This window comes from Vicia villosa, linkage group LG6 (genome assembly GCF_029867415.1).
Source record: "Vicia villosa cultivar HV-30 ecotype Madison, WI linkage group LG6, Vvil1.0, whole genome shotgun sequence".
In the NCBI taxonomy this organism is placed as follows: domain Eukaryota; kingdom Viridiplantae; phylum Streptophyta; class Magnoliopsida; order Fabales; family Fabaceae; genus Vicia; species Vicia villosa.
The window spans coordinates 127335076-127407164 of record NC_081185.1 but is presented as its reverse complement, the minus strand read 5'-3'; the positions used below and the strand labels follow the sequence as shown (position 1 = coordinate 127407164).

At 34.0% G+C, this 72089-nt stretch overlaps 6 protein-coding genes and 1 non-coding gene across 7 annotated transcripts; 4 read left to right on the top strand and 3 right to left on the bottom strand.

Moving 5' to 3' along the window:
• The first annotated feature begins 22113 nt into the window (after positions 1 to 22113).
• Positions 22114 to 26754, top strand: LOC131609945 (5-methyltetrahydropteroyltriglutamate--homocysteine methyltransferase). The gene is made up of 12 exons (XM_058881781.1): positions 22114 to 22270; positions 22793 to 23146; positions 23249 to 23336; positions 23644 to 23771; positions 23864 to 24255; positions 24336 to 24499; positions 24814 to 24894; positions 24988 to 25154; positions 25240 to 25345; positions 25494 to 25744; positions 25867 to 26068; positions 26153 to 26754. The coding sequence occupies exons 2-12, from the start codon at positions 22797 to 22799 to the stop codon at positions 26513 to 26515; spliced, it is 2292 nt and encodes a 763-aa protein (XP_058737764.1). The 5' UTR covers positions 22114 to 22270; positions 22793 to 22796; the 3' UTR covers positions 26516 to 26754.
• Positions 26755 to 36042: 9288 nt separating this feature from the next.
• Positions 36043 to 43253, bottom strand: LOC131609944 (uncharacterized). The gene is made up of 13 exons (XM_058881780.1): positions 42984 to 43253; positions 42781 to 42875; positions 41898 to 42687; positions 41743 to 41810; positions 41021 to 41103; positions 40311 to 40410; positions 40058 to 40143; positions 39892 to 39974; positions 38669 to 38793; positions 38441 to 38533; positions 37026 to 37319; positions 36812 to 36934; positions 36043 to 36713 (listed from the first exon to the last, which is right to left on the bottom strand). The coding sequence occupies exons 1-13, from the start codon at positions 42985 to 42987 to the stop codon at positions 36324 to 36326; spliced, it is 2334 nt and encodes a 777-aa protein (XP_058737763.1). The 5' UTR covers positions 42988 to 43253; the 3' UTR covers positions 36043 to 36323.
• A 10836-nt stretch (positions 43254 to 54089) lies between these two features.
• LOC131614623 (blue copper protein 1a-like) lies at positions 54090 to 54694 on the top strand. Its single transcript, XM_058886185.1, has 2 exons — positions 54090 to 54270; positions 54351 to 54694. The coding sequence occupies exons 1-2, from the start codon at positions 54105 to 54107 to the stop codon at positions 54692 to 54694; spliced, it is 510 nt and encodes a 169-aa protein (XP_058742168.1). The 5' UTR covers positions 54090 to 54104.
• A 3546-nt stretch (positions 54695 to 58240) lies between these two features.
• On the bottom strand, positions 58241 to 58346 carry LOC131615383 (small nucleolar RNA R71). Its single transcript, XR_009287800.1, has one exon. It is a non-coding gene; the product is annotated as a small nucleolar RNA R71 (small nucleolar RNA).
• Positions 58347 to 59548: 1202 nt separating this feature from the next.
• Positions 59549 to 60225, top strand: LOC131612318 (blue copper protein 1a-like). The gene is made up of 2 exons (XM_058884118.1): positions 59549 to 59714; positions 59795 to 60225. The coding sequence occupies exons 1-2, from the start codon at positions 59549 to 59551 to the stop codon at positions 60223 to 60225; spliced, it is 597 nt and encodes a 198-aa protein (XP_058740101.1).
• A 6604-nt stretch (positions 60226 to 66829) lies between these two features.
• LOC131612317 (blue copper protein 1a) lies at positions 66830 to 67409 on the top strand. The gene is made up of 2 exons (XM_058884117.1): positions 66830 to 66992; positions 67090 to 67409. The coding sequence occupies exons 1-2, from the start codon at positions 66830 to 66832 to the stop codon at positions 67407 to 67409; spliced, it is 483 nt and encodes a 160-aa protein (XP_058740100.1).
• A 2614-nt stretch (positions 67410 to 70023) lies between these two features.
• On the bottom strand, positions 70024 to 70431 carry LOC131614622 (uncharacterized). Its single transcript, XM_058886184.1, has 2 exons — positions 70159 to 70431; positions 70024 to 70080 (listed from the first exon to the last, which is right to left on the bottom strand). Exons 1-2 carry the CDS (start codon positions 70429 to 70431, stop codon positions 70024 to 70026), a joined length of 330 nt encoding a protein of 109 aa, XP_058742167.1.
• Positions 70432 to 72089: the final 1658 nt, after the last annotated feature.

Genomic DNA, 72089 nt, shown 5'->3' with positions numbered 1-72089 from the left:
GCAAAGGTTCCCACAGATGGCGCCACTGATCGTACCTGATCAGAATGGATCGTCCTGGTCACCAGTGAATGATCTTCTAAGACGGGGGGTATACCTGCAAGGTACTCCGATGCCAAAGTAAAATAGAAGAGCAAAGGAGTGCAAGTACTGAGGTAAGAGTGAGAGAGAGAGAGAGAGAGAGAGAGAGAGAGAGAGAGAGAATGAGGACCTGACCCTCTATTGAAAGAGGGTATTTATATCCCCCAGCGCTGGACCAAGATTCCCTATTTTGGGCTGGATCGTTGGAGACTCAGAAATAAGAAACTGCCAGGATCCTATGTGGGTAGGTTGAGTCAGCAAGTAGCTCACGTCCTGAATGATTCGGCCGTAAGGTTCGGAGGTGGATGGGCGAATTTCTCGTTAGTGGGTTGACCACGTGCTCTTCGTGAGGCACGTGGGACGAACGCTCTAACAATAATGTGCGCTCAATTGAACTTGGACCCTGAATTGGGCCTTCTCGACCAGAACAACAAGTATGTCATTTTTTTAAAATTAGTAATCTTAAAGTGTCTCCTTGCTCAGACATGACTCATAGCATAATAAAGAGTAATGTAACGATAGAGAGGAATATAAAGACAAATTGTACTTCATGTTTCAAGCGATTCAATTAAATAATGGAGATAGTTGTGAAACCTTACTATAGGATGACATCAAATTTATTTGGCACTTTAATACATAATGATATGAAGTGGCTCGCGAACCAAAGTTTGCATAAACGACATCATAGTATGACTACTTTTGTGAAAGTAATATCTACATAAAACTACCGTGACATATAAATAACACTTTTTTTTAGAGGACTCTATTCTTAGTCCCGCATGTGGTCTGTTCTGGAGTTGGTAAAGTTGTTAATCAACTTAATCCACTCAAACCCTCATTTTGCACTATTTTAATGCGAAGAAAAGTTAAAATAAATTAAGAGAAAAAAAGAAGGAAAAAAAACTCTTTCATGTTTAGTTGAGTAAAAGATGTGAATTAATGGATATCTACATATAAACCATTTTGATTGATAACATAATATAGAGACAAGAAAATGACTCTTGTTCTCAATCATTCTCTTCAATTTTCTACAATAATAAAACTTATTTTTTCATCCACCCCTATTTTCTTTTTCAATTTAACGAAATGAAAGACAAAAGCTTGAGAAATAGAAAAAAGAAGAATGAGAATGAAGGATATGATTTCTGATAGAGTAGACAACGCTTACCAACATATTTTATTTATTGGAAAAGGGTAGGTAGGATCCCTTTATTTCAACATGTTATTGGTGCTTTTCCAAATAGACTAACCATTAGAATCTTTCCACCTATAATTAGTTGGATAGATGCTATTAAATTGGAAACTATTGAAAAGTGAAATGAAAACTAAAAGTTCATTAAAGATACTTAAAATTACTTTAAAAAAGCAGAATTTAGATTTTCAAAGTTAATAATGCCTACATGTAAGTTTAAGATTATTACAAGATAATTTTAATTAATATTTTTTAATAGAATGAATTTACATTCTATATTTAAAATTATTTACACTTGGAGACGTCATACATCCGAATTATTATAATAGTGCGGGTTTGTCAAATATTAATTGCAAAGAATTAAACTCTGTAAACATAAATTACTTTTTGTTAGGATGTAGACTTTAAAAAAAATCATATGTTTTTTTAACTCTTTCAATGTCGTCTAGTTAGTGGTAAAGAAAACACTGAGATTACTTAATTATATAAATCTCTAGAAACTAATTTAAATTTATCGGGTTAAAGATTGTGACACTTCCCTCCACCGTATTATTGTTGAAGGAACGCATATTCTTATCATTTAAAAAATGTACCACACTTCTTTGGTGGACTCTAAGTAAAAACATAGTAAAAAAACTTGGAGCTTAAAGAATTTATCAAGAGATGTTTAACTTTAAAATCAAGTTTGAATTTTCTCACATTCTCTTCGGTCCAATCAAAATCAAGTTTATTTACTACCTCATCATTAAAGGAAAATGTAGGAATAAACTGACAATTGTTTAAAATATTTCACATTTCAAAATTGTTATCTTTGTTAAAATGTTCAAATATTTATTTCCATAAGTTAAACATATCACCATCAAATGTTGGAGGTGTATTCATGAAAATACTCTTGTTAAAAACAGAAATGTTTGTAGTCATCATCTTTCTCCTGAAACGATTTGTATTTAAACGAGAGTTAGGCTCTGATGCCACTTGTTGGACATGAGAATTCAAATAAAAGTGGAGGGATTGTGTTGGATTAACACATACATTTTCAAAACAAAATCTTTTACAAAAATGAAGTTTAAGACTCTTTTTAAAACCAACAAAGTAAAATCAGTGGAAATAAACGACTGAAAATTAAAGAGTTAAGGGATAAGAGAAAACACCAGAATTATATAGGTTCATTTGTTCCTTCTATTGAAGTATGCCATAAAACTTTTGTCAATGAAGAAAAAGAAAACATATTTCGAGATTGCCAAAAATCAGGAAGCTGAAAAGCAGGAAGAATGTTCGGGTTGGATGGTTCGCGGATTTCGGGTTTGACCGGTTCGGTTTGCGGATTCGTTATGTAATGTTAGAATATTGGATATATATTAATTTAGAAATAATATAAATTAATATAAAATATATTATAAGCCGTTTATAATATTTTATTAATCTAATAATTAATGGATTGTGTTTTGGCTTTTGTATGTTGGGGTTTAATAATTGTAAATATGTATCTCTTTAGTGTTTTACAATGTGACAATCTTAGAGTTTATAGAAAAAAGGTAGAGTAAAGGGTTTAGGGTTTTCTCAAGGAAAAACTTAGAAAGGAAAGGGTTTTGGGAAACCTTTGAAGTTATCTAAGGAGGTAAGGAAACACTTGGGTAGAAAATAAGGTTTTGTTCTTGGGCACCTTCAGGGTTGTTCTTGGGCGCCTTCAGGGTTGTTCTTGGGAACTCAGAAGGCGAAGACTATTTTCTTGTAACTCATCTGCAATCTCTTGTAACAATTTTTCTGACTATAGTGAATTAGAGAGCTGCTCTCTCCCCCATTTTAGATCTTTTGATCGAACTGGGTAACCAAACCTTTCACCTTTTTTGCCTTATTTTGTTATATTTTCTGCTTATTGATTATTATTGCTGAAGACTATTTATTTTGGTTGTTGCTGTTCTTTTCCTCACATATCAAAGTTTTGATTGAAATTGAACATTTTTATATCACAACAAGTGGCTCCCACCATGGGGCAAATGGGTGTTGTTTACAAGTGAGCACCAATGCTAAATCGGAGATCGCAAAATTTTCTGGAGACAACGATTTCGAGTTGGGGAAAATAAAGATGCAAGCAGTTTTAATTCAAGAGAAGCGTATTGAAGCTTTGAAAGGTGAGACATTGATACATGCACACTTTAATTAAGTAGAGAAGACCGAGATGGTGGATAAGGCCAGGAGTGTCATTATCTTGTGCCTCGGGGATACAATTTTAAGGGAAGTCGCCAGGGAGCAGACTATTGCTTCGATGTGGGAAAAGCTTGAATCATTGTATATAACCAATTCTTTTGCTCATAGGTTGTGTCTGAAACAACAACTCTACTCATTCTGAATGGTGGAGAACAAATCTATAATGGAGCAGTTGACGGAATTTCACAAGATTATTGATGATCTTGAGAATATTGAAGTGAATATTGAAGTGAATATTGATGATGAGGGCAAGGATCTATTCTTGTTGAGTTCATTATCCAGATCCTGTAAGAACTTTAAGGATGTTCTTATTTACGGTAAGGAATGTACTATTACTTTGGATGTAGTCCAAACGACAGTGAAATCCAAATAATTTTCAAAGGCCAAAGATTTGAAGATTGATGCTCTTTTTGGTGTCTTTTGTGTAGAATTTTCTATTATGGAGGTTGCGCTTGCTCGCCATGCGTTAGAAAACAAAGAAGAATATATCAGTTGTCTGAGTGAACTCATAAAATTTAAAAGTTGCTTCTATTTTTTTTACGAAGATAGCCTCGATCGTGCTTTTGGTAATTAATTTTACTATAATTAAATTTTTTTACCCTATATTTATAATAGTTAAGTCTTTTTATAAAACCTTTAAAATAGTTTTTTACATGTATGTCTAGAAATGTTGATTTAATTTTGCATTTTTTTTACTTTGGAGTTTTGTCCTCTTTTATTTATTACCTAAAGGAATTGCAAATGAAAATTGCATAAAGTTGGTTTGTATTAATATCCACCTACCTACTCATGCAGCATGAGCGCACGACAAAACAAATACAGCTTATACCTACCGAGCCGTCATTTTTGTAGTAGGAGAAGGATATTATGGGTATTCAAAAATAATTAAATTAATTAATTAATAAAATAATTAAATTAATAAATATAAATATCAAAAACACAACCATAAAAACATCGTGCGAACAGTTTTAAATCGTGGGGCCCACCACCAATTCTCCACCAACTCCCATGACCAACCAACCCCCATGTCCCCACCGACTTCCCAAAAACTCTCACCCACGTAACGTAACGTAACATTACCTCAGCTTCGGTCTCCGTTTAGTTGTCTTTTTTCCGTCTAAATTCAGAAAGCGTCGTTTACATGGCGCGTGTCGGTGTGATGCTCGTTGAATTTTTACAAACCCGTGTTAACGTAGTACTGTAATTGTTTATTTGTTGGATCTGTCTGTGGTCTGGTCTATGGTTTACTGTGGTTAACATTTGTCATGTCAGGCTGGTTATGGACGATGTAACGAAAGTAGATTTACTTTTTTTCCTTAAAAAATTCACTTTTGATTACGTCTATTTTGAAATTTTTGATAAATAGATTAAGTATGAGTTTTTAGTCCTAATTTATAAAATTGGATTTCCTGTCTGTGTTTTTCTATACATTTCTTAAAAAGTAGTATTCTCTAATATTTTTATTATATGACGTTTTATGCAATACAGCTAATTTGTGAATCATATTTTTGATGGTGTTTTCAATTTTATAGGCTAGACATATTCTTTCTAAAAAATAAATTAATCCTTGTTAGAATGCTATTAAAATGACATACATTACTTTAGTAAAATTAATCTTTGTTAGAATGCTAGTATTAAAATGGCATACTTTTTTTTAGAAATAATTTATTTTTTAATTTCATTGAATAACTAATACATTTACATATAAAAAAGCATTATTTTTTAAATAAATTAAATAATTAATATAATTGTTTTATATATAAATGTATTAATTATTCAATAAAATTAAAAAATAAATTATTTCTAAAAAATATGTATGCCATTTTAATAGCATTCTAACAAAGATTAATTTTACTAAAGTAATGTATGTCATTTTAATAGCATTCTAACAAGGATTAACTTACCAATCGTTAGTTGGTTCAGTGGTGATTGGCGCTGGACTTGGTAGGGAGAACCACAGTTTGATCCCTCCCAACTGCGATCGGGAGGGGGATGAAACCACTTGATGTCAGAACTCGAACCGGACACTTCCCATCAATATAATCACATATTCCCTCCGTTTTTATTATAAGTCGTTTTGAAAAAAAAATATATTTAAATATAAGTCGCTTTACAATTCTAATAAATGATTAATGTTATTTTTTCTATTATATCTTTAAATATTTATTATTCTCTCTTTTTAATTATATAAATTTATCTTCCACATGTCATTAATAAAGGATAATTTTATAAAAACCTTCATAATTTCTCATTTTCATACAACAACAATTATTATTTTTTTTAATCTGTGTGAAAAGTCTAAAACGACTTATAATAAAAAATGGAGGTAATATCATCATTAATTAATTAAATAAAATTAATACTGTGATAAACAAAATGAGGCACGTATTGAAAAACCAAATATTATAAATATTAATAAAAAAAGACGGGATACATGTTAAAAAATTTCATGGCATATTTTCTTCTTAACACCTCACTAATCTCACTATTTCATTTTATATAATTAATCAATTAATTAGTTTATATTACCCACTATTTTAATTCATCAATTTTACATTTCTACTCTTTCGATCTTACAATAGATGTTTTTTTCTATATTTTAATTGTCTCAAATTATTTGTTCTTTTAGAATGTCAATGTGATATTTATTATTTATTTCCACTAATTTGTTTTTATTTATTGTATTTTAATTCATGTAACTATTCCACTATTTATTATTGATAAGGTTATTTTAGTAAATGATACTCCCTCTGTCTCAAAATAAATGTCACATTTGGAAAAAAAATTATCCCAAAATACTTGTCACTTTACATTAGCAATGTAATTTTATATTTAATCTTCCAATTGCATTCTCTAATAAATACTCTTAACTTATTATTTTCTCACTTAATATTAATGTTATTTCGAACACATCAATAGTAAATTAGAATAATTTGGTAAAATTATCATTTCTCTCTTTTATTTTTTACTGTTTATTAATTTGTGTGAAGTGGATCATTGCGACAAATAATTTAGGACGGAGGGAGTATTCATTTTATTATTAAAATCAACACAATTAATCATTATCTTAAAAAGTGTGAAAATTGCAAAGAAGACACTTATTGTAAGACGGATGAATTATTAACTTCTTCCATTACTCATTTCTTCTAGTACTTCTTTAGCATAATGCTTATTGCAACTTAAATTCTTATTATTTAAACCACATGAATTAAATTATACTCTCTTCGTTCGACAATGAGTGACACATTTGAAATAAATTAATATTTCAAAACAAATGATTTATTTCAATTTTCAATACACTTTATTAATTCTACTCTCTAATTAATAAAAATTTCATCATTCTCAATATTTTTATATATTTTTCTTAATCTGTGTGAAATACTGGGTTAAGTCACTCATTATAGAATAGAGAGAGTAAGAGTGTGTTCATTTCAAGTTTAAAAAAATATTTTTAGGAATGTGACTCTGAGAATGCTATATTTTCTCATGTTTGATTCAAGTTTTTTTAAAAAATTCCAAGATATTTTTTATTCTTATAAATCTTATTTACACATTATTCTTCCCTATTTATTTCAAGGATTAAATGGTGAAAATATAATATGGAGAAATTTCTCACATTCTTTAATTGTGTTGTTTAATTTTTTATTCAAAATTTTCTTCTTATTGTGTTTGTGTCAAGGGTTTTGGCTAATATGCATAAGAATTTTCCTTATGCACCGTGCATAAGCCTACATAAGCCACTGGATCATGTTTTTATCCAGTATTGAGTATTGAGTATTGAGTGGTGAGTATTGAGTATTGAGTAATAACAATTGATGTCTAGAATTTGATCCAATGATCCAAGGGTCCATAATAATCAATGCACGGTGCATAGATTTTTATCTATGCACGGTAACTACACCCTGTGTCAAGGTTACAAAAATTATTCCTTGGAATGGTATTTCCATAATTATTATTTCTTGGAATATTATTCCAACTTATGTGTTTGGTAAGAATTTAGTTTCCAAGGAATAATGATAAAATTTGTTAAATTTAAAATTATAAAAATAATAATAGTAAATGTGAGTGATAGTGAGAAGTTAGAATTGGTTGAATTTATTCTCATGACAATGTTATATTTCCACCTTTAAGTCTTGGAATAAGAATGAAAAAATCATGTGTAAATAGGAATCTTAGGAATAAAAAATGTCTTAAAATAATTATTTAAAACTTGAATCAAACATGGAAATTATACATTCCCAAGAATAATTTTTCTAAGAAACAAACACACCCTTATATTTTTACAGGTGTCAATATTATAGAAATGAAGAAATTGCACATAGAGATAAGGTACGATTCACTTCTTTATTCTATTGTTCTTTCTCTCTTTCTCTTTTTATTTTTCTTCTTAATTACACATTTTTATTTTTCTTCTTAATTACACATTTTTATAGATAGAAAATTGCATATAAAATTAAGATATTCTTATTTATGTTGTTCAATTTTTTTTCAAAATTATCTTCTTCTTTTTTTACAAGTATCAACATGTTAGAAATAAAATATTTACACATAGAGATAAGGTATAGTTCACTTCTTTATTCTATTATTCTTTTTCTTTTTTTCTTTTTATCTACACATTTTTATAGATGGAGGAATAGCACATAAAATTAAGATATTCTTTTCATTTTATTGTTACAAATAGGGGTGGGAATAAGCTAGGCCGGCCTACAGGGGCCTATGGCCTAAGCCTATATAAGGTCAGACCAGACTTATTTAAGAAAAAGACTAGGCTTAAGCTTTTTTAAAAGCCTATTTAATAAAATAGGCCAGACTTAGGCTATTAAAAAGCCTATGAAGCCTTATAGGCCGACCTATATTTTCATGTATATTAAAAATAGGCTAAATAGATCGGCCTATATTTGCATGTATATTAGAAAAAAAGGCTTAATAGGCAAGTGTATATATATATATATATATATATATATATATATATATATATATATATATATATATATATATATATATATATATATATATATATATATATATATATATATATATATATATATATATATATATATATATATATATATATATATATATATATGCATATATATTAGAACAAAGGCTAAATAGGCCGATCTATATATGCATATATAGAACGACTTATAAGGTTTTTTAAATAATATGGATTAATTGAAAACCATAATAAAAAATAGGGTTTTAAATAGGCTTTCAGGTCAGACCAGACTTTTAAAAAGGTCAGGCCAAAAAAGTGAGCCTATTATAGGCCACTGGCCAGGCTCAGGCCTTTCAAGTTTATCATAGGTCAGACCCAGACCTTATAAAGCCTAACCTAGCCTATTTCCACCCCTAGTTACAAGTATCAACATGTTAGAATGGAGAAATTAAGGTATGGTTCACTATATTATTTAATTGTTAATAAATTTTTTGCATTAATTATTTCAATAAATATGGATATATCTATATCAAAGAATATATGTTCAAATTTCCAAAAAAAAAAAAAAGAATATATGTTCATAAATATTTATTAATATTATGCCTACTTTATTTTGTTGTTGTTTGAGTTGAATAAAAGTTTTTGTTGTCAAAGAATTTAGGTTTAATTATATCGGAGGTCCTTTAGGTTATTTTATTGTAACACGTTGCTCCTATAAGATTATTTTGCTACAAGTCAGTACTTTAAATTACCTAATGTATACACCGTTACTCTTTTTTAAAAATTTTGTTCAAAAAATAAACAAGTGGCATTAATGTGAGTGTAGTGTCAGTAACTGTGCAGACGTGAATTTTTTTTTTTTTATGTTTACAAAATTACCAAAACCTCCTTCATCAAACCTAAACAGACACGCTATACTCAACAACATCTTCAAGAACATAGCACTACAAAATTCCAACATCAAACCTAAACCCAAACACACCATACTCACAACTCGACCACACCAATTCTTCTCATAATTCACATACAACACTTGCTACTTCACGACACACACCTTTTCCCTGTCATCTTTCAGCCACATCGTCATTTTTCCATACAAAAATAACACTACTTTTCCAAAACTATAGGGTTTTAAATAAAGCACAACAACGACAAATCTAGTAAAATAACTATTAGCAAAACTGATCCAATTAGTTGACCAATTAATTAAAGGAGCTGATGAAGGAAGTTCACCGTTCAAACAGTAATGTTTAGAAATCAAATCCAAAACAGAGAAAATCACCTCACTTCTTCGACAAGCAGCAAGAAACCCATCTTGAAAATTCAATCGTCAATGTTTCTTGGCTCCTCTGTTTCTGTATCTACAAGTGTTTGGGTAGAGATGCAAAAAGCTATTTGACGTTTTTCTACGCTTGTTTTGTTTCAAATCTAGTTGATTCTCTACCTCGAGCTTTTGATTCGAAGCTCAACTCACTCTATTCAATTCCTATTCATGTTAATTTTTTACTATTCGATTTAGTGATTTTGTTACTGATTTTTCTACTTTTTGATGTAGATTTGTTAGGTTTTGTGATATAAACATTTTGATTTGGTGTTTTTGTTTACATATCTTATTCTATTGGTTTTCAATTTTCTTGAAATGTCAGATTTATCGAAAGGAGATTCGGTTCAAATCAGTGAGGTTTGAAACGATAATATCGAAGAGGAATTCTCTTTGATCCGTGAAATTATTGATGATTTTAACTATGTACCTATGGATACCAAGTTTCCATGTGTTATTCTTCATCCTGTATGGGTTTTCAAGCATATCAATTATTTTTACTATCAGACTTTGAAGGATAACATTGATATGGTTGTGGCTTACTTGTATGGTTGTGGTTTACTTGTAACATTTTCATCATTGTTACTTGTAACATTGTATTAGTGTTCAACAATAATAATTTAGGCTTAATTCATTACTTGGTCCCTTAACTTAATTTAAGGTTTTAATTCAGTCTTTTATACAATAAACATTTGTTTTAGGTCCCTTATGTGTACTTTCGTTAGCCACTTCCATCCTTTCTGTTAAAATTTTTGAACTTTCGTTAGTTTATGGCACTCCAATTGAGAGTTTTTAGATGACATGGATTTATGCTATTACATTTTGAATAAAAATTAAAGCAAGCTGAAACTTTTCATTTTAACCTCACTTGTTTCATTGTGACTTCTCTTGAGTTTTGAGACAAAACCTTAACGAAGATATCATTCATCTTCATCTTCAATTTTTGGGTTTGTTGAATCTTCCTTACTGATATTTCCCACAATACATAGAGGAAAAAGGACTTTGTTCATCTACTATCGTAAGGTACGAATAATTAAACCTTTGGCTATAAAAATTCAAGCTTTTTAGGTTTTTTTCCTCTTCCCAGCCCTATATTTCTCATTTAGAAACTTTATCTGGGTCATGAATAGTCATTTTGAGTGCATTGTTCATCATGGGGGTGGGTTTGCTAACTTCACGAAATTAGGTTACAATGGCTTAGAGGAAACTTGGAATGTTGATCCTAATTTTTGGAGTTATTTTGAAGTGTCGGGTGGGTTAAAGGATTTATGTTATCCAATTGTAGAGAGCCTTTGGTATTATGATCAAATGGAGTTTAATAGCATGGTTTTGTTGAAAGATGACAATGAAACTAGGAAGATGCATATAATTGTTGTGTTGACTAGGACAATGCATTTATATGTTTTCATCATATACTACAAGATGATGTAATTGAGGAACCAATACAATCACTTGAATACGATGTTTAAGAAGGTGTCACTGACATTGATTTAGGAAAGAATAATGATGACGAGACTAATTATGTTTAGAATGTTATCTATGAAGGATACATTGTGGATAATAGGACGATTAAATTTGAGAATGTTATGGATGAGGGAGATATTACTAATAAGGGGCCAATTGAAGTTGAGAATGTTATGGATGAAGGAGACATTACTAATAAGGGGCCAATCAAAATTGAGAATGTTATAGATGAAGAAGACATTAAAGTTGAACCTGATGTAGAAGAAAGAGACACTAATGACAAGGGGACCACAAATATTGCACCTAACGTGGAAGAAGGACACACTAATGACAAGGGGATCACAAATGTTGTACCTGATGTGGATGAAAGAGACAATAATGGTAAGGGGACCACTGAATTTGAACATGATAATGGGACCATATTGGTTGATGAGGGACTAAATTGTATCATAGAGGAAAATGATGGACTGACTCGTAAATCTATTGAAGACGAAGGACTAGATGGTGGCAGTGGTGACAGTGCATTGGAGATAAATTTTGATGATTCTGATGATGATATGGTTATGAATGAAAAGATACCAGTTGCTGAAAATTAAGTTTCTGAAGATGGTGTGGTTGAAGAACAAAGGTCTAAAAAAGGGGAAGGGTGAAGGTACGGGGAAGGGGAAAGGTAAAGATAAAGGTAAATAAAAAGGGAAAGGGAAATGTAAAGGGAATGGAAAATGAAAGGGGGTAAAGGGGGTAAAGGTAAAGTAAGAAGACCATCTAAGCAACTAAATAAGTGTGAAGGATTTGGTGAAAGAAGTATTTTGGCTGATTGTGATGTAGACGAAGAAAAAAAATGTAAATTTGAAAGTTTTGAATGATATTGAGGATGAATTTTAAGAATATTTTAGTAAATATGATTGTGATGGTAAGGCAGATTGACAAACTTTCAAATGCCTAAAAGGATGGATGACTATAAGTGAGAACTGGGTACATGCTTTGATTCTAACAAATATTTTAAGGATGGTATTAAGACACATGTCATACATAATGTTAGGAACTTGAAGTTCAAGAAAAATGACAAGAGAAGGATGAGAGTGATGTGTAAAAAAGGATGTCCATGGGAGGCATATTTTGCAAAAATTCAAAATGAAGATACATGGCAGCTCAGGAAGAACATTGATAAACACGCTTGTAGTATATATTACAGGGTGAGTTTCCTCACATCCATGTGGCTCAATGGTAAATTACAAAACAATGTGAGGGAGGATCCTAGTTTAAAGCTAACTGGTATCATGGAGAAGATCTAACATAAATGGAATGTGGGGATCAACAAGACTCTTGCATACATGGCAAAGACTATGGCAATTGACATTGTTGATGGTTCTTTTAGGGGGTAGTATAAAAGAATACACGATTATGCACATAAATTGTTGAGTTCCAATCATGGTTCAATAATGAAAGTTGCAAGTCAACCATGCTAAGGTGGAGAAGAAAGCATTGAGAATCTTGAAAGATAACTGAGCCCACATTTTCAAATGATGTACATTTGGTAAGGCCTGCAAGGACAATTTTTTCAAGTATATGCCATTAATAGTTTTGGATGGCTGCTTCTTGAAAGGTTACTATGGTGGACAAGTACTTGCTACAATTGGAAGAGACCCAAATGACCAGATGACGACTATTGCATTTGCTGTTGTGGACGGAGAAACCAATGATTGATAAGTGGTCAACAAAATGTATTTTGCTATTTAATTTCTGACCTTTAATATCTGACCTTTGTGCTTTATTATTTAATTTATGACCTTTAATTTATGACTATTGTAGGGACTATTACCAGCTATGGAAGAATTACTCTCACATATGGACCAAAGATTGTGTGTCAGGTATATGTCATATATACAACAACTATTAAATTTTACTAATGTTCATTATTATCCTATAACTGACTGTTCTTCTGTAATTCAGTGCATCTATACAACAAATTTAGGAAGAAATATCCAAGAGTTAAACTTAAAGAGTTGATGTGGAAAGCTGCTACAACCAGTTATGTGAATGCATTTGAAAAAGCCATGCTGGAAATGGAGGTTGCTAATGAAGAGGCGTTCAAGCATTTGAGAAAGATACCACCTAGGTTTTGGAGCAAGTATATGTTAAAGACCAATCCTTTATGTGATACTCTAGAGAGCAACGTGTCGGAGGCTTTCAACTCTGTTTTTGTGACAGTTAGGGCCTAGCCAAACATAACAATGACTGAAGAGATCGAAGTGTATCTCATGCAAAGGTGAGAGTTAAACAGAGACAAAATTGCCAAGTATGAAGGTGATATTCTACCCAATATCAAGAAAAAGACTGCAAAGGAATCTGAAAAAACAAACAATTGGATTGCGGGGTATTTGTTCATTAAGATGTGTGCTTTATATTTGTTCATTAAGATGTGTGCTTTACATTTGTTATTTAAGATGTTGTATATTACATAGGCGTGCAAGTGAATATGATTATGAAGTGAGACACATCAGATATAATGAAGAAAAGTATACTATCTGTCATGAAATCTCAACAATTGGAGATTGACAATTTACTGTTCAAAATTAATGGAACTATGAAAACTCAGGGTGTGTTTGTTTCGGTGCTAGAAAAAAGATTTCTAGGAACTTGAGGCTGGAAATAGTTATTCCTTTGTTTGGTAGATGAGAAAGAAAAAAAAATGCCTTGGAATAAATAATTCCCAGGAATATAAGTTATTCACAAAATTTTAACTATTTATTCCCATGTCAAAGGGTGGGAATTATATATTCCCATGGGAATAAAAAATAACCAACTCAAACTACCCACTTTCATATCATTTCAACACATTATTTTATATTTTTAAAATTTAAAATTATATATAAAATAAAATTCAAAATTTCCTTGGAACCTTAATTATTTACCAAGCAAATTGATGGGAATAAAACTCATGGGATTACCATTCCAAGAAATAACATTCCTGGATTCTAATTTAAATCCGTCAAACAAACGCACCCTCAACAATAGGTTCAGATTTTCTATTTTGTCAATTTACTATATTATTATATGTTTATTTTTTTTATATATAGTTTTCTCTCATCTAACCACTACGACTATTAACTCAATCAAATCATCCTTTTTCTGATTTTATCATCATCATCATCATCATTATTGTTATTATTATTAAAATATTTCTCTCAATTCATATGTCCATTAATTTTATTTTTATTAACTAATTACATATTTTCTCTATTATTAGTTATATAATTATTATAAAAATATTGGGCTTCATTTTTATTTTCTTATTTCTACTAAACAATACCACCACTAACTCAATTATACAATCTCCACTATAATACTAATATAATAGTTTTCTAATTATTATTCATATAAAAAAATTCATATTTTCTTCTCCCCACTAACCACTTTCATCACTAAATCTATTAACTCCATTATATATTATTAGGGTAATACTAACTTGTGCCCCAAGGGCACAAGTTAAGAACTAAATATAGAAAAAATTTCTTAAAATTTGTGTATTGTGTTTATTAAAAATTTATAATTAATTTTTTATTACGTTTTCCAATAAAAGCTTTCTATTTATGGATTTCTTAACTTGTGCCATTGGAGCACAAGTTAGCATTACCCATATTATTATTATTATTATTATTATTATTATTATTATTATTATTATTATTATTGTTATTAATATTATTATTAATATTATTATTATTATTGTTGTTATTTATTATTATTATTATTAATATTATTATTATTAATATTGTTATTATTATTATTATTGTTATTATTATTATTGTTATTTATTATTATTATTATTATTATTATTATTATTATTGATCTCAAATTTTTTCCATGGCCACTTCTAATTTTGACAACATTACACCTCTTCTCTCTTTGGATCCTTTAACACAGCTCTTTGAAAACTTCAAACACATCAGACTTTTCTCTGATAAAACTCAACCAGGTGAATCTTGAGAAATCATCAACAATGACAACATAGACATATTTCTTTCCTCCAATCTGCATAGGTCCCATCAAGTCCATGTGAAGTAGCTCTAGAACCTTAGAAGTGGTAGTCAGATGTTGAAGCCTCTAATGGGACATTCTTGTTTGCTTCCCAATTTGACATTCACCACAGATCCTTGTGAAAGCAAGCTTCTACAATACTATGTTTTGATGAAGACAACTATCATAAGTATGCATCAATAAAGGATGAGCAAAAAGATCAAATAAGCTATGGATCAAGATTGCAACTTTCATGAAGATTAGCTTTGGTTAATTAATCTTCAAATCATAATGGTACAAGTTAAATACTTTTACATTTGATATTCTTTAGTGCTCAAAAAAAATCATATAAACTTTCATTCATACATACTCAAACTTATATATGCATGGCATAAGTTTCACTCCAAAGTAAACTCTTGTTGAAACCTTTTTCAAAGTCAAAATCCTAAATAAAGGTTTTAGGAACCGGGTTGTCCCTTTGCAGGAACCGGTTCCCAGCATTCTCAGTTTTCAGCTTTCTGTGGTTTACTATGGGGAACCGGGTTGTCCCTATGCAGGAACCGGTTCCCACGTTCAAAATTCAAATATTCTGCTGTAACGTTCAGCAGGAACCGGGTTGTCCCAGGCAGGAACCGGTTCCTACTGAACCAGTGTGTCTCTTCATGTTAAAATCTGTCCCAAACGAATTCATCTTTCAAACCTTTAACCATTGCATTGTTCTATCAATATGCAACCATTCTAAGAGGTATATAGTCACCTATATATACTATACATTTCAGATTTTATATGACACCTCTTTCATTACAATTTACCACACTTTTGATCATATATTTTCATCATATATTTGCAAACAAGTGTTTCATACTTAAACTTTTATTGAAACTTTTTCTACACATTGTTAGAAAAGTTTCTCATTCATACATAAACACTTGAGCACTATTTTATATCATTGTAAATTGTTTTGCTTGAAAGAGAAGATCAATCTTATAGATTGATATATGTTCATCAACTTTCTACTCAAAATATATTTTGTTATTTTTGACTTGCTATCCAAGATTGTTGGAAGTAAGGGTTATTGATTAGTGAGAGGATTGTTCTCATAATCAAGATAGTAAATCCAAGAGGATTGTTCTTGGTGGTTGAAATCTTGTTGTCCAGGATTGTTGGAAACAAGTTAGTGAAAAATCCAAGAGGATTGTTCTTGGTGATTTTGTTAGAAGATTGTAGGAGGAGTCTTGGTATAGGCTTGTACAAAGATCTAACAATAGTAAAATCTCTTTCGTGTTTGAAAGGGGACTGGAGTACTCTCGGATTGTGAGGGGAACCAGTATACATCATTGTGTTCTTTACTTTTCCGCAATTTACCGCTTTCATCACTATTATCAAGAAAAGAAAAGAACCATTCAAAAGCCTTCAAACACTTAACCAAAAACAAGTACAAGTATTCTAAAAAACCGGATAAATCATTGAAAACCTAATTCACCCCCCCTCTTAGGCGCACTCTTATACTTACAATTGGCATCAGAGCAAGTTATAGGTAACTTGTTCCTAAAGATCCAGAATGGCTTCCGCAAATCAGAATCCAGTTTTTAGAGATGGTGGTAGCAACAACAAGCCTCCATTATTTTGTGGTGAATACTTTGACTTTTGGAAAATCCAAATGAAGGCTCATTTAGAAGCAAAAGGAGAAGAAGTATGGGAAGCAGTCCAAAATGGTCCCTTTGTTCCTACAACTATCGTCGATGGTGTTGAATCAACAAAGCTTAAAGTTTCATGGAACGATGATGATAGAAGGAAAGTTCTTGCTGACAAAAAGGCGATCAGTCTTCTTCATGGTGCTCTTAGTATGGATGAATTCTTTCGAATATCAACATGTACAACATCAAAGGAAATTTGGGATACTCTTGTAGAAACTCATGAAGGTACCGCTGAAGTTAAAAGATCAAGATTGAATACCTTAAGCCAAGAGTACGAACTATTTAGAATGAAGCCCAGAGAAACTATTCTCGAATTGCAAAAACGATTCGTTCATTTGACAAATCACTTGAAGGCACTTGGTAAGACTCTCACTACCGAAGAACTAAATCTAAAGGTGCTTAGATCTTTAACAAGAGAATGGCAACCGAAAGTAACGGCGATATCCGAGAAAAAGAATCTATCAAAGATGACTTCCGCAACCTTGTTCGGTAAACTTCAAGAATATGAAACAGAACTCGGAAGACTTGAAACGCATGAAATTCAAATGAAAGATTCAAAAGATATTGCCTTGAAGACAAGAGTCAAGCATCATGATAGCAATCAAGAGGATGAATCCACTAGTGAAGAAGATAATGAGTTTATCAAAAAGTTTGAAAAATTTCTAAGAAAAGAAAAGAAAAAGGAGATCATTAAAGAGGAAGCACCAACAAGGAAGATTAAATGCTTTGAATGTGGAGAAAGAGGACATGTCAAAAGTGAATGCCCTAAACTTGAAAAGAAGAACAAATACTTCAAGAAAAATAAGGATAAAAAATCAAAGAAAGCATATGTAGCATGGGATGACAATGAAATAAGTTCATCTTCAGATGAAGAACATGTGGATCTTGCGTTGGTAGCAACCCACCACTCCGATGATGAAGAAAATGAGGTTAGTAATGAATTTTCTCTTTTTGATAAAGATGTTCAAGATGCTATAAATGAATTGTTAAATGAGTGCAAAATTCTCTATAAAACTATCTCATCTCAAAAGAAAATAATATCATCTTTAGAAGAGAAGGTTAAGATAATAGAAGAAAAAGATGACAAAGAAAAAATCATTAGTGTTCAAGAAGATAGTGTTGCATGCAAAAATTGTGAATCATTTTCTTTTGAAATTGTTCAATTAAAGAGAGTCCTTGAAAGGTATGAAAAAGGACAAATTGGGTTGGAAGGTGTCCTTAGGCAACAAAGATTCCCTAATGATAAAAGTGGTCTTGGATATGCAAAGTCTAAACCAAGTACTAGTAAAACTATCTTTGTGAAGGCAAGTGAACAATTCAACAAATTGAATAAAGCACCAAAGGTTCATCATCATCCTAAAAGGTTTCCTAAAAAGAAACCGTATGTTCCTAGATATAGAAGTAACTTTGAACCTACTTGTTTTTATTGTGGTATTATTGGTCACACACCCAATGCTTGTTATGTAAGGAACTTTAGTGTTCCTAGTGGACATTATGTATGGGTGAAGAAAGGAACTAACTATGATGGACCCAAAGCCACTTGGGTACCAAATCAAACTTAATTTGTTTTGTAGGATTGCTTGAGGACCACTTAAAATCTATGGTGTTTTGTCTACTGGTGGTTCTAAGCATTTGATGGGAGACATGAACTAACTTTCAAATCTAGTTTTTAAGTCCAAGGGTGATTTCACATATGGAGAATACCTTAAAGGAAGAATTCTTGGCATTGACAAAGTTGGAGCACTAACTTTCATATCCATTGAGGATGTACTTTATGTTGAAAGACTAAAGCAAAATCTTCTAAGCAAAAGTCAACTTTGTGACAAAGGCTTCAAGATCAAATTTACTAAGGAAGAATACTTGATCATTGATAAAGTCACCAATGAGGTAAAACTCATAGGTAAAGAATTATTTGTGTTCATATTTTATAATAATTTATCTTTTTCCCATCCTTTTTGATAATGACAAAGGGGGAGAAGATATTTGTGTATATGTGTATGCTTGCTTGTCTCTAACATTTGCAGCCACAAAGAAATAATATTTCTCAAGAATCAAGGGAGAGCTTTGATCAAGGGGGAGTTATCAAATTTAGGGGGAGCATTCACATAATCGCATTACACTTCATATTTCAAAGGTTGTCATCATCAAAAAGGGGGAGAATGTGAAAGCAAGCTTCTACAATACTATGTTTTGATGAAGACAACTATCATAAGTATGCATCAATAAAGGATGAGCAAAAAGATCAAATAAGCTATGGATCAAGATTGCAACTTTCATGAAGATTAGCTTTGGTTAATTAATCTTCAAATCATAATGGTACAAGTTAAATACTTTTACATTTGATATTCTTTAGTGCTCAAAAAAAATCATATAAACTTTCATTCATACATACTCAAACTTATATATGCATGGCATAAGTTTCACTCCAAAGTAAACTCTTGTTGAAACCTTTTTCAAAGTCAAAATCCTAAATAAAGGTTTTAGGAACCGGGTTGTCCCTTTGCAGGAACCGGTTCCCAGCATTCTCAGTTTTCAGCTTTCTGTGGTTTACTATGGGGAACCGGGTTGTCCCTATGCAGGAACCGGTTCCCACGTTCAAAATTCAAATATTCTGCTGTAACGTTCAGCAGGAACCGGGTTGTCCCAGGCAGGAACCGGTTCCTACTGAACCAGTGTGTCTCTTCATGTTAAAATCTGTCCCAAACGAATTCATCTTTCAAACCTTTAACCATTGCATTGTTCTATCAATATGCAACCATTCTAAGAGGTATATAGTCACCTATATATACTATACATTTCAGATTTTATATGACACCTCTTTCATTACAATTTACCACACTTTTGATCATATATTTTCATCATATATTTGCAAACAAGTGTTTCATACTTAAACTTTTATTGAAACTTTTTCTACACATTGTTAGAAAAGTTTCTCATTCATACATAAACACTTGAGCACTATTTTATATCATTGTAAATTGTTTTGCTTGAAAGAGAAGATCAATCTTATAGATTGATATATGTTCATCAACTTTCTACTCAAAATATATTTTGTTATTTTTGACTTGCTATCCAAGATTGTTGGAAGTAAGGGTTATTGATTAGTGAGAGGATTGTTCTCATAATCAAGATAGTAAATCCAAGAGGATTGTTCTTGGTGGTTGAAATCTTGTTGTCCAGGATTGTTGGAAACAAGTTAGTGAAAAATCCAAGAGGATTGTTCTTGGTGATTTTGTTAGAAGATTGTAGGAGGAGTCTTGGTATAGGCTTGTACAAAGATCTAACAATAGTAAAATCTCTTTCGTGTTTGAAAGGGGACTGGAGTACTCTCGGATTGTGAGGGGAACCAGTATACATCATTGTGTTCTTTACTTTTCCGCAATTTACCGCTTTCATCACTATTATCAAGAAAAGAAAAGAACCATTCAAAAGCCTTCAAACACTTAACCAAAAACAAGTACAAGTATTCTAAAAAACCGGATAAATCATTGAAAACCTAATTCACCCCCCCTCTTAGGCGCACTCTTATACTTACAATCCTTTCTTCATCAATCTTCAGCTTGGGGATACCTCTAACAGCTTCACTTGATAAAACTTTCTTCATACCTTTCAAGTACAGGTGGTCAAGCTTTTGATGCCACAATTTAGCTTCATCTTCATTTGACATCAAACAAGTTTAAAGACATTCAGTTTCTTGAGGACTCCATGGATAACATTTATCTTTTGATCTAGTTCCCTTCATGATAACTTCACCTTCCTCTTTTGTTACTAGGCATTCAAATTTTGTAAAGTTAACTTTGAGACTTTGGTAGAAGAAAACCAGTTTGGACGATAAATTATGAAGAGGTAACAAATCTTTCCAAGGAAGAAGAAAACTTAATGGTGATGATGATGGCTGAGAATGGAAGTGATCCTTACCTATTCGAAGAACCATTCAAGAGCATGGAGTGGAGAAAAGTAGTGAACATGGAAATGAAGGAAATCAAAGAGATGTAGTTTATCGATTATGTTGGTTTAACATCTAAGTTTCTATGTTTATATTATATTTAAAATCAATGAATATCAATCAATCAATAATTAATTTGATAAACTATTGTTTCTCGTTTTTTTTTTAATTTTAATTTTTACAAAATGACTTATGAAAACTTTTGCAAAAGAAAGAGAATACAAATTATTCAACCTTTTTTAGGTGTACTAAATTAATCGATTATCTCTGATGCTATCATCTGAGTTGAATTTTTTTCTTCTATATAACCAAGATTTTCAAATAAAATATCCAAATAATCAACATTTCATTATTCAACCTTTTTTAGTTGTACTAAATTAATCGATTATCTCTGATGCTATCATCTGAGTTGAATTTTTTTCTTCTACATAACCAAGATTTTCAAATAAAATATCCAAATAATCAACATTTCAAATTATTTTCCAAAGTAACCATGTTTCAAACAAAAAATTTCGTCACAAAGAGGATGCGCCAATGCTACTGACACATGCACTAAAAAATTAACTTAAGTGCCAATGTCCCTAGCGCATGCACTAGTGTCCTGCCAATACTATGAGCACATGTTTTTGGAACTTAAGACTATGCGTCAGTACCCCTGACGCCATAGTGTAATATTTTGAGTGCATGCGCTAGGGGTACTAGCACGTGCTCTTAAGTTTTAAAAGCATGCACCCATATCATTGACATGACACTGTTTCATGCGTCAGAAACATTGACACATATGTTAAAATTTGAGTACATGTGCCAATAATATTGGCGCATCCTCTTTGTAACGATTTTTTTAATATGAAACACGGTTACTTTGATAAATAATTTAAAATATTAATTATTTAAGTATTTTATTTGAAAAATTTAATTATTTTAAAAAAAATCGCTAAATTATATTAAAATTTGAATTGTATTAGAATTGTAACTATTCACATTCCTTAATATTAACAATATTAATCTAGAGTATCTTTATTTGTACGTAGACTCTTTTTTAGGCAAAATACAAACACTTCTCAAATATTATTCTAATTTAGACTTTTTTTCTTTTAATTTATTATCATTAATTTATTTAAAAGAAAACCCTTTCATACTTCATTTAATAATAATGTTTCTTAATGAAAAAGATAAAGAATTCAAAAAAATAAAAAAAAATAAAAGAAATTAAAAAAAAAATTGGAGGAAGGTGGGATTGTGATTGTGATAAATTTATTCTAATCAGATCTGAGTGAAAACGCCTATAAATACCGAGAAAGCCACTCTTCATCACTCGCACTCTGTTCTCTGCTTCAAGCTACTCCTTAACAAGAAGCAACGAAGACTCACAGAGAACACATTAGTCTCCTACTCTTAACACCCCAAGGTACGAGACTATTTTCTTCCCCCCTCTTTTACTTCTTTCCACTTTCCGTCTTCCCAATTTCCTTCCCCTAATAATAACGATAAAATCAACTCCTTAATTCAACTCCATTTTCTACTCTAGATCCATCGTTAAACCTTGCATGAACACTGTTTATTATTCTAGATCTGATTCATAACGCGTAGATCCACTGGATCTGAAACTGTAAATCTCGTAGCTCATCAAATCGCTGTTCTAAAACTATGATTTTCGTTAATTCATAATCAGATCGAATTTTTTTAACTTTTTTAAAGATGAATTGAACTCAATTAGTCAATCACTCGTCCATGTTCAAGTCAATTTCCACTTGATTTACGTTAAATTGACTCTCTATATTCAAGATCGAGTTCATTCGAACTTATATAGTTATAGTTGCTTATTGTGCATGTTTTTAATCGTTGGAATGTGAATCTCGTAAGGTTTTGAATATTGAATTACTATTTTGTTGTTATTGTTGTTGAAATCTGGAGTGGATTTGGTTTACAGAAAAATGGCATCTCATATTGTTGGATACCCCCGTATGGGTCCCAAGAGAGAATTGAAATTTGCTTTGGAGTCATTTTGGGATGGTAAAAGCAGTGCTGAGGATTTGAAGAAGGTGTCTGCTGATCTAAGGGCATCCATCTGGAAACATTTGTCTGATGCTGGGATCAAGTATATTCCAAGCAACACTTTCTCTTACTATGACCAGGTACTTGATGCCACTGCTACTCTCGGTGCTGTTCCACCGAGGTACGGATGGACCGGTGGGGAGATTGGGTTTGATACCTATTTCTCGATGGCCAGAGGTAATGCTACAGTGCCTGCTATGGAGATGACCAAGTGGTTTGACACCAACTAGTAAGTGATAGTGATGCACACACTATTGTATTGTTTGTTTGGTTGGTTTTGTTATATTATTCTGGTTACTGATCTGTTTTGTTATGTGTTGTGTTGATGCAGCCACTTTATTGTCCCAGAGTTGGGTCCTGAGGTGAACTTTGTTTATTCTTCTCACAAGGCTGTTGAAGAATACAAGGAAGCCAAGGCGGTATGTTTTTTTTCTTTCTATTTGGGTTAAATTTGTCGAAGTAAATGATTGCTTTGTTAGCTTAGCTTAATGTTTAATGTCATTGTGAACTATTGGTATGCGGATGTGGGCATTTTTAATTAGATCTGGATTTGAATTTAAAAGATTTTTGGTTGATGGGTATCTTATTATAAATGATTAGTAGTTTGCATTATTGTGCCTTTCTTGTTGCCAAGTGGGTGCATGGTTAAGTAGTGTTCTGCTCACCTGTATGGGTTCATTGTGCATTTTTATAGATAAGTTAATGAATATTTGAATTGTCTTGCAGCTTGGAGTTGAAACTGTTCCCGTCCTTGTTGGTCCTGTATCATACTTGTTGCTTTCCAAACCTGCCAAGGGAGTTGACAAAACCTTCTCTCTCCTATCTCTGCTTCCCAAAGTCCTTGCTGTCTACAAGTAAGAAGCTTAAATTGTTGTGGGGCATTATTGTTTTCTCGGCATATTTTGTTTATGTTGTTTTTCTAACGTGCTTTTAATTATGAATGCAGGGAGGTTATTGCTGATCTCAAGGCAGCTGGTGCTAAATTTATTCAATTTGATGAACCCACACTTGTCTTGGATCTTGAATCTCACAAGTTGCAAGCATTTACCGATGCATATGCACAACTTACACCTGCTCTTTCTGGTATCCAAGTTCTAGTTGAGACCTACTTTGCTGATCTTACCGCCGAAGCATACAAGACCCTTACATCTTTGAGTGGTGTCAACGCATATGGATTTGATTTAGTCCGTGGAGCTAAGACTATTGATTTGATCAAGGCTGGATTTCCCAGTGATAAATTGATCTTTGCTGGAGTGGTTGATGGAAGGAACATTTGGGCAAATGATCTTGCTGATTCTCTCAACACATTGGAGACTCTTGCTGGCATTGTAGGCAAAGGTATTTATTGAACATTGTACATTAGAGACTTTGAAGTAAACGTTGTCACTTGATGTATCTAATTTTAAAACTGTACGCAGAGAGAATTGTTGTATCCACCTCCAGCTCACTTCTTCACACTGCTGTGGATCTTGTTAACGAGACCAAGTTGGATGATGAAATTAAGTCATGGTTAGCTTTTGCTGCCCAAAAAGTTCATGAAGTAAACGCATTGGCTAATGCATTTAATGGCAAAAAGGACGAGGTAATATCCATTTCTTTCTTACTGCCACTATGGTATTGTATTTAATAATAAAATATAAATGCACAATTAAGAAAATCAGAAGAATCAGGATTAAGTAATGGGTACCTGTAATATTAATAACCAGTGCCTGAAATATTAATAACAAATGTCAATAGAAACATCAGACAATTGTTAGCAGTGGTAAGCAATATATGCAACTGTCATTAGTTTGTTTGGGACTTTTTGAGGGTTTCTGATAAAATTTCTATTTACAAATGCAAATTCCTGTTTGTTTCTTGACATAATTCACTGAGTTAACGCATTTTCATTTTCAGGCCTTCTTCTCTGCTAATGCTGCAGCTCAGGCTTCAAGAAAGTCCTCTCCAAGAGTGACTAACGAGGCTGTTCAGAAGGCTGTGAGTGCTTATTTCTTCTTTCTGTTTAACTACTAATTTTGTTTATTTGTGTTTGTGGAGGTATTAATTATACCTTTTCTATTCAACTCTCAGGCTGCTGCATTGAAGGGTTCTGACCATCGCCGTGCTACCAATGTCAGTGCCAGGTTGGACGCCCAACAAAAGAAACTTAACCTTCCAATCCTCCCAACCACCACAATTGGATCATTCCCTCAGACTGTAGAATTGAGGAGGGTGCGCCGTGAGTTCAAGGCTAAGAAGTAAGATAATGCTGCGACTGTGGATCTCTTGCCTTGTTTATTTGACATTGTGCATTCCTTTATTGATTCTTGTTGTTTTATTCAGGATCTCTGAGGAAGAGTACATCAAGGCAATCAAGGAGGAAATCCGCCAAGTTGTTGAACTTCAAGAAGAGCTTGATATTGATGTCCTAGTACACGGAGAGCCAGAGGTCAGCTTTCATCATCTCCTTTAGTCTTTTTAAATGAAGATAGCTTTATTAATCTTGGATTTAGCTAACTTTTATAATGCTACTCTGAGCTTAGATTGCTGATTCAAAAATTGTAGGCCTAACTAATTGTTGGTTTCATTTTGTGCAGAGGAATGATATGGTTGAGTACTTTGGTGAGCAATTGTCAGGCTTTGCCTTTACTGCCAATGGATGGGTGCAATCCTATGGATCTCGTTGTGTCAAGCCACCAATCATCTATGGTGATGTGAGCCGCCCAAAGGCAATGACCGTCTTCTGGTCAGCTCTTGCTCAGAGCTTCACCAAGCGTCCAATGAAGGGAATGCTTACTGGCCCTGTCACCATTCTCAACTGGTCCTTTGTTAGAGTTGACCAACCTAGGTATAAACTAGACCCCTTTTCACAGGAAAAGCTAAACATAACTAAAAAAGAGAGAGATGATCAGCATTTACAATATATTATATTTGGCATTTTTAACCTTGTGTATGTGAATCTATTTGCAGATCTGAGACCTGCTATCAAATTGCTTTGGCTATCAAGGATGAAGTAGAAGACCTTGAGAAGGGTGGTATTGGTGTTATCCAAATTGATGAGGCTGCCTTGAGAGAGGGACTTCCATTGAGGAAGTCAGAACATGCTCATTACTTGGACTGGGCTGTCCATTCCTTCAGGATCACCAATGTTGGTGTTCAGGATTCCACTCAGGTATGTTTACCTTTCAAGTATTAGGTTCCAATTTTTTCCTTTTCTATTTCCCTACATTGTTGTACTAAACTTTCATATTTACAGATCCACACTCACATGTGCTACTCAAACTTCAACGACATCATCCACTCCATCATTGATATGGATGCCGATGTCATCACCATTGAGAACTCCCGTTCTGACGAAAAGCTTCTGTCAGTCTTCCGTGAAGGAGTTGTTTATGGTGCTGGAATTGGACCTGGTGTGTATGACATCCACTCCCCAAGAATACCACCTACTGAAGAGATTGCTGACAGGATCAATAAGATGCTTGCTGTGCTTGAGAAGAACATTTTGTGGGTCAACCCTGACTGTGGGCTCAAAACCCGCAAGTACTCAGAGGTTAAGCCTGCCCTCGCCAACGTGGTTGCAGCAGCCAAGCAAATCCGTAATGAGCTTGCCAAGTGAAAGGGTTCGTGTTTAAGGAAAGAGAATCTCAGCAGTCATATTGGCTGTGTTTGATTTTACAGCAAAGGATAATTTTGTGCTTTGGTTGTTTTCAATAACTGTGTGCAATATATTTAGGTATTTAGTATGCTCTATGAGCCATTAATCCCACCCCCTCCCAAAATTTCATTTCGCTTTGTTTCTGAAATGTTTGTATCCGTGGCTCAGCCACAATCTTTTATTGATATGCATTTTTACCAGTTTTGTGCAAATAAACATGAGTACTTTAATAGTCTGTTTTCAAATGCGGCTCACAAAATATTACTCATTGTTTTGCACCAAGTTTTGCAAGGATATGATTAAGTTCATGTTTAGTGACTTGTCTTGTACGTCTCGGACCCTACAACCATGAAGACCTTTGATAAATGATACTCCTCCTATTACACTTGAAACCACTTTCTCGTACTACTACTACTACTACCCAAAGTCACTATATATATTTTTAATTTGTACGAAATTGTTAAATTTAAATATAATTTGAAATAAATGTTGTATTTAAGACAAATGATTCCTACTCCTAGTCATTGGTTCGATGGTGAGGAAAAATTTATATGCCACCCTCAAAATTAGACTTGGCACCCCATATTTTTTAAGTCTAATTTTATCTTTGTTAAAAAATGTTGAGATACAAAGAATTTTCGGTATGCATTGTCAAATTTCCAGTACAACATATTGGAATTTTCAGTTATAAAGAAATTTCCGGTACATCAAATTGGAAATTGTAGTTAATTTAAAATTTCTGGTATACCGTAAATTTCAAATTTTTGGAGAGTATCGGAAATTTCATTATAACTAAAATTTCCGGTATTTTAATTTTTGATTTTTTTAACGGTTGAGATTTTGCCGACACTTTTGGAGAGTCTTGATTGCACCGACACATTTGTATGGTCTAGAATGCACCACCATTTGTATAAATAAGGGTCTCATCAACAAGCACCGGCTCCCGAACAACAGCCAGCGACACCGCCGTCTCATCAACCTCATCCTGAACCAACTGCTCGTCCACAACAATGGATGTTTTACCATCCCACAGTGAGGTGCGCGGAACCCCTCCTGGTCTGCTCATCCCTCCGTTTCCGATTAGAATCGATCGGAGGAACGCGTCCAACACATAACACTGAGGTACCAGTCTCATCAGCAGCCTTCCGAACAAGAACATTGACTCTATCAATGGTCCGACCTGCAACAATACCATTTGTGCCCCTAGTCCTCATTGAAAAAAATTAAAAATATAAAAAAATAGCATTTTTAAAAATAAATAGAATTATCGGAAATTTCAAAATTTTCTATACAAAATACTAGATATTTTAAAATTTTCGATAAAAAATACCAAAATTTTTACAAAATCTACCTTAAAAACTTATTTTCGTCAAATTTCCGATATCGCTCAAAAATTTTAAAAATATGATGTTTCACGTGTATTTCTTAAAGTGGTAATAATTTTTTTTTGAATATTTAGATTATTTCATATAAGGTGCCAAGAATAATTTTGGGGGTGATATGTAAATCTGTCGACGGTGAGGTAGGTATGAATTGAAATGAAACAGCTATGCTTATGATAGGCCCTCTCTATCTCTTGGCCATCAGATTTACTTTTCGACAGGTATCGTGGTCCAGAATTGTTGAGGATACTAATTAGCATGTTATGCTAATGGTTAGTGGGTAGTTTTATTTGCTGTCAATAAAAGGCCTAGTCAATTGATTTAGTATTAGTTTGTTATTAGTCAATTTAGTTTCCCACGTTTTTAGGAATTGATGTAGACGTGGGTGGTTTCCTCTTTTCTGATGTAAGGCTATTTAATAGCCATTGTCTCTCATGAATAAATCATTCTGGTTCCAAGATTTCTTCTTTATACTTTGTTTCCTAACATATGGTATCAAGAGCTTAGGCTTTTCTGATACAGAGTTTGTTGTAAGCCATACTTGCAAGTATGAGTTCAGAAAGTTCTTTTGTGCAACCGGCAGTTCCTAAGTTCGATGGTTTCTATGATCACTGGGCGATGCTCATGGAAAATTTCCTCCGTTCAAAAGAGTATTGGGGATTAATAGAAGAAGGCGTCCCTAAGGTTGCAAGTGGGACAGTATTGACAGAGGCACAAAAGAAGCAGAATAATGAGTCCCAGCTCAAAGATTTGAAGGCCAAGAACTATCTCTTTCAAGCATTGGATCGTTCTATCTTGGAGACAATTCTCAAAAAGGATACTGCAAAGGATATTTGGGACTCTATGAAGATAAAGTATCAAGGGACAAGCAAAGTGAAGCGAGCTCAATTGCAGACCCTGCGCAAGGAATATGAAATCCTGCACATGAAGGAAGGAGAGACAGTAACGACTCTCTTTGGTCGAATTCTTACCATCGTCAATAAGATGAAAGCCAACGGTGAGACCAAAGATGATAGTGATGTTGTGAGCAAGATTTTGAGGTCATTAACGCCAAAGTTCAACTATGTTGTATGTTCTATTGAGGAGTCAAACAACACAAATGCATTAACCATTGATGAACTACAAAGCAAGTTACTTCTGCATGAACAACGCATGTGTCCTCTCATTGAAGAAGAACATGCTCTTGCTGTTACTTATGGAGGTCGAGGACGTGGTCGTGGAACTCGAGGCAGAGGTCGTGGAAGACAAAGTCACCATAGATCAACTATAGAATGCTACAAATGCCATAAGCTTGGACATTTCCAATGGGAATGTTCATCCAAGGAGGAGGCTCACTATGCTGAAAGCCAAGAACCTTTGTTACTCATGGCGTTTGTTGATAATACCACAAGCTCTAATGAAAATCAGTGGTTCCTTGATTCAGGATGTAGCAATCACATGTGTGGTAAGAAATCATTTTTCTCTGATCTTGATGAAAGTTATCGTGATACTGTTAAATTGGGGAACAATGCGTCTATGGCTGTATTGGGCATAGGAAATATAAGTTTGAAGATACATGATAGAGCACACATCATCACTGGAGTTTTCTTTGTGCCCGAATTAAAGAATAATTTACTAAGCATTGGACAACTACAAGCCAAAAATCTGATTATTATGTTTCAAGGTGGAAAATGCAAGGTTTTTCATCCTGAAAAGGGTCTGCTCATGGAAACAGGTATGGCTACCAATCGAATGTTCATTCTCAATGCGGTGGCTCAACCAAACAGTTCCACATGTTTCAACACCGTTGTTGAAGATGAAGGGTACCTTTGGCATTGTCGGTATGGACATCTAGGCTTCAAGGGACTCCAAACTCTTGAGCAGAAAAGGATGGTGACTGCACTACCTCACTTGAAGTCTTCAACAAAGACATGCAGAGATTGTTTGGTTGGGAAGCAACACAGAGAGTCTTTCCCTGCGCATAGCACATGGAGAGCAGATCACATTTTGCAATTGGTTCACGCCGACATTTGTGGACCAATTAAACCAGAATCCAACAGTGGAAAAAGGTATTTTCTCACTTTAACTGATGATTTCAGTCGCAAAACGTGGGTTTATTTTTTGACAGCAAAATCAGAAGCTCTAGAAGCTTTCAAAAGTTTCCAGATTCATGTTGAAAAAGAAACGAGTCATGTTATCAAAGGCCTACGTACAGATCGAGGAGGAGAGTTTACTTCTCACGAATTCAGGCGGCATTGTGCAGATCATGGCATCAAACACCAACTGACAGCCGCATATTCCCCACAACAGAATGGAATTGCCGAAAGAAAGAACCGAACAATAATGAATCTTGCTCGAAGCATGCTTTCCAGTAAACAAGTTCCTCGCATGTTTTGGCCGGAAGCTGTCAATTGGACTGTGCATATCCTAAATCGTAGTCCCACTCTTGCTGTGAAAAATCAAACCCCGGAAGAAGCTTGGAGTGGCATCAAACCTTCTGTCGAGTATTTTCGTGTTTTTGGTTGCATTGGAAATGTTCATGTTCCCGATGCCAAGAGAACTAAGCTCGATAACAAGAGTTTTCCTTGTGTTTTGCTTGGTGTCAGTGACGTGTCCAAAGCATACCGACTATATGATCCAGTTTCAAAAAGAATCATTATTAGCAGGGATGTTGTTTTTGAAGAAGATAAGGCTTGGAATTGGCACATCAATACTGAATCATCAACAATGTATGAATTGGAGGTGGATGAAGAAAATGATGATGGCAGCAATAATTCTGATATTCTTGAATCTACAAATATTGATCAATCTTCTCCACAGGCTGATACTAATGTATCTACTCATAGTACATCAGCTCCGGTTGAATCATCCACAGGTTACCCATTGCGAGATCGTCGCCAACCAGCTTGGATGGATGATTTTGTTACAGGTGAGGGTCTTTCGGATGATGAACTTGCAGATTCCTTCTCTAACTTAGCCTTGTTTACATGTGATGGTGATCCTACTAGCTTTGAGGAGGCTGTTAAAAGTGTTAAATGGCAGCAAGCAATGGATGCAGAGATTGAATCCATAAAAAGGAATGATACTTGGGAATTGGTGGACTTGCCCAATGGTGGAAAAATTGTTGGTCTCAAGTGGATTTACAAGACCAAGTACAATGAAGTCGGCCAAGTTGATAAATACAAGGCCCGCTTAGTTGCAAAAGGGTACACACAACAACATGGCATTGACTACAACGAAGTATTTGCCCCTGTAGCACGGATGGACACCATTCGCCTTATCTTAGCCTCAGCAGCACAACAAAGTTGGCCAATCTACCAGCTTGATGTCAAATCAGCATTTCTATATGGTGAGCTTGAAGAAGAAGTGTTTGTAGAACAACCCTGTGGATATGTCAAACAGGGGAGTGAAGAGAAGGTATATCGGCTAAAGAAAGCCCTTTATGGCCTGAAGCAAGCCCCGCGGGCATGGTATAGTCGGATAGAATCATGTTTTCTGAGTATGGGATTTGAAAAATGTGACTATGAACACACTCTATTCATCAAAACAGACCAAAGAGGTAAGATCTTAATTGTCAGCATGTATGTTGATGATCTCATATATACTGGTAATGATCCTTTGATGTTCACTTCTTTTGTGAGCTCTATGAAGCAAGAATTTGATATGACAGACCTCGGTAAGATGCGATATTTTCTTGGTCTTGAAGTTCTACAATTTCCCAACAATATTTTTATATCTCAAAGGAAATATGCGTTGGAGGTAGTAAAACGCTTTGGCATGAATGACTCTAATTCTGTGAAAAACCCTATAGTACCAGGAGTCAAGATCTCAAAGGAAATTGGCAGCGATGAGAGGGTGGACAAGTCTCACTATAAGCAACTTGTTGGATGTCTCATGTATCTAACAACTGCTACACGGCCAGATTTGTCATATGTTGTCGGTCTCCTCAGCCGTTACATGGAGAATCCTTCAGTGAAACACATGTTGGTAGCAAAACGGGTACTGCGCTATTTGAAGGGCACTGCTCATTTTGGAATTCGTTACAAGAAGGGTAAAGTAAATGAGCTTATAGCATACACGGACAGCGATTATGCAGGTGACATAGATGATCGGAAAAGCACTTCTGGCTATGTCTTCATGTTTAGCTCTGGAGCAGTCTCGTGGAGCTCAAAGAAACAACCAGTGGTTAGCTTATCCACCACTGAAGCTGAATTCATAGCTGCCGCCTCTTGTGCTTGTCAAGCAGTATGGTTACAAAGGGTATTGGCAAAGTTAAATCAGATTTCTGCTACTAAGAGCATATCTATTAATTGTGACAATGACTCTACTATTAAGTTGTCTAGAAATCCAGTTTTGCATGGTCGCAGTAAACATATTGATGTTAGATTTCACTTTCTTCGTGAGATGTCGAAAGATGGAATTATAAATTTGGTTTACTGTGCTAGTCAAGAACAATTAGCTGATCTTATGACAAAACCATTGAAGTTGGGAACATTCTTAGAGTTGCGAAAGAGTCTTGGTGTTTGTTCTGAACTTGAGGTAAACTGCAAACCAGAAGATAAAATGAGAAGTTGCAGTTTAAGGGAGGATGTTGAGGATACTAATTAGCATGTTATGCTAATGGTTAGTGGGTAGTTTTATTTGCTGTCAATAAAAGGCCTAGTCAATTGATTTAGTATTAGTTTGTTATTAGTCAATTTAGTTTCCCACGTTTTTAGGAATTGATGTAGACGTGGGTGGTTTCCTCTTTTCTGATGTAAGGCTATTTAATAGCCATTGTCTCTCATGAATAAATCATTCTGGTTCCAAGATTTCTTCTTTATACTTTGTTTCCTAACAAGAATAACTAAATAAATGCGCCCACCATATTCTTGCCAATAATGTGAAAATAAAAAATAAGCTAAACTCGAAATATTGACTTGTTATTTTCATTTCAAAAGTTATAGCTATTTTTGCTAAAGATTTATCGTTATTCACTACAAAATAATTTCGGAAATTTGTACCTTTGCTTGCTGTATGTCGGTACACGTGCGAAAAGCTAATCGTTGTTAGTCGATCAAATAAAGGCTAAATACTACAGAGTAGAATCAAACAAACAAAGAAAAAGCGAAATAAACAAAACCATCGCTTTAATTTTGCCTAATCATACTTGTCCTCTCATTTTAATTCTAATGACATGATTAGCATATTTTCAGTCGGTTACAAACAAAGAAAAAATGCTATGCATGGTTCGAGAGAAAAATGTTATGCATGGTTGGAGTAAGATATTTTACACGGCCAATGTATTACAACTATTCGTTTGGGTACTATCTAAGATTAATTTTTGGTAGAAAAGAGGTTTTGACCAGTGAATTGTTTATTTGAACTACGAAATCAGATTAGTCGGTTCACTATAGATCGGAATTGATTGGCTAAACAAAAAAAAAGAGTCAAATATCTTCAAAATTTTAGCTGCTATGATTTACTGACGGTGTAAAACTTTTTTACACAGTTATGTTTCAATTAAATTTAATTGCTATTCCCATTTTAACATGGTTTTAGTTTAACGAATTAATAAAACCACAAAAACTAGGATTTAGTAGAAATACTTTGAACTGTTATCCCTTGTGACTAAGGGTGGAAATAGGTCATACCGGTCTACAGGAGCCTATAGCGTAGCCTACTTAAGGTCAAGTCAGACCAGACCAGACCAATTTAATAAAAAGGCCAGAGTTAAACTTTTTTTAAAAGTCTATTTAATTAAGTAGGTCAGACTTAGGCTATTAAAAAAAAAACTTACGAGGCCTTATAGACCAGCCTCTCTCTCTCTCTCTCTCTCTCTCTCTCTCTCTCTCTCTCTCTCTCTCTCTCTCTCTCTCTCTCTCTCTCTCTCTCTCTCTCTCTCTCTCTCTCTCTCTCTCTCTCTCTCTCTCTCTCTCTCTCTCTCTCTCTCTCTCCTCTCTCTCTCTCTCTCTCTCTCTCTCTCTCTCTCTCTCTCTCTCTCGTCTCTCTCTCTCTCTCTCTCTCTCTCTCTCTCTCTCTCTCTCTCTCTCTCTCTCCTCTCTCTCTCTCTCTCTCTCTCTCTCTCTCTCTCTCTCTCTCTCTCTCTCTCTCTCTCTCTCTGTGTGTGTGTGTATATATATATATATATATGAGAAGAGATCATTTGACACCGGTGTCAAAGTATTAATTTTGACATCAAATCTTATCCGTTTATTATTATTAATCTAAAGGTTAAAATACATTCACTTATAACTAACATATGAGCTTTTTAAGGAAATATATCTTAACCTTTGAATTTGTTAAGAATAAAGGGGTAGGATTTGGTGTCAAAATTAATACTTTGACACCGGTGTCAAATGAACTGGACCACAAATTATATTCTTCCTTACTAGATGAACAACTAAGTGAACCATAATGTTAAGGAATGATGAAGAGAAAAACATCTCTAATTGGCACAAGATAATTGCAGCTCCATGTTTCAAGTCATCTAAATATTCAGAATCAGCAACTTTACTACATATAACATTGAAGAATAAGCACAATCTGGTTATATTTACCCTTACATTTCTTGGTAAAATGCCACGAATAGTCACTAGTAGAAGTTGTTGCATCAAGACATGACAATCATGAGATTTTAAGCCAACTAACTTGTGATCATTCTCTGACAAAGTTTCTTCACATTTGATGAGAGTAACATTGGAGAACTTTGATACACTGCAAACAATCCCATTTTTTTTAAAACTTTTTTAGACAAAGTGTGACCAAGAGGTCAAAACATTAGAAAGTAATAATATATGAGTTTTTGAGCTGTTTCCTCCATACTAGAAATCTATAGGATGCAAGTAGATATATAAGCTCAAATATCAATCTCACATATCTGAACGATTCAAAGCTAGACTTGTGATTTTGAGAAACAAGCAAGCTGATGCTGGGAAAGTAGGTTTTAAAGTGTGGTCGTACAATTAGGAAGACGTACGGTCTTACATGTGTTTGTTTAATTTTAAAGAATGTAAAACTTAATATCTCAATATGAACGGATGAGTTTTACACCCACTGAAAAATGTTCCGCTTTGATGATGACAGTGTGATGAAAGATGATAAATTGAATATATCTATCTTGACCGAATGGAAAGTGATCAAGAGAGATTTTTGAAAGCCGGTGATAATATGAAACTCCACATCAAAGAGAAATTAAGGAAGATTGTTTATCCAAATACACATATTTAAAATCACGGTCGCAACTGATAAAAATAAAGGATGCTTCTAAGAAGGTCAAACCAACATGAGTGACAACTCATCAAAGCGGTATTTTTCCTATTTTGAACATGTTGACACACTTTTTCTAGATTTCCCAACTTCAAAATCCCAAAAAGTGTTTTCAAGGGTACTCGCATTAGCAAACCATGTCATACACCACATTTGCCAAAAAACAACTATGTCAAAGAGATGTTGATTTTTATGCACAAATACATTAAACGGACTCTTAACGTCTAGGTAATTGCGGTTATCGAGTTGTTTCTTCTTTGCTCGGTAAAGGAGAAAAGAATCACACCCTTGTCCGTCAACAACTTATCAAAGAGTTGAAGGCACATAAGGAATCATACACAACGCTATACGAAAAAAAAAGAACATTTCAATAGTACAACTCATGAATTTCTTATTCCTTGTGTTAGCAGTCCGACTTATAGCAAGTGCATATAATAGGGGTGTATATTGATCTAACAAGATACGATTTCTCAGAAATATTTTTTCCACTTCGGAGTGTCCCACCTCAAAATCCAACCGATCAAATTATGTGTATTGGATGCCTTTCTAAATCGTTGCATTTTGTTCAAATTTATTTAAAATCGGAATGCCTATACCAATGACATCATCTGAGTGGACAATCAAATTTCAGAATTAAAAAACAATATTGTAACATGTTTTAAAAGACGCAACATTCAATATATTGATTTAAAATAACCAACAATTACTAAAATGTAAAATAGTTCCTTAACAATTTCAATTTCAATTTTAATTTCAAAATTTATTTATTTTTATAATTTAATTAATTCATATGGTTACATGTTACATTATTTGAAATATACCACATCATTTCTCAATTCAAAATGCTTTAAAATGGATCAAAATTAAAAGGTACAATTCTATAAGAAACAAAAATTGCAGGTAATCCTTATTTTTTTCTTTTCTTTTACATAACAGAGAGGATGTGCAATTAAAGAGGTCAAGATCTTTCCCGTAATGGAAAGGGCTGTGATTGCCAAAAGTTAGAATGTAACTAATCCTATTACAAAATTGTTTCTAATGTCTTTACCAAAGTAATTCTAAAATGTCCTATACTGCTCATAACTCACAAGAATATCCAGAAGAATAATATGAATAAGGTACTTATACAAGAAACTCCAAAATTGGATATTCTCCTAAATCTACTCTTGCATCAGGACTCCTTCTATATTATTAAGGGCTTTTTTTGCCAACTTAAATTTCTGAGAAACACCTTTATTTGTTTTCAAAATATACTCCCTAATGAAAAACTCAATGCCTTGTCTAAAACTTTCAAGTTCAGGAGTCCCTGCGATACGGGTGAATATCTTCCACACCACAGATTCAGGATATTCGAAAATAGTCTCAAACAGAATGCGGAAATGCATAATCCTTCTAGGAGTTAACTGAGTGATATCACTAAGATCCACAGTCTTTAAAACTGCGAGGGAGAGAGTGAAAGCAGCAGCCATTTCAGCCACAAACTTTGCTAGGTGAATTGACCTCAAAAGAGACATTGACTCCAGCTCCTTAAAGTGGTCCCATAGACAAAACTGAAATAAATGGCAAAGTTGAGGTACACGTTACACACAATTCTACTTTAAATTAGCTCTATTTTAGTCCTTTATAACAAGGAGAAAGAAACAAATACCTGTAAAGTAAACTTGTGATTTTTGTCATGCTCACACAACTTGGAAGCCAGCACTGTATAGTACTTGTTAAAAACTTTCTCTTGCAAGCAACAATCAACGAGAACCCGTATTATATCTCTGTCCTGGAGTACATGAACGAAATATAAATCACAGGGCAGAAGGTCACATAATTGAAAGAAGACATTACGAACAGGAGAAAAAAAAATAGCCAACCTGTTTGCCCGGTAATTCCAATCTCAGAAGCTTTTCAAATGCATCAATATAGTCTTCCCCGGACATTATAATACAAAAGATTGCCCTTCTGGAATCTGTGTTCATCCTTTGAGCAGCAGCCAGCTGCAGCATTCGTTGGGTTTCAGCAACATCTTTGTCTATTTTGTTAGCGACGTTTTCAACATTATCTTTTGAAGTAACCACATCTCCAGACAACCACCATTGTCCCTTCTTGTCGGGATCAAGTAACTTACTCCATGTAAGCCCTCTAATTGTAATATCATCAACTCTTAACTGGAAACAAAATTCAAAAGAATTTTCGGAATAGATGAGTGCCTTTTGATTTACAGAAAAATTCAAACATCAATTTAATACAAGAACTATCTTATCAATAATATAATTCTTAGTGTTTATAGCCCCCCAAGAAAGTAAAAGAAGGTGATAAAAATGAGAGGAAAAACGAGAAGCAGAGTTTGGCATATTTTCCGAGGAATGATACAAATGATTTTCTTACATAGAACTGTGAGTTACACTATCTATAGACTGAGCTATTCTAATACAAGCTATTCATTCTGTTATACAGCAATTGCAACAGAATGTAAACACAACACTTATTGATCCCTAACTACCAACAGAAACTGTTAATAATGACAGAACTAATAACTATGGTTAACATAAGAATTCGCAGAAAGCAACTTATTACGAGCCACATGGAAGCTAAAGTCAACACATCATCTTTTAATAAGCAAATAACTTCAAAAAGTTCTTGACACTTCTGAAATAAACCATAATAATGAAAGGTAGGATCTTCAATTCTTTATGTTTGAATAATTCCATAAAAAATAAAATGCATCACTTGATCTTACAAATAATAGCATTTCCAACAAGGATGCTCGCTCACAGTCAGAGGAACTTCATTTTTGTACTGCCCAAGTAAGGTTATTAATAAAAAAGCTATGCTTATCAAAGGAGAGAAAATGCAAAAGTTGAATTCTCTCTATCAGAAGATTGGAAACTAGATAAGTACTGCCTACACAATTCAACAGCGGAGTTGCTGCCAGGTAATTGGAATTTGGAATGTCATAAATTTGAGTCATGGAATCAGCTTTCTGTGTAGTTTGTAAATGCAAGGTACGCTGTCTAAATAGACCTACAATGGGTCTGACACTTCCCTGGACACTACCATGGTTAAGAGTTTTATAACGCAAGACGCAAGTTACCAATTAAGGAATTCAATGTTTTATGGCGTCATTTAAGTTTATCGCGTGTGGATGATCCCACCTTGTTAAAAGGCATGGTTGTTTGTAAGGAATTCCATTATATTTTGAAAATAGTAGAACATAACACATAATATATTCCCAGAAAGGAGCTTGAATAATAAAAAATGACATAAAGCATGGATTAGAATATGGAACCTTCTGTAGCCACTTTTTAATTCTCAGGGGAACCTCTTCAGTCTTCTTCTTGTTGTTCTTGATATCATATATGGTTTCAAGCATGAACTCCATCTACAAGAATTATCAAGTAATCAGTGTTGAACTATGGGCAGTAAAACTAGAGGCAGTTTTTTTTGTGATAAAACATGACAACATATGATTTGGGTCGTTCAAATGCAAAACAACACATGCACGCAGCATCCTTACTCTTTTGTTATTCTTTTCAGGGGCATCTCCAGAGGAAGCCTTCAACTTATTTGATGTATCCTGGATATTAAGAATGAATGTTTTCATGGCAGATGGATCATCAGCCCTTATTTTCATCCCACAACCTATGAAAATAATAGAAACAAAATAATCATGGTTCCCTAATTGAGCAAGTTCCTATAAGAATCATCTAAAAATAACCCTGCTACTGTATAATATTAAATGGAACCATCAATTTGAACAGTAAGGGAGAAATAAAGGGAATAAAAGCAACTCTATACAGTAAACATTATTCAAATAGAAACAAAGATGATATTAATAGCCAACTGTGGAATATATGTAATAATAATGTATATAAGTACATTGCATTGGTTAGGTGTCTTCAAAGTTAGAATTCGAGCTAGGCTTAATTAACTAACTTCAAAAACTAGCTAAATGGTCGAGAACTAAGAATTGATCAAGCCTTATAAGGACAACATTGATCACACTTATAGTTGATGTGGGATCTCAACATACCCCATCACGGCTAGGATTAGACATCTGAAGTATAGACAAATATGAGTGGGCCAATTAAAGATCTAGGATATGATTTGACATCATCTTAAGATTTTGGGCTAAGTCCAAGAGTTAGCTCAGGCAGTGAGGATGCCCATGCCTTATTAGAACTACTTAGGCCATATCTCTAATCAATGTGGATCCCAACAAAATCGTGTAATAGTTACATTCAGACAGTCTCAACTCTCAACAAAATGAGAAATATAGGAAACGCAAAATGCTTGATAAACCTCAAAATTTGTGAGGCTACACTAGCCAAGCTTGGTTATCCAAGCCCTCGTAGTGAACAATTCAAAATTGACTTTACGACTGAAGCTATCTATAATTTTAACTTAGCAAATGTGCTCTAAGTGCTTACTGAATCGCTAAAAAGCTGAAACCTAAGAATTTAAAATTTGTATCATTCAGTTCCTCAGTGTCAACGCAGTCGAATCCATAAACAAACATCGTATGATATCATCAAAGTAGAAATCCTTCTTTACAGGAAGATAGTTCATTTTACCAGCAATCCCTTCGGTGGGGGACTTCCTTTCATTAATTTAGCAAATGATGATCTAGAAACCAGTTACAAATGACAATTTGAAGGGAACTACACGAGCCTATATAATTTGGAATAAAGCAGAATGCACACCAAACAAGACTACAGGAGATTTATGAAGACAACTTACTTTGTAACACAGTCAAAATAATAGAGACATCCACCTCAGTCAAACGCTTGCCCAACATGACTAGAAAGTCAAATATTAAATCACTGAAAGCATTAAAAGAGAAATTTATTAGGAAAATATAATCAAAATGTTGTTATATAGTGCTTGGTCAGTATAATTTACCCACCTAGAACAGACCCCAAATATGCATAAATAGGATAAGAGAAGCGCAATATTCCGCAAGGAGAGATTGTCTTCTTTATGATACTCATCCTGTGCATAAAACATGTAAAGATTATAATTTTGTAGTCTTTAAAACACACTGCAATGGGAGGAAACTATGATTTGGAGAAGAAACCAAGACCAACAAATTAAGCAAATAATAAACACATGTTAAATTGGACACTAGTTTACTTTGTTATTTTGTTAACGAGCTATACCTCAAAGCATTTGGCAAAGGAAGCCATAAACTTTGCTCCAAAGTCCATACCAACCAAACAGGCCATCCCAGCAACAAATGCAGCAAACACAGCAGCATATCTACACAAGAAAAAAATGTCAGTTACAATGAGCGCAGCAACATAAGAAGTCCATAAAACTCGACACAATGAAAATTCATAGGAGTCGGGATTATGGACAATCCCTACACTCAAAGGAAGATCAAATAAAAAGAATGCTGAAATATCAAAGGGCAAAGCAATATTTTCTGAATGCCTATACTATCTTCACAAAAGGAACAACAACCTCTACACTCACAATCAATTATTATAAGCAAAAACCTGCAGAAGCTATAGCCGTTCAATCATTTCGAGCACACCTTTCTAAGACAATATTTCTGAGCCACATTTTCCATTCTCATCGCCACAAAGAATATCCTTAGTTACTTTCTTTTCCTTTGTTATCATACTTGTAAGTTATCACTCTTCCAGGTTGGAGCATCTGGATCTATGGTTTTAGGCTTAAATTAAACTAGATTGAAACCGTAGACAATCAACTTTTAATGGGTTAACCACGTCTCATTTCATTATTTGAGTCCACAACTAGATTTGATTAAATATTTTCATGTATTTTCTGACTTTCCCATGCCATATATTAAGAAAATTCATATAGGGAGGTTTGGGTAAAATAGGAAGACAAAAAAAATCCTTACTGTTTATTGCCACGGGGTCCTCCAGCACATGATGCTAGAGTCTCCTCAATCATAATCTGTGAAGCAACACTACGAGCAACAGACTGCAAAGAGATTACATCATATAAGTGTCTGTTAACTCCAAAGAAAATCTGTTTTTATTTCACAGAAGCAATAATTATTTTTAAAAAATCTACAGATAAACATATATCAAACATTGAAAGTTGGCATATAAATATGTCAAGACCAAAAGTCAAGTAGTCAGGTTCGTAACTATTTGAATAATTATTGCAAAATTCATTTCCATTCATTATTATGAGTTATGACCCTATTAAATTTGAAGCATAAACAAGAGGAGGTGCAACAGGGTGAACTAGACACCCTCACAAAGACAAGATAAGCAACATTTAATTTATTTCATAACCTTTTACTGAACTTATTTTAATTCATAAGCATAAGAGATACTATAATATAACGTTCCTAGAAAATCAACCTCCATGGTTAGCTCAAAGTCTTGAGTTTTAACCCTTTACGTCTGAACTGATTCAAATCAGAGAAGGAAGACTAGGTTGAGTTCCTTCTTCCAGAATGATTACTTTATTTTCATTCTAAAAGGAAAACCTTTTATCGTCAAATTGTAAAAATTAAAAACAAATTAGTAGGAATTAAAATTTTAAATCAGCAATGTTTCCTAGAATCAAATGAGAATCCATTTGTCAAACAGTTATAGAAGTGTGACATACCTGAAAGATCATGGACAGTTCTCCAGTAATTGACTCAACATTTGATTCAGAAATCCTGTTAAGAAGACCTGAAGAAACAAGTTCAAATTAAAAGAGAAACAATTAATAACAGAGTTAGAAATATGAAATCAAAACATAGTCTCTCCCGTCCCTACCCCGTACACGTCTTCGAATTTGAGTATGCTCCTCAGGTTCATTGCCAGCACGAGCTCTCAAGTGAGGTGCTATATATTTTCCTTTTTCTTTCTTCTCAGGAACTTCAGCAACACCCTCCGATGTCACCTCCATTCCAAGGGATTCCACAGGTTTGATATTGCATGCAACACCATCCTTCACGCCATCTTCCTGCTGTTGACTCGACAGTTTTCTTTTCTTATTCTTCTTCCTGGAAGTTCCACTATCGGGAACTTCTTCATTAGCTTCCAGAGGTCCTGGCATATCATCTAATGACTCTGCTTCCACCCCTTCTTTTGACAACTTATGCTTCTTACTTGACAGCCTCTTCTTCGACTTCCTTTTCGGTAACTCATCAGTATCAAAACCCTCCATATCTCCAAATAAATCATCAGCAGCCGATATTCCTTCAAATAACAAGTTCAATCCATCGTCCATTCCACCCAACTTTCCTTGTTTCACCTTAAGCCTTTTGGAGAGTTTCCTTTCCAACTCTAAATCCCTCTGGGCAGCCATTGAAACCTCAGACAAACCCAACTCAATCCTCTTCTTCTTGGAACTTGACTGAGAACCCTTCTTCACTTTCTTTACAACGGGGATTTCATCGTCCGACAAGGCACATTCTTCAACTGCCACTTGTTTCTTAGACAAAGATTTCAATTTCTTCCCAGCTCGTGTTTCATCGAGACCAGGACTAACTGATTGGTCCAATTTGCTTTCGGACTTTAACTCCGGATTTTGATTGTTACTTCTTTTTACAGCTTCAGATTTCTATAAAATAAATAGAGTTTTATCATTGTTGTGGTGAGAAAATAAAAAAAATAAAAAATGAATGAATGGAGTAAAAGATATATAGTTAGTTACATGGCGTTGAAGCCATGATTGATGTTTGGCTGCATTCTTCGCCAACCGGGATTCTTTCCTTCGTTCTCGGCGTGATTTTTCTGAGGGTTGTTCCTCTGAAATGTAATTCAGTAACAAAAATAAGAACTAAAAATTGAAGTAATGAAAAATTGGAGATACAAATTATAATCAATTGATAAAGAGAAAAGGGTTACATTACATACCCATGCTTCCTAGGTTAAGTTTATGAAAAGTAGAAGCTAGTGGTTACTGAAAAGGTAAGATGGCAGGTTGAGCTTAAGTTTGTAGCGACGGGGAAGAAGATGTTGCAATGGCTGCGCCGCCAGTTGAGGTTGATAGAATGGCGGAGCCTCCGTGAGATTTTCCTGAAGACACAATTGAAGGATGAGATTGAGAAATAGTGGTGATTGCAGTTCACGTTGATGGTCAGAAAAGAGGGAAATTTTCGGCTGATTGTTGAAGGGTTTATTCTATTTCTACGATGTTTTGTTTCAAATCATTTGGGCCGAAAAGAACAGAGTTACAGCCCAGATGTATATTGGGTTACTTTTACATGGGGTCTTTTTCCACACTTTAAATCAGGATTCTAACATACCACCCCCTATATTATATATGGCATTCCCCGTATTTTTATTTTGACAAAAATGCCCTTCATATTATTTACTTATAAAACAGTTATATTTTTTAAAAAAAATTCACTTTTTAAAATCAGTCAAATTTAAAATTTCCGATATACAAAATTGTTTTTGTACTAGAAATATATTTGTATTTGACAAATTTCCAGGCAACTCTGACAAGATTATCTGATAAATCCGGGAAACTCAGTCGATGTCCTGTTTTGAGATGTTTTTTTTAGAAATTACAATTGAATCTAGACGATATACAGAGGTTCACCGGCTCTCTAGCAAGATTATCGAGCGAACAAGTATAATTAATGGACTATGTGATCATATAAACCACCTGCGTCGAGGGAGATGACGCCAAAACCATCAATGTCTGCTACCTCACCGTGGATGCCATGTCACCTTACAACATCATCTTAAGGCACCCCGCCATCAACGCCCTAGGAGCGATCATATCCACTTGATAATTAACCTTAAAATATTTGCTCCTAGATGATAGAGTGAGCATCATCCGAGGAGATCAACAAGTGGTTCGCATATGTTATCTAAGCAACATAGAGACAGTCAGAGAAGAACTCGCCCATATTGATTTCCATCTATCTAAAGCTCTAAATACTGACCTCGAGGGTTGGAACCCCGGACTGGGCACGAAGGTAGAACAACTCACGCCTATGATGACTTGAAGGAAGTCCAAATAGTAGTTCACGTTCATCAAGTCACAAATATATATAATTCCTTATTTGCAGGGGAGGAGCGAGAACTAGTCGACAGAATCAAATGGATCATACACCTGTTCTCCTAGGCCCTCTTAAACATGTCAAGTATATATACCAAAGTCGTAAATCATCGCCTTAACATCCACTCACCCACCAAACTAGTGGCGTAGATGAAACGGAAGGTGAGCGAGGAAAATAGGTTTGTTATTGACGAAGAGGTGGAAAAGTTATCCAATGCCAAATTCAATACTGAAATAAAGTACCCCATCTAGCTGGCCAATGTAATCTTGGTACAAAAGGCTAACGACAAATAGCATATGTATGTATACTTCAAGGATCTGAATGTTGACTGCCTTAAGGATCCATATCTGCTACCAGACATAGTTTGTCTAATCACTGAGTTATCAAGCTATCGTATGTTAAGTTTCATGGATGCCTACTCGGGATAAAATCATATATGAATAAATCCTCTAGATGCGCCTAAAACCACCTTCATGTTGAACTATGGCAACTACTACTACAATGTCATGCCCTTCGGCCTCAAGAGCGCTTGCGCCATATACCAGCGACTCATGGATGCAATTTTTCTCCCATCTAATTGGACAAAATCTAGAAGTATATGTCGACAACATGATTATCAAAATAAGGGAGGGGCACAGTCATGTAGACGGCCTAAAGGACATCTTGCAGTCAATGAGAAGGTATGATATGTGCCTAAACTCCGCCAAATACTCTTTCGGGGTTCAGGCGGGGAAATTTATGGGTTTTATGCTTACAAGGAGATGGATTAAAGCCAATACAGACAAGTTTCAGGTGTTCATTAATATGAGGATCCCCATTAACATGAAGGAAGTACAACAAATTACTCGATGCCTTGCTGCCTTGTATCGCTTCATCTCTTGTGCAGGTGACAAAGATTTCCTTTTATTCGCTACCCTAAGGAAAAAGGGGAAGTTTGAATAGGCCTCCGAGTGTGATGAGGCTTTCGCCAAGGTTAAAGAGTTCCTCACGTCGCACCCGATCCTCATTCACCCAAAAGAGGACTCGCATTTTCTCCTTTACCTCTCGGTCACCGAGCAGGCAATAAGCTCAGTCCTCATTCAAGAGATAGACAAAGTAGAGAGACCCGTATATTTCGTAAGCAAAGTGTTCCTGGGCGCTGAGATATGCTACTAGAGGATTGAGAAACTAGCATTAGTCATTGTTACTGAGGCGAGAAAACTCACACCATACTTCGAGGGACACATCATCCTAGTAAAAACCCACTATCTCGTCCAACAAGTGATGAAGAAATCTGACATGGCAGGAAGAATGATATCTTGGTCAGTTGAGCTCTTGGAATACGAACTCTATCGTGGTCAGTAGAGCTCTTGGAGTATGACATCCATCTTGGTCAGTAGAGATCTCGAAATACGACATCTAATACATTTTGAAGGGAGCATCAAATCACAGGCCCTAGGCGATTTCGATGTCGAGCTTAGTTTTCCTGCCGATGAAAATCCCCTTAAGAATGGGTCTTATTCGTGGATGGAACCTCCAATCTCATCCATTCTTGCATATCATTAAGTCATCATCTCCCTCTAATTGGTTCAAAATGGGCAACGGGTAATAGATATATCCCGCCCATAGTGGGCATAAGTACAAACGAGTGCCCCAATAGCCGTACCAACAACCACAGGTTGAGATGAAGAAACTCTAAAAAAATTGGGAGAACATATAATTTTTTTTATAAAAATAATACTATGTCTCTCATAAGTCAAATCCTTTGAGAATATGACTTCTCATAGGCTCATACAATATTTTTCCATAAAAAGTTAGATAAGTTTCATTAACAGGTGCAATGATGTATATCACAATGTCAACAACATCTTTCCCAATATTAAACATGTAACTTTAAGTCAAAACACTTGGGGCAACACCAATCTCATCATCACAACTAACAAAATATTTCTTTTGAACGCTCAAAAAGTCATAAGTTAAATAGGAAATGCCAATAATTGGTTGAATGCCATAAGACTAAACATGTTGAACAATTTGATAAGGACAACATTCTCCATATTCCAGAGTAACAAGAGTTCTTACTTGGTATAAAAATCTAGTGGTGCAATAGGAGACTGCTTCTGATTACAGACTTAACATTTTAGCAAAACCAGATTCATTAATAACAAAAACATTGGGAAGACTAATATTAGGGACATGTTTTCCAACAAAAAAATGTGGACCCTGAGAGCACTATCATTCTTCTTTACACCAACTTAAAGTCTATCCTGAGAGACTTAACTTAAAGTCTCACAAGAGAGACTCGACCAAAGTTTGGCCTGGGAGACTTAACTTAAAAGTCTTGCACGAAGGTCTTGACCGGAATCTTGCCCAAGAAACTCAACGCCTCTCCCGAGGGACTTGGAGTCTCATTAGACAGGCTTAACGTGTAATCTCACCTGAAGAACTTAGAGTCTCATCTAACAATTTCATCTAAACACCTCGCCTGAAAGACTAAGTGTCTCATCAGACAAGCTCAACTTAATGTCTCATCAAAGGGACTTGACTAAAGTCTTTCCAGAGAGACTCAACTTGAAGTCTATCATGAGAGACCCAACTTAAAGTATCTCTAGAGGTACTCAACTTATAGTTTCACCTGAGAGACTCACGTTAAAGTCTTGCTAGAGTAAAATTAGAAGCTTGCCTAGGAATAAATTAACCATTATCTGGATTAAATCACCTCACCCTTTTCAAGTCATTGTGTTTAATGGACTATGTAAAGATATAATTTTATTGAGATCTCTTGAAAGAGCGAACTACCCTATGAAGCCAGAGGTTACCCGAATGGGCCACATGGTCATTTGAAATGATACACTGTGCCACATGGATTTGAGTAATTAGCCACCCGATTGGTCCCACCGTCCCCTCACCCAGTTACTGTGGACGGGGACATCAGACCATAATGACTAACTAAAGATAATTAGTCAAAGAGAGGAAACCACCTTTCCCATGATTTAAGGAGGAATAACTCGTTCTTCCCCCATGATCTAATAGCAGAAAGGAAGCAACTTCTTTTAACCCAGACCCATAGACCTCTATAAATACCTCAACAGATTGAGGAGGACAACTAATTATGTATACCAAATACCTTGAGAATACAAAGCTTTTCACTTCACATGTGTTTGCTCTCTCCATAGCCAAAAACATTGTCAAACATAGTTTCTCACCGTTGTGAACAAACTTTAACCCACAAAAAAAAATTAAGGTCTCTGACCACCCCTACCAACATAAGATTGTCAGGTATTTTATACTTTTTGACAAATACTAACAATATCTACTTTAATATATAAAAAGTAATTACCACCAAATTTCCTTAATTATCCTAATCAAAAACAATTTTGAGGAAGTTTTTCATACCCCTAAACGTAATTACACATCTAAACCTATTTAATTTCCTTTAACCCTAATTAATTAAAACCCATCTTCTTATTGGACACAGTGCAGTCATTCCAAGCATTTGAATTTTTATTGGAATATGTATTATATCACGCTTCAATAAAACTTGACTTTAGGAATTCCAAGCATTTCCAAATAAATAAGCAACAACATCAAATTTTCTATCCAAACATTCACACGTTAAAAAAACTCTCAAACCCTAAAACCAAAAACCCTCTCTTCTCTGTACTCTTATTCCACCGCATTTCTTTCTCTTTTGAAGGGAATTAGGTATTGTAAAAAGACAAGAGACCTTTGTAATTCATCTTCTATTCATTCATTCAAATCAGATTCTACCATTTATTTAACCAAATGGCTGATTTCATTTGGTTGCCTTTCGTTCCATCTTCTACCATCCTCTCCAAAACAATTTCCTTTCCATTGTCATCTGCAAAATGGTTCTCTTCCATCTTTCTTTTCGTATTGATGTTTTGATTGTTTGTTTGATCGATCTTCTTCTATATACGTTACATTTCCATGTTTTTAGGTTTTTAGTTTATTAATCGGTTTTTGAGATTTGACTATTTTTCATGAGTAATTTTGTATTATGTTAAATTGATAATTATTAGAAGGGACTTTATTAATTTGTATTCTTATGTTGTGACAGATTTGGAATACTGCATGACAAGAAAAGTTTCATAGTCTTGATTCTGCATTTTTAGAGGTGCAGATTGTTGTGTGCTCGTTTGGCCCAACTTTTTTAAGTCTTAAAAGTTACTTTAAAGTTAAAGTTAAAAATAAGAGCTTTTAAAATTAAGTTAAAGTTGTTTGGTTATGATTATTTTTTAAACTTTAGAGTTATTTTTAATTTTATTTTTAATGTGTATTGATTAATTGTTGTATTAACATTTTATAGTGTATAGTATAAGAAATTAATAGTATTATTATTGAAAATCATTATACACTAAAATAAGATATAATATACAAAACGAATAAAAAGTTGGACAAAACTAGTATTTACAAAAATGATGATGTAAACAGAAGGAGAAAAAATAAAATAAAACATAACTCTAGATGTTATGAACCGTAGAAAAAATTGAAAAATTGTCGTTTACTGCACTAGCGCAATTTTTTATAAAGAAAATGCTTTCGTTGGGATTCGAACCGCGGCCACATGTTTTAAGCTCTGAAAAAGTTGGTTTCAATGCCTTTTTTACAAGCTCCTTTTATTTAATTTTTTGCCTTAAAAAAAAGCTACTTTTTTTTCATAAGAGCTTTATAAAAAATGTGTTTGGCCCTCCATCTCCTTATAAGGAGAAGAAAAGTAGATAAAAAGTTGGGCCAAACACTACCGTGAATATCTTCAAAACGTTTGATACATTAAGCAATTGACATGGTGATTTTTTTAGCAGGTGTGTGTATTTTAATTAAACTATGTGATTTTTGTTGCTAATTTTTCACTTCAATATTTGTTTTATGTAATTAGCAAATGTTAATTGCATAAGAAAACTTAGATCCATAGGTTCCTCCAATGCTTTGTTCGTGATGAGTTGTTTTTTAATTTTCATACTTTGCATTTGAGTCTTTGTTTCTGTTGTCAAAATTGAAACTTTTTGTGCTTTCGAAATGGGTGTTTCGGTTTTAGATAAAATTTCTTTTACATATTCTTCTTCAATAGTAAGTGGTGGTGCTTTTGATTGTGGTTGTGTTTGTTGAGCTCTGCATTTTGCTTCTTTAGTTGCATATTCTTTTGACATTACACAGTTAATGTTAGCAGGAACCAAAGGTTCAAAGATATGACAGAGAAAGGATTTTGAGACAAATTTGAGTTTGAAGGCTGCTCAAATATTCCAAGATCCTCTGTGCAAATTGGTTTAACCTTTAAGTTTTATATTGTTACACTATTTAATTTTAGATGAATTTTATTTTGAGGAGTTTGATACTTAGTTATGATGTTTTTTTTCTTTATGCTTTTTATAAATTTATTGATCAAATCGACAAACAATTTAGATGTCAACGTATATAAAAGATAGTTGTTCTTAATTTTCGTATAAATATGTTGTGTAGTAGTTGGACTTTATTTCTTACGATAATTAGAAAAATGTAGAATTAATATTGAATTGAATGGAATTTGAATGAGATAAAATTGTTTATTTGTCTTCTATTTACTGTATTGAAAATATGAATTCATACATTCTTTTTTTTAAAATATAAAAAATTTATTATGTTTTATTTTAGTGCTCAAACAAGTTAGTTTTGATAGTGTCAAGTTATTTTTTTTTTTTGGTTTATCACCACCGGTTTAGTCCGGTTTGGGGGTCAGTTCTGGCATCAAGTGGTTCCAGCCCCCTCCCGATCGCAGTTGCGGGGGATCGAACCGTGGTTCTCCCTACCAAGTTCAGCGCCAATCACCACTGACCAACTAACGATTGGTGATAGTGTCAAGTTATTGAGAATGAAGTTAATAAGTTTTGCATAGATTGTTGAATTGGAAAATATGAAGATGGTGATGAAGGAAACAAAGAGGTTAGGTTAGAGATGGAGAATTAGATGGCTCATCATTAATGATTTCTTGAAAATACAATTATCAATTAATATTTTGCCACTATTATGATTAACGTCAATATTAAAAATAAATGCATATTTAATTATAATTATACTATTATCATGTTATACTATTTGAATGGTTAAGAATAAAATCGTCATTTGGAGGGTTATATTCAACCTTTAAAACCATTATAAACTATTAAATTAATTTCGCATACAAAATCCGTTGAAGTTGTAGTTTACAATTTTAATTATTTTGGAATTATTAATTATTATTTGGTTTAAATCTTGACTATTTTTTAGACTTATTATTTGTGTAGTTATAATTATTTTTTTATGTTTTTAAATGATTAAATTAAATACACTACAACACGCGTGGGCTTTAAAAGCGCTTTTTTTGGGTTTTAAAAGCGCTTAAAAGCGCTGTGAAAGCCAGCGCTGGCGTAGGTAACAAAAGCGCTTTTGAAAGCGCTCTGGTAGACCCCCCCTATAAGAGCGCTTTTCTGGAAAAAACGCTCTGGTAGACCCCCCCTATAAGAGCGCTTTCCTGGAAAAAGCGCTCTCGTAGGGTGGCCTATGAGAGCGCTTTTTCTGGAAAAGCGCTTTTGTAGGTGTCTATTATTTTTATAATTTTTTTATTATTTTTAAACCTGCACTTTTGGCAGCAATATTTCAGAACCTGTAATTTACTATTTTTTGGCAGTATTTTTTCATGAACCTATAATTTATCATTTCTAATCGATATAATCGATATCAATTATATACAAAAAAAGTATTATATTATATACCATTAATGTAAATCAAAATACATATATACATATTTCTAAACCAAAACAACTAAACCAATTCACATATTTCTAAACCAAAACAACTAAATGGGAAACAACTTCCGAGTTCTTATGCAACCAATGTACGCTTCCTGTATTATCTGGAGCTATGTTGTATTGATGCTTTAGTGGAGAACCAGTAGTCACCTGAGCTATGTTGTATTGTGTCACAGAATATGAATCAAGTAACTGTACCCCGAAGGATCCTGCCACAGAAGACTTCGGGGTACAATTACTTGATTCATATTCTGTGGAACATAATCGGCAGGGGCACATTGTGTTCTATCCTTTACCAGTCCATCCACTGTTTGAAGCTCAACCTACAATAGAAAAACGTGATTATTACTAACTACATATAGAAAATCTTGAATCATGTAAAAGTTGATGAAACAGATATAGCAGAAAAGAAAATTAAACCTGCAAACGCTGCTCTGTAGCTCTGGTTGTGCCTCTTAGCACACCCAGTTCATGTTTCAGCACGTGAATTGCTTCACTTACATGGAGCCCTTGTAGGTCTATCATTCTCGCATGCCCTCTACCATTAACTTGCATCTTTGGACCAACTGGATTCCTGAAAAATCATAGAGTTGTACAGTGCTGGAGAAGATTATAACTCCTACATCAACATCACACAAAATTCCAAGCTGCTTCGCCTTCTTCAACAAACTGTTTCTCCGCTTCGAAAACGTAACTTGCCTACTCATAGAATTATCAATCATCCTTATCACGATATTTCCTCTCCCCATTCAAATAAACCCTAACGAACCAGAAAAACACAGATCAAACGAATCAGAACTTCAATTTCATCACCAAAACCAAAAAGCACGAAAATCAAAAGTATAAACATGAAAAACGTAGATCCTGAAAAACTGTAATGAATATTGCAGTTTCATTGTTGCGGTTCAATACAGATATGAGAGAAGACGAATATGGAGGAAAATTGGATCAAGTTTCGGAGAGAGAAAGAAAATCTAGAGAGAGTGAGAGAGAGAGAAGCGCTTACTGGTTAAACCCTAACCTGAACAGAGAAGAGACGGTTGAAGGCTGGAGATGGAGTGAGGAAGGCGGCGGCGGAGTCGGTTGAAGGCTGGAGAGGGAGTGAGGACGGCGGCAGTGAGGGAGTCACGACGGAGAGGAGACGGTTGCTGGAGGGAGGGAGTTTGAAGACGGAGCAACGAAAGGAAGAAGAAGGTTCGCGTGTTTTGGATCTGAAACAAAACGCGTGTGTTTGTAAAATATAATTTTTTAAATGGGCTACCAGAGCGCTTTTCAAAAGCGCTTTAATAACACCCCCTACCAGAGCGCTTTTTAAAAGCGCTCTCATACCCCCCCTACCAGAGCGCTTTTTGAAAGCGCTCTCATACCCCCCCTACCAGAGCGCTTTTTTTGCATCATTTTCCCTTGTTTATTAATTTTGTTTTTAGCGAACCATACGAGAGCGCTTTTGCTAAAAGCGCTTTAGTAGCTGCGCTGCTACAGCTTAAATTTGGCGTAGTGATAATTATATGATACGTAAATACACATGTTTTTATAGCATAATAAATAGAAGTAACAAATGTCCCGATAGAGAATATCTCTTCTGGTTTTGAGATTTTGAATTTTAAGATTGTTTGATTGTAACCAATTGTAAGGTAATATAAAATACAAATGTTAAGCAGATTGATTGCAGATTTTATGCAAATTATAATTAATGTTATAATGATTCTTATATAGTATAATTAAGAATGGTAATTATGTAAAAAGAAATAAGAAATAATAGAAAATCACCTTAAAAAATATCATTACTATAGTTCAAATAAAAAAAATGTACTTGACACTTTTTTTTTTTTGCTATTGATGACTCTGTTTGTAAAAATATTAAAAAATAATTTAAAATTTTAATTTTATTATCAATTTTTTAACAAATATAATATTATTCAATTCATTAAATCTAATCAAATTATTAAACTAATATATTCTTTTTTTGGTATATAATATGATTTATTTTATAATATTTGTTAATAGAAATTGTCAAATTAAAATTATAAATAATTATAACAATTATAGGCGTCCGACGGGCCAAACCTGTTTATCCATCATATATTTGGTTTAATAGCAATTATCAAATCTATGTATATCCTGACAATTACTACAAGTTGATAAATTAAATTAATATTTGTATGACAATCAACATGAATTTTTTTCTTCTGATAATTCGTATAAATCAATATACATTTTTTAACCATAACTATATAATATTTATTTAATATTTAAATCGACTTTGAGCGACCCGTGCGAACGCACGGGTCTCGTTCGTACGGGTGTTCGCACGTGTCTCGTTCGCACGGGTCTCTTACTAGTATTATAAAAGTAAACATACTTCGTATATGATAATTATAATCAAATTATAGTTTATTTGTATGTTAAATGACTTATTATATATTTTTTTAAGTTTTTGAGATTTTAGAAATAATAAATAGATAAAAGAGTAAAGACTAAAGAGAAGGGTCTGGCCGTGTATATACATATCACATATGTACCGAAAGTTGCTTCTGAAGCTAAAAATGATACATAATGATTTTTTTTTTCAGAACATAATGATCCTTTGAAAAATGTCAATATTGACATTTTGAAGAGTCCCTGAAACATATGAGAGGCGGAGAGAAAATTTTCCTACTTGAATAGTCTACAAAGATCTTAAAGTTTTTTTCAGTTAAAAACATATTTTCCACTATTAAGCCTATATAGGTCTTACAACCATATTTCATAGACATTCAAGATAACTTAAAAATTTGACTTATTTAATTAAATAATTTTAAAAAAATGTAAACTTTTTTTAATAAACAAGTGAGACGAAACTTAAATAGGTGAGGTGGTAGGCCCACCTAAGCAGGCCAAACATGTTTACTGCTGTAAGAAAGATCAAGAGAAGGAGTCAAGGCTATTTCATGCATTGGATATCTGTGGCTTACCTCAACATTATTTACAACTGCAACAAAATAACGTTATTTCCTATCAATTACATACAATATTATATATTTTGCAATTAAATTAATGTTCAAAATCTGCCTAGCTAGCCGTCCTTAGCCGTTTGTTCGGAACCCCTCACACTGGTGTTGCATGTGTGTATATATATTCGCATTCGATCATTGTATTAAGAAACCATTAATTAAACTAACGAAGAGCAATATTAATTAGTACTTCATTCATCAAGCAATATGACTCTTTCACGTGCTCTTTTCCTCTTTGCTCTCATTGCTACTATCTTCTCAACCATAGCCGTGGCAACAGATTTTGTAGTTGGAGATGAAAAGGGTTGGACACTTGGAGTTGATTATCAAGCTTGGGCTGCAGACAAAGTCTTTCATCTCGGAGACACACTCAGTAAGCTCATTCCATTTCTGTTCTTTTCATGTCTCTAATATCGTCTACATACTTTTGCTTATAAAATGTTGAATTTGCAGCATTCAATTATGTTGCTGGTAAGGACAGTGTGGTGAGAGTAAATGGAAGTGATTTTCAGAGTTGCTCAGTTCCTTGGGCAGCACCAGTGTTGGGTAGTGGAAATGATAAAGTTGTATTGACAACATATGGAAGAAGATGGTACATTTCTGGTTTTGCTAACCACTGCAAAAATGGACAAAAGCTTGTCATAACTGTCTTGCCATCACAACAATTACCTTGGTCTCCAGTCCCTTCACCTTCACCCTCACCTTCGGATGCACCATGGTCCGCCACTGTTCCCCGCCGATCCCTGCTGTCAAAGAAGCTACTCAAAATGATTCACACAAATATAATAGTTGTTTGAGATTGGATGTTAATTCATCATATATGGCTTAGTGGGTCCTATAAAGAACTCAAATGTAAGTTGCATTGGAGATGCTCTTACTAGTAATTGGTCCCTTCATTATCATTATTATTTTTTTTGTTTACATTGGTGAATGTAATGTCATATAGACATAGTATTTTGTTTTATGTTTTGAAATTATAAAATTATAATTAGTCTTAATTTTAAAATTTGAATTTCAATGGTAAGTTTTGAATTTTAATTTTGAGTTTTGGTAATGAATTATTTCCTTTTTATTATTGAAGAGGGGAGATGTACATGTGAACAAAACTTGTCGATTCAACTCTCACTACCTCTACGCATGCATATTATTTTTTAGATGTGCGTTAGGGATGATGACACGTACTCTTAAATTTACAAAACATACATTAAAGGATTGACATGACAATACTGCACGCGTCGGAGGTCATGGCGTCTTAGTGTAAAATTAGATGCATGCGTCAATAACATTGGCGTCTCCATTTTGGTTTGAATTTTTTTTGAAACATACTTAGTTTGAAAATTAATGTGAAATGTTGTCTACTAGAGTATTTTTTTTAAAAAAAACTTGATTATTCAATTTTTTTTCTTCAAATACTACTCTAAAAAAAAATAGCAGACATAATAAATAATAAATAAGCACAAAACCAAAACTTCTGAAAAAAGGTATTTGGGAAAAAAAGGCGGTTGTACCTTCTGTTTTGAAAAGATGGGAAGGAAATCAAAGAAGAAAAAACAAAGCTACACGCGATAAAAAAAGAGTAAAAAATAAAACGTTATAAAAGTAGAGATGGCCGCATAAAAGGCTACGACTCAACAAAGATGAGAGTGCAAGGGAGAAGATAGTGGTGATGCTCATAGAGATTGTGGGTTGTTGAAGAAGGTGGGAAAATTTGAAGAGATGATGTTGACGATGGTTGAAGAAGAACGTGATTTTTTTTGAAGAAATGGTGTTGATGATGGTTGAAGAAGAATGTGATATTAGGAAGATCCTAAAGTCCCACATTGGTTGGAGATAGAGCATTGAAAGAATATATATAGAGGGACACTCCTCACCTTACCAACCAGTTTTGTAAGGATGAGTTAGGTCAAACTCTAATATGGTATCAGAGCCTATCGATCGGACCATGGGCCGCCCACCATTAATATCCACACACCAAGCCCAAAAAGAGTGTTGGGCGTGAGGGGGTGTATTAGGAAAATCCTAAAGTCCCACATTGGTTGGAGATAGAGCATTGAAAGAATATATATATAGAGGGACACTCCTCACCTTACCAACCATTTTTGTGAGGATGAGTTAGGTCAAAATCTAATATGTGATAAAATGATGAAGAGATAGCGTTAACGAAAAAATGGTAGTGATGGAAAATGGTGGTAATTTTTTGATACTTGATAGCAAGCTTTTTACCGTTTTAATTGACTTGATTTTAGTAAGTTTTAGTATCTTTTACGTTCCTTTAATTTCAATAAGTTGGATTTTACTTTGCATTCTAGGCACAATATGATCAACTTCGAGTATGGAAAGAAATGGACAAAAAATGCAAAATTTAAGCAGTCATGCCCCATGACGGGCAGACATTCATGCTCCATGACGCCCATCATGGATTTTGGATCCAAAATCCCACCTTTAGCACGTCATAATGGGCAGACAATCATGCACCATGAAGGAAAAACATTTATGCACCATGACGTCCGTCATGTATCCTGGATCCAAAATCCTATCTTCAGCACGTCATGACGGGCAGACAATCATGCACCACGACGTCTAGACTAGAATTTTCCGTGTTTCTGTTATGTTTTAGCCCTATTTTCTCGATGTTCTACACATAATTTCTTACATTTTCTACCATTTTCTAAGTGCGAAATTTGTTTATAAATAGCCTTGTAATGAGTTTTAAAAGACATCCAAGCATAGTTGCACTAAATTTACTTTAATTTTCAGCATAAAAATTTTGCATTGGAGTTTTTATGCAATTTTAGTTTTCTGCCAGTTTTAGAGTTATTTTTTCTGCAGCTATTTACATTTCTGCACTGTTGTAGTCTTGATCAAAGTCTCCCTTTAGAGCATATTTAATAACAAGTTCAGTTTCCATTATTTACGGTCTGAAACATGATGACTATTTTACAAGTTTACTTTATGGGAGTTGCTTATATATATATATATATATATATATATATATATATATATATATATATATATATATATATATATATATATATATATATAATTTTAACGAGAATTAAAAATGCTATTTTGTAATTTCAGTTTTTAAAATAAAAGAAGTTTGCTACGAAAGTAGAAACACCGAGATACCATTTATTTATCAACAGGGCGGAAATGGTATTTGACATAGAAATTCAAACGATAAGTTCTGACGACCATGCGAAAGCAGGTCATAATTAATCAAAAAGAGTACATAAGTTTTCATTTTGAATTCTCTGTTTTGAAAAGAGACTCGCTACGAAAGTAAGAGAGTCGAGATACAATTTATGTGCTTAACGGGCCAGAATGGTATCCAACCTTGTTATTCGAATTTTAGTTTAAAGATAGCAAAAGCATTTTTAAATTAATTGAGAAAATATTTTTAAACTTAATATTTACATTTCAAAGTCGATATTTTGCGGGTTTAAGGTCCAGTAACGCACTAACGAAAGTGAGCGTTACCACTAGTTTAGTATTTTCTAATTAAAGATAACAAAATTCTCGTTATAGTTAATTGTTGCAATCTATATATGAACAAAATTGGTAAATACGAATCTAGTTTCAGTCTCTTCTTTTATTGTTAAATTAAATCACTTTTTCCATTTTTTGTACAAACAACAAGTTTTAGCGTAGCCTTAGATAAATACAAGAACAATTGATAACGATACTTGTCATTTGGTCTCTGTGGATACGATCTTTTTTAGTACATTGATATAGTCATATAGTTGCAACCTATCAAGTTTTTGGCGCTGTTGTCGGGGACTAAATCTTTCAATATTGTAATTCTGTAATTTCACCGTATAGACTAAGGAAATTTTTTTTACTTAATTTATCCCACTTTCGGTTGTATGCAAAGAATCTAAAGCACCAAGAATCTAGCTAAGCTGATTGATGAAATCGAGCGTTACCTTTGTGTAAGACGCCAATTACAACAAATACAAAGAGAAATGGAAAAGAACGATCAACACCCACTTAAGGATTTCTCGGTGCCCTCTGATGATAAACCTTATTCAAGCATTATTTGCTCTACGATAGCGGTGAATAATTTTGAACTTAAACCCTCTCCGTTGCAAATAGTGCATGAGAACAAATTTTCTAGAAACTAACGAAGGATCTGAACTTGCACCTTTCTATTTTCGTGCAGTTTGTTGATATTCTCAAGAACAATGGCGTCAATCTCGATGCCAATGGACTACATTTATTCTCATTCTCCTCGATGGACATAATTAGAGCATGGCTACAATTCCACTGACTAATTTCATTACAACATGGAATGAGCTTAAGAACGTTCCTCGCTAGATATTTCCCATCGAGCAAGACATCGCAACTTAGGAACCAAATTACTTACTTTTGGCAGACAGACTGTGAATCGCTCTTCAAAGCATGGGGGCGATTTAAGGAGCTAATGAGAGCATGCCCACATCACGTATTAGAAAAGTGATTGATTATTCACACATTCTACAATGGTTTTTGCTACAACACGAGGATGGCCATAAATGCCGCTGCAGGAGAGGCAATCATGAATAAACCGTTCAATGACGCCTACGGTCTTATAGAAGACATGGCTCAAAACCGTTACCAGTGGGGGAGTGAACACACTCCCATTGAGAAAACTCAATAACTTCGACCACATGAACGCATACCATAGTTTAGTTATATTACCTATCTCAATAGGTAGTATGGAAGTCGGGAATTTACTCATTGATTTGGGTGCAAATGTAAACATATTACCACTATTAGTGGTACACAAAAGTTGAGCCAACTGTGGCAACACTGCAGATGATAGACAAAACTTGTAGAAAACCACTAGGAACTATTAAAGATTTACAAATCAAAATCGATAAGTTCTCATTTTCTGTAGATGTAACGGTGTTAGGCTGACGCAAAAATACCTCTCATTCAGGGATGGCTATTCATGAAGACCACAAAGAAAAGTTTAGTTAAAGTCAGAATAAAAGACAATGAGGTATGTGTTAAGGTAATAAATATACAATGAGCCATTTGCCGTGCAACATTTAGATTCTTGGACGAATTGAAGTCGTTGTACAAGAAATCAAATGGAAATTTTTCTAGAAAGAGTTTAATTGATATGTAAAACCAACTCAGTTGATAATTATGCAGAGACATCACATACAGTGACGCAGGTTTGAACCTGCTACACTCCACTTACTCCCCTTAAATGGATGAAATCTCAGCCACTAATTTATTTGATAACAAAAGTTTTAGTATAGGACTGTCCAAGAGATTTCCTAGATTTTTAAGATAATTTAAGTTCAATCTATTTAATAAAATAATATTTAAAAAAAAATTAAGTTAATTATTTTAATAAACAAAAGAAGGAGTCAAGCGTCATCATGGCTATTTCATGCATTGGATATCTGTGGCTTACCTCAACATTATTTACAAATACAACAATATAACGTTATTTCCTATCTAGTACATACAATATTATATTTGTAGTTAACTTAATATTCAAAATCCGCCCAGCTAGCCGTCCTTAGCCGTTTGTTGGCAACCCCCTCATAGTACTGGTGTTGCATTACATGTGTATATATATTCGCATTCGATCATTGTATTAAGACACAAAATTAAACACAGAAAGAGCAATATTAGTATTTCATTCATCAAGCAATATGGCTCTTTCACGTGCTCTTTTCCTCTTTACTCTCATTGCTGCTGTCTTCTCAACCATAGCCGTGGCAACAGATTATGTAGTTGGAGATGAAGAAGGTTGGACGCTTGGAGTTGATTATCAAGTTTGGGCTGCAGACAAGGTTTTTCATCTCGGAGACACACTCAGTAAGCTCATTTTATTTATCTTCTTTAATGTCTTCCACGTATTTTTGCTCATAAAATGTTGAATTTAACTTGCATTGCAGCATTCAAGTATGTTGCTGGTAAGGACAGTGTGGTGAGAGTAAATGGAAGTGATTTTCAGAGTTGCTCAGTTCCTTGGGCAGCACCAGTGTTGGGTAGTGGAAATGATAAAGTTGTATTGACAACATATGGAAGAAGATGGTACATTTCAGGTTTCGCCAACCACTGCAAAAATGGACAAAAGCTTGTCATAACTGTCTTGCCATCACAGCAATCACCTTGGTCTCCAGTACCCTCAGCTTTACCTTCACCTTCATCCTCACCTGTGCCTGCCCCTGAAGCTGCACCGCCTTCTAATGCACCATGGTCCGCTGTGCCTGCCCCTGAAGCTGCACCGCCTTCTAATGCACCATGGTCCGCCACGGTTCCTCGCAGATCCCTGCTGTCAAAGAAGCTATTCAAAATGATTCACACAAATCTGATTGCTGTTTGAGTTTAGATGGTGATTGATTATGTGTGATGTTTCAAAGAGGGGTTACTTTTTTCCTAGTCACTAATAATGAACCCTTTTCTTATTATTAATTATTTAGTTAGTTTAATTTGCTAGTGATGATGATTCTAAATTTATCACAAAATCATATTAAATTACTTGTTATTAAAGAAAACTGTGTACTGGTTACTTTATAAAAATAAAGGAGAATCTTATTATTTATATTCAATCATACATTCGATTTATTTAGATTGCCATAGTATCGATTTACTTGCATGACATCCTCAAGTCTACAAAATCTCATTTTCAACCTCCTCAGTGTCAACTCTCAACTCATCAACCAAAAGATCTACTGCCGTAGCCCAAAAAATTAGAGTATATGATCCAATTGTCAGCCATTGGTAGGCATATGAAGTAGACAGAACACGTCGGCCATGGTAGGGTCGTCTAACCAATAAGTAGATGAAGAGATGTAGTCTTTGACTGTCATCTCTCATTAAACGCTGACATCAGTCTGTGGTATGTGCAATGTTTTTCAAATCATATGTTGTCAATATATTTTAAAACTAAACCACATCAGACTGCTCCAATGAAGATGTCTTCCAACCATGGCTAACACACGTGTCACATTACTGCAAAAAGAAGTTGTGTATGTGATCAATACATATGTTACGTTTTATTATATAATTGATACATCAAAACTTAATTAAATATTTACATCCTCTTCATGTGCGGATTCGAGAAATCATACTTACGCGGGAGCTTGAGTCAGGATAGGAGCCTTCGAGAAATCCTACTTGCGGGGGAGCTTGAGTCATGATAGGAGCCTAAGTCGTTTCTTGATCTTGAGCTTGAACTTGAGGCTTAGCTTAAGGCTAAGAACGATAACATGGTCTAGTTTGAGGATGAGTCTGAGAACTGATCCGATTTTGTAGTGAAAGCGACAATATATTAGCCTATGCATGATACGACTGCCTTAGATCATATTGAGATGCACGAGCCAGAGACCTATGTCTTGGGTCATACAATGAGACGTGAGAATTCTCTATGCGAACATTGACATACTGAGCAATTTTATACCGCATACATTCTTGTATATCTCTATACAAAAAGGTACTCTCTAATTCTTAGAGTAGTATCATCAAGTACTTCGCCTTAAAATCAGTGTTGACTTTTCTCTTATATTTTTACATCCTTATCTATTTTATTCATTACAATTGTTTGTTATTTATAAAACATTTACACTAAAGTTAACTTACTCAACTTTTTGAGTTGGATAAATAAGAATTCACCTTGATAAAAAATACTACCATTCAAAATCATCAACTTCAAAAAAGAATTTCATTCTAGCTTCCATAGGTCAAACCTTTTCACCAGTAATCGATGGAGGAGTATCTCACCGAAACAAGAAAGAATCACATTTCAGTGTGGTCAAATGCATCATGGGATATCTCATCGAAACAAAACAAATGGGTCTATGGTACTCCAAGGGAGCAAACTATGACTTAGTTGGGTATACAAATTCTAATTTTGTTGGGTGCAGATTGGACAGGAAAAGTACCATAAGTACGTGCCACCTACTTGGGAACTCGCTTGTCTCATGACATTGCAAGAAACAAGAAAGTGTCGCACTATCAACAACCGAGGAAGAAAATGTTACGACCAGATTACGTTGTTAATCTTGGAGTTGTCCTGATAAAATGCGATAACTCTAACGTTATAAACCTCACAAAAAACCCGACTCTTCACTCTCGGGCCAAACACATTGATGTTAGAAGCCACTTTACTACGAATCATGTTGAAAAGGGGAATGCATACTTGAATTTATGACCTCGTCTAATCAACATGCAAATATTTTTACAAACCTCTTCCTAAAAAAAGCTTCTTTTTCATAATAGTTGAACTAGGAATTTTAAACAAATCATGCATGAATTAGTATGCTTATGTGCCTCTTCTATTTTTCCTCTTCTCTTTATTAACTTGATAATTTGTTATCTATATGTGTTTTGACTATTTTTAGTCTTTTTGATATATGACAAATGGAGAGAATTATACTCTCAGAAGGAGTAGAGTATACTCTGTACTCATCTGAGGGGAGTTTAACCAATCAAATTATATATCTTATTTTGTTACCACTCCCTGAGAGATGTGTTGTCATCATCAAAAAGGGGGAGAATGTGAATCTATGTGCTTGCAGGTATGAAGTTAATGATTCTGCAAAAGAACCTTTTTAAAGTTTTAATTTGATGATGACAACACCAATGATAACTGATGTCGATGGTAATGACTTTCCAACTCTTTAATGATGGTGACCAAACTTGGATACACCTCAAGCCTCATCTAGTAGGAGACTCAAGATTCCATCGAAGTGCTTGTATGATCTATGTATCTTGCAAAGGATCTCGAAAGACTCAAAGTTATGAAAGAGAGGAAGTGTGAAAGCTTGATGGTCATGTCTGTATGAGTGATCTGATTATTTGTGTAAGTAGGAGAGTAACTCCTAAGACACTAAGGCGACTCACACACAAACACACACACACACTTAAAACCTATTTTTAACCATTAAAGATCTTAAAAATAATTTCAAGTCTAAGCCATGTGATTAGAAAACTGTCTAATTCCTTTTAAAATCATCTTTGAACTACCTAATCAATAGGGACCTTAAGCCAATCAATTAAAAAGTTTTTTTTGAACAACCCAATTGATTGAGACCTTAAGACAATCGATCAGAAGAAGCCTAATCGATTGTACAATCGATAATGACAGACAAAGCGATAAAAATTTAAGATTGTTACCTTAAGGAACCCATAACTTCTTAAATGTGAGGAGATCGAATCATGAAAAATCTGAGAAAGATGTCAGAGTAAAAAAGGAAAAGATGAAGAGGAAAAAGAACGAAGAAACAATGGTTCAAGAACAACAATGGAGGTAAATAAGAGTAAATGGTTTGTAAATGAAAAAAACCAAAAGAAAAATATGTTTCCCCGTTTGGAATATATATAAGTAATTGGGGACCCTATGATCTGCAAACAAAAGTCAAAGAAGCACCAAAGCATGATCGACAACCCATATTAGACCTCGATCTTGTAACGAAACTCGAGTATTCTAATGACTACAACCCTATCATAGAAGCCTATGGCCACATGGAGTGTTCATATTGCGAAACATTTTAGTTAGAAGACAATCCTTTAATGCGCCTGTTCTCGAGGCCACATACTCCCACATAGGGATGACAACGGGTCAGGTCGGGTGCGAGTTTCGCACTACCCAAACCCGCACTCGAAATCAGTACCCGAACCCAAACCCAAACCCAAATGCAGTTCGGGTGGAAAAATAACACCCACGCCCACACCCGTTGGGTTCGGGTTTTTTCACCCAAAGCCGAACCCGCAGCAAAATAAATAAAATACATTTTTTTCTACAACTTTCCACAATATTATATATATATATATATATATATATATATATATATATATATATATATATATATATATATATATATATATATATATATATATATATATATATATATATATATATATATATGAGTAATGCTATTTAGTACGAAGGAATTTGGAGAAGAAATGCAAGAATGAACACATGCCACTATATTATAGGGAAACTTTTAATTTAATTTCCTTTTTAATAGAAATCATGGGGTGGTGGTGATAATGAATGGTTGAGATTTATTCTTGCCTTTCTTGTTTTTATGTTTTCTTAACAATTAGCATTTTCCTATATATATATATATATATATATATATATATATATATATATATATATATATATATATATATATATATATATATATATATATATATATATATATATATATATATATATATATATATATATATATATATATATATAAGCGGGTGTGATTTCGGGTTTCGGGTGCGGGTTTTACACTACCCAAACCCGCACCCAAAATATCGGGTGACACCCGAACCCAAACCCAGTTAATTCGGGTTTTCACCCGTTGACTCGGGTTCGGGTGCGGGTGGGCCCCGCAGGTTTGGGCCTGCTTGCCATCCCTACTCCCACACAACATGTTTCAACGCTGTCCCTCAATATTGAGAGTCTGCGCAGAAACTGTAAGGCGATATAAAAGGATGTTTGAGATTGGTCTCATTATTTCAATCACGATCCTAGATCCATAATAGGCATCAATAACTTCAGGGGAAATTGTTTCGCGACGACCAAACGATCCAACAAGATCAACCCAATACTAGGGGTCCAAACCAACACACGATCATTCAAGATTGATGAATAGAGGGACTCTGACCATAAGGATGTGCACCTGAGTCGGGCCATTTACCCATCTCAAGCAATTAAATTCAATTCAACGGTATCTCGCATTCCACATTGAGGTTAGTGTCAGTTTTTCCATCACAATCCTAGCTCCATACCAGCCATCATGGACTTGAGGTGCAATTATTCGTACCTGACAAAATGGCCCAACAAGACCGACCCAATACACGAGGCCTAATCCAACACACTCGCATTCAAGATTGATGAACAAATGGGCTCTCGCCAGACGAATGTACACCCGAACAAGACAACTTACCTATCTCAAGCCGTTGGATACAATCCAACGGTCTCCCACACTCCACATTGAGCCAAGCAAGAGCGGTTTCATTTGTCCATCGTATATATATATATATAAACCCATCTATACAACACTACAAGTACACTGAAAAATTACAATTATTTGATTTCATTGACTTGAATGTTAGAGTACTAATTTTACAAGTACACCCCTACTCCATCGTACCGAAAATATAAACTATTGTATCAAATATTTTTGCATCAATATGTTATTAATCTTTTATTCTATACAAAATATTTAGAATTGTTTCCCAAAATGCCATTGCTGTGAAATGATTCTCCCTAAATACCACAATTTGAAAATTAATTCTCAGAATGCCACACTTTTGGACCATGTCTCCAATTCAAATGGAGACATGGTGGGACCCACGCTGACTGCAAAGCATGTCGCCATCTCATTGGGAGACATGGAGCATGTCGCCATCTCAATTGGAGACATGCTATTATTTTTTGTTTTTTTTTTTTGTTTTTGTGAATTAATATATTTTTGTTATATATATATATATTATATAAATTCAATAAATAATCTAATTGATTTAAAATTAATTTTAATTAATTATAAATAATAAAAAATTAATTAATTTTTTTAAAACATAATTTATACTAAATAATATTAATACAACTCAATATGAATAATAAATAAATCGATAGTAATTTAAAAATAAATATTATTAAATATAATATTAATACAACAACATATTTAAAGTAGTCAATAATGTCTAATTAGTTAGAAGAGCCTGCTGCATTTGGCCGATGTAAATATTTTTTTCGCATATGTAATCCTTGACAGATTCCACATCGTCTTTTTACTTTCTCAACGGTGTCCATTTCAGTCCTAATGCGAGTGCTGTTCGGACGACCTTTTTTGTTTTATCGCATTCTTTCATTGTGTAAAAGAATATCCCCTTGATATTGAGTCCATCGACCTTTTACTTATTATTCATATTAAGTTGTATTAATATTATTATTATGTTTAAAAAAAATAATTTATATTTTTATTAATTAAAAATAATTACAACTAGTATAAATTATGTTTTAAAAAAAATTAATTAATTTTTTTATTATTTAAAATTAATTTTAAATCAATTAAATTATTTATTGAATATATATATATATATATATATATATATATATATATATATATATATATATATATATATATATATATATATATATAACAAAAATATATTAATTCACAAAAACGAAAAAAAAGATTAAAATAATAACATGTCTCCAATTGAGAAAGCGACATGCTCCATGTCTCCTAATGAGATGACGACATGCTTTGCAGTAAGTGTGGGTTCCACCATGTCTCCATTTGGTTTGGAGATATGGTCCAAAAGTGTGGCATTCTGAGAATTAATTTTAGATTGTGACATTTGAGGAGAATCATTTCGCAGATGTTGCATTTTAGGAAAAAATTCAAATATTTACTATCCACGATCTAAAGGAGTTCATAAGTACGATTTGACTTGATCAACCCAACAAATATAAATGTTTGGGTAAAAAAAGAAGGCATTGATACAACCATAGAGAAGTAGGCAGGCCGTGAGAAAAAATCAACTCCTATTTTTATTGGTTAAAATTAATTTTCTATTTTTCTTTGGCAAGTTCCAAATGGCATATATTGAAAACTCACCATTCCAAAACAAAGTACAAGCATATTTCATTTTAAAAAAAATTTAAATTATAATTTCCATTTCCATTCTATTCGATAGGACCTAGCACTTCCAACTGTCCACTTTTCATGATTAATTTAAAATATTTATCTGTGTAAATAAACAAATCGATAAAAAAAAATCAACAATGCCATATCCATCATTGTAAAAAGCCGACCCAATCCGGTATCCTATATATAATCGATAAAATCAATGTCCAAATCTATATATAGCCCAACTCAAAACACAATCTAACACATCATTAATCATCTAAGCAATAACATTTGCATAACATTCAAGTTCTTATTATTAGCTTAAATCATCTTTTTAGAACAAATCAAATGGCTCTTCATCATGTTGCACTCATTGCAATTTCCATGGTTTTGCTTTCTTCTGTTGCCATAGCAACGGATCACATTGTAGGTGATGACAAGGGTTGGACTGTTGACTTTAATTATACTCAATGGGCTCAAGACAAAGTTTTTCGTGTCGGTGACAACCTTGGTATAAAAAATGCTAAGAATTGTTATTTAGTTTTGATTTTGAAGTATATAAACTTGTCAAATATTAACTTATACTTTTCTATTATATCTTATTGTAGTGTTCAATTATGACAATACAAAGCACAACATCTTCAAAGTGAATGGTACACTCTTTCAAAACTGCACTTTTCCACCAGAGAATGAAGCAATTTCCACTGGAAAAGATGTTATTCAATTGAAAACTGAAGGAAGAAAATGGTACATTTGTGGGAAGGCTGATCATTGTGTTGCCCGTCAAATGAAGCTTGTCATCACTGTTCTTGCAGACGGCGCGCCTGCTCCTTCCCCTCCTCCATCCTCCGATGCTCATTCTACTGTGTCATTTGTGTTTGGGATCGTCATGGCTGCTATAGTGGCCATGGCTACCATTTTTGCTTAAGAGATAGTGTTATTTCTTGATATTTGTTATGTTGTTGAAATAAGAGTTTGCATTGGCAACATGAAAAGACTTTGTTATCATTGTTCGAAAAAATTCAATAAATTATATGATGATTAATTTATGAGTTTACTTTGATTTCAATATTGATTATTGTACTAAAAATCTTCTTGCTGGTATAATCAAGAAGCTTGTGTTCAATTAGTTAAGAATAAAAAAAGTATAGAAAGTGAAAGATTCACATTTAGAGAAAATGTTTGGTTAATGCATATGTGAGTGATTAAGTGATACATTGACTATGAATATAATAATTGTTGGAATAAAATTGGTTTGTATTATATATTTAAAATTTTGATGATAATAAAGTGTTTAAAGAACAAGTGGGTATATTAATGTTTGTTCAAGTGTGCAAGACCATAAACTAAAACCTGTGATAGAAACTATGCTCTAGTAGTGAAAATTGAACATTAAAGAGAAGTTGAAAGAGCTAAAATTTGAAGGATCAGAACTTGAAGATCAGATTTTGAAGAGGCCAACTTCTAAAGACAAGAGTCTAAAGAAAGTCAACCTCTGAAGATCTAGATTCTGAAGAGGTCAACTTGGGAAGATCAAAATCTGAAGAAAAAAAATCAACCTCTAAAGATCCAGACTCTGAAGACTCAAACTCTGAAGTCAGTCAAAGCGTTAGGACCAAGAAACTCTGATAGGTCACTATCAGACTCAAAGGACAATTTGTCTTCTTCCGATCATGTGAAGATCCAAGTTCAGAGACAGTAGATATGGACACTACTACAAATAACGCTTGTAACGTCGAACGCGAAATGTATTTAACCTCGGATATTCAAGCGAGGTAACGAAGGACGTCATGAAAAGCTAGCACCTAACACCTCGGTGTTTTAAACACCGAGATTAAAGTGTTAAAATGTCATGTGTTTGATCCCAGAGAACTGCATATTTTTATTTCCTAAATTTTGTTGCTCGCGTCATAAACCTTTCGTTTTTATTTAAAATTCGAGGTAATAAGCTATTCTTTTACCCTAGTTTTATGTGATAACCGAGGGGTTTAATCTCATTTTTTGATGTATTTGTACCAATTTCACCGGCGTGTATTTATTTTTTGCCTGGTCATTTTCACTGGCCTCTATCATATCATTATAAATCTATTAACCTGCATGTATCATTTTTTACACATAAACTATAAAATATGTAACACAATTAGAATATATCATATCATTTTAAATAAAATATACAAATTTACATGTTATCATCATCATCATCATGACAGAATACACACATTTGACATTTACATATTTGCACATAAAAAATGACAAAACCTCTGTTCATATACAAATTAAAATTACAGCAACCAAGAAAAAACTATTGTTGTTGTAGAGATTCATACCAAGATAAGAATACACTGGTCCAACGTGATCGAATGTCATCGATTTCTTCTTTCGAGTATGGTGTTGGTTGCTAAGTTCTTATAATTAGGACAAAACTTAAAGTATGATAAGTTATAAGCAACAACATTAATTTATAAGTACATATGTGTGTATATATGATTTAAGCTAATACCTTATTCTTTCATCCATTCATTTGTAATGCATCCGAAGACAATATGGAGCATCAATCTCATAACATAGTATCCACAATAATAGCTATCGGGTTGTTTTCGCCACTACAAATAATTTTGATTTATTTATGTCACTTTAATACACACAAATAATATAATGTCAAAAACCACAAGTAATATACTTACTTTTGATTTAATATAGCGTGGCTTTTGACCAATAAAATTTCTTTTGTGCGCATTAAATTCCTCCATCGCTCTACACCTTTCGGTTAAAATTAAACATGAATAAAAAATATTCAATTCTAAAGTTAAATATGAGTATTGAAAATAATATCACTTACCCATTCAAAGCGTTAATCACAATTTCAGGCAGTCCAGAGTGCAACGAGCATAACACAACTATAGTATATTTCTTCAGACATATGACTAGTAGTTGTCAATGTCGACTGTATAAACATTCAGAATCATTAATAATATGGATAAAATTGATTTATAAATGAAAACACAAATTAATATATACTTACTCGCGATAAAATAGGACCAAATAACAATCTTTGGTGTTCCGTTTCTCCAACAACTTGTCTTGCAAGTAATTTTTTATTTCGTGTCCTGAAGAATCGTGAGTAAGAGCAATCTTTGCAGCATCCAATATACAATACTTGTTTAGAAGCTTCCTTTTAGCACAAAACTCATGGATGTGCCTGCAAGGGCAAATCTTTATGTTAACGTACAAGAAAGTATGAATATAAATAGAAATCAACGTAAAAATTATACTTATGAGCACCACAATTGTAACACGGAATTGTGTAGCCACTCATTCCCTTTAAAAAATTCATGTACAAAGACCTTAGAAAGTATGAATATCTTCTCTGGATCATGGCTTAAAGGAATACCCAAGATTGGGTCTTCATTAATACTCGCCATCATCTTCTATAGTGTCCGAATGCTATTTTGATTTGGTGGTGAGAGTTCAACACTGCCCTGGTTGACAGAAAAACTATGTGTCGCGCTTGTACCACCCGTAACTTTCTCAACCACAATATCTCAAATTTCCATCTGATTTGAATCTGTGTGGCTGAATATACCCAACGAACTCAATTTCTGCATCATAAAAACAACATAAATACAATCCAATATTGAAATACGCGGACAATGATAACAACAACATTCAGCCTATACCTCAAGAACATCACGAGTACACTTCTCGAACATCTTCTCCTTATTCATTCTCTCTCGCTCCTCTTGCTTCTTCTGGACACTCTCCCGTACTGTTTTCAACAACTTCTCCTTCTCCTCCTCCGAGAACTTTTCCTGCAGCATTTGCAACAACTTCTCCATCTCCTCCTCCAAGAACTTCTCCTGCACCGTCTGCAACAACCCCCTCTCTCTCTCTCTCTCTCTCTCTCTCTCTCCTCCAAGTACCTCTCCCTCTCCATCTTCTCCTCCTTCCATTTCTCATTTTCTTTCCCCAACTCAACAACAACAATCTCTTCAACCTTTCTCTTACTAATTTTCTCTCTAGATGATTGAGAGTGTCCAAAATTTACTAGATTGATATAACTAAAATAAATATTATTGAAAAAAGTGTCTACTTACAATCCTTTGAGCCACTTCGTGTCCAGCATCTGATGTGTACTCGTCGTCTTTTCTTTGGCGTGCCCTCTTCCATTTCTCATGTCGTGATGGTGGAGATGGAGTGCGATCAAGATTTATAGAATCTCCTAGCTCTTCCTCCATTTGTTTTCTTCTTTCTTCAATAATTTTTTTTCCAAGTCTTTGATATCCTCCACAGGAGAATGATAAGTGCCAAAATGTCGATATTTTGAGTATATATTTGTGGCACTTATCGATTCTATTCTTATGATTTTTGTAATAAAATCCTAAATTTTGTGTAAAGATGTGCATACTTGTGTTTTTGATTCATTTTTATTATAATTAATAGTTTTCCATTCATTTTATAGGTATTCATGCATTTTTGGAGCATTGAGTAATAAAGACCAAAGGCTAAGCTTCAAGAATGCAAATTCTACCAATTCATCAAAGAATAAGGCTCAAAATAAGGATGATAAAAATCATCATTTTGGTTTCCATTCATTCATTATTGGATAGAGCATTGAATAAGCTTTCCAACGCTTCGAACCGGGCGCAATTCGGAGTTACGGTTCTCAACTTATGGCAAAAACAAGATTTCACTTTTGCTGTCAGTCCGCTGAGCGGAGGGGGTCCGCTGAGCGAAGCTCCAGCGGAGCAAATCAGAGTCTGGATGCAATTTTGAGTCCGCTGAGCGGAGGGGGTCCGCTAAGCGGACCTGCTAAGACAGCAGCTCGTTAAAAGGGGCAAAAATCACATTTTTAGGTAATGGTTTGGGTATTTTTTAGTCCCAACACCATCAACTTCATTCTTAGGGTAGATTAGCTTAGAAAACAACTTCGGAGGTTGCATAAGGATGATCGGGGGTGGATTGAGCGTCGAACGGAGCTGACAAACCGGGAGATCTTCGGTTCATTTCTCTTCTTCTTTGTGTATTTCTCTTTGGTTGGGTTTGTTTGTATATTTACTTGAATCTTATGTATATTTACCGATTATAATATTATATTTAACTTGCTTTACAAATCTGTGTTGATATTATTCTGGATTTTTGCTCTATGTTGGGGATTTGGGGTGCTTTAGAGATAAACTTCTTGAATCCTTATCTAGGATGATAATCTGTTGGTTCTGAACTCTAGAGATAGATTTAGAGCTAGCATTCACTGTTTGTATCTGTTCTTAATGCTTTCGTGTTTGAGCGGGGCGCGAGAGATCGCCGACGCGAGAACACGGGTGTTCTCGCGACTTCGCGTTAGAGATAACCTTAGTTGTGAGATGATCTCGTTTGTGCTCCAGAGATGGACGCTTATGTGAGAGATACGTGATGACATAGATGAGTATCGTAGGTTGAGTATAACAGATTGGTAAGTGTATGTTTGTGAAGAGTGAATATATTTACATTCCTGATAAGTTATTTCTCTTCTAAGAATGTGTTTATTCTTTTCCTGTCTATATCTTTGTTTACTTTTTGCTCATTCAATCCCAAGCTCGAAACCGTAGAAACTATTGAATGGCATCTCTCC

What these genes read in the sequence shown, in the direction of transcription:
- LOC131609945 (XM_058881781.1), top strand. Translation starts at nt 22,797, where the DNA reads ATGGCATCTCATATTGTTGGATACCCCCGTATGGGTCCCAAGAGAGAA. An exon ending in AAGTGGTTTGACACCAACTA is followed by an intron (nt 23,147 to 23,248) that starts GTAAGTGATAGT and finishes GTGTTGATGCAG; the next exon opens with CCACTTTATTGTCCCAGAGT. An exon ending in TAGTACACGGAGAGCCAGAG is followed by an intron (nt 25,346 to 25,493) that starts GTCAGCTTTCAT and finishes CATTTTGTGCAG; the next exon opens with AGGAATGATATGGTTGAGTA.
- LOC131609944 (XM_058881780.1), bottom strand. An exon ending in GGACCCCGTGGCAATAAACA is followed by an intron (nt 40,411 to 41,020) that starts GTAAGGATTTTT and finishes TTTCTTGTGTAG; the next exon opens with ATATGCTGCTGTGTTTGCTG. An exon ending in TGGAATTACCGGGCAAACAG is followed by an intron (nt 36,935 to 37,025) that starts GTTGGCTATTTT and finishes CATGTACTCCAG; the next exon opens with GACAGAGATATAATACGGGT.
- LOC131614623 (XM_058886185.1), top strand. Translation starts at nt 54,105, where the DNA reads ATGACTCTTTCACGTGCTCTTTTCCTCTTTGCTCTCATTGCTACTATC. An exon ending in TCATCTCGGAGACACACTCA is followed by an intron (nt 54,271 to 54,350) that starts GTAAGCTCATTC and finishes TTGAATTTGCAG; the next exon opens with CATTCAATTATGTTGCTGGT.
- LOC131612318 (XM_058884118.1), top strand. Translation starts at nt 59,549, where the DNA reads ATGGCTCTTTCACGTGCTCTTTTCCTCTTTACTCTCATTGCTGCTGTC. An exon ending in TCATCTCGGAGACACACTCA is followed by an intron (nt 59,715 to 59,794) that starts GTAAGCTCATTT and finishes CTTGCATTGCAG; the next exon opens with CATTCAAGTATGTTGCTGGT.
- LOC131612317 (XM_058884117.1), top strand. Translation starts at nt 66,830, where the DNA reads ATGGCTCTTCATCATGTTGCACTCATTGCAATTTCCATGGTTTTGCTT. An exon ending in TCGTGTCGGTGACAACCTTG is followed by an intron (nt 66,993 to 67,089) that starts GTATAAAAAATG and finishes ATCTTATTGTAG; the next exon opens with TGTTCAATTATGACAATACA.
- LOC131614622 (XM_058886184.1), bottom strand. Translation starts at nt 70,431, where the DNA reads ATGGAAGGAGGAGAAGATGGAGAGGGAGAGGTACTTGGAGGAGAGAGA. An exon ending in GTACTCGTGATGTTCTTGAG is followed by an intron (nt 70,081 to 70,158) that starts GTATAGGCTGAA and finishes TTTATGATGCAG; the next exon opens with AAATTGAGTTCGTTGGGTAT.